Raw genomic sequence first — 72,089 nt, 5'->3', positions numbered from 1 at the left:
TCCCTTCCTCGTCCTCGGTAACCTAGAAATAAAATCCATAGAGATGAAATCCCACTTCCATTTAGCTATGGGCATGGGCTGCAATAACCCAGGAGGTCGGCGATGCTCTGCCTTGACCTGCTGGCACGTGAGACAATGAGAAACAAATTCAGCAATCTGGACCTTCATATTGTCCCACCAATAAGACCTCTTCATATCCTGATACATCTTCGTGCTACCTGGATGCATCGTAAGTTTAGAACTATGGGCCAACTCGAGAACCTCCCATCTCAAGTCAGGGATGTCAGGAACACATAACCGGCCACGAAAACGTAGGCCCCCATCAGAACTAACACTCCAGTCGGAGTTCTCATCTGTACCAACCCGCTGCCTCATCTTCACCAAAAGCTCATCATCTGCTTGAGCTGCAACGATCCTCTCGTCGATAAGGGGCTGTACACGAATGTGTGCGATAACCTCATACGGCTCAACCACCGTAAGCTTCTACTCAAAATCGGGCACGAACTCCAACATATCCCACTCTGCTATCATCAGCGGAGCCGCAAACTCAATAGCCTTCTTGCGACTCAACGCATCTGCCACAAGGTTCACCTTGCCCGGATGGTAAGAAACATCGAACTTAAAGTCCTTCAATGTTTTCATCCATCTGTGCTGTCTCATATTCAAATCACGCTGCGTGAAGATATACTTAAGGCTCTTGTGGTCGCAAAAGAGCTCGAACTCCTCACCATAGAGGTATTGTCTCCAAAGCTTTAATGCGTAGATAACAGCTGCTAATTCCAGGTCGTGCGTAGGGTAATTCTCTTCGTGTTTCCTCAACTGACACGAAGCATAAGCAATCACCCTGTCCTTCTGCATAAGGACACAACCCAGACCAACGCGAGAGGCGTCAGTATATGTAATATACTTAACCCCTTGCTCTGGCAATACTAGCACAGGGGCGGACATCAACTTGTCCTTCAGCTCCTGAAAAGCTAACTCCGCCTGCTCATTCCAAGCAAATTTCAAATCTTTCCGTGTCAGCTGCTACAACGGTCTGGCAATCTTCGAGAAGTCCTGAATAAAGCGTCGATAATAGCCTGCAAGACCCAGAAAACTCCTTACCTTAATAACTGAACCAGGCTGCTTCCAGTCCTGCACTGCAGCTACCTTGGCAAGGTCGACGGCTATTCCTTCCTTAGACACCACATGTCCCAGAACTTGACTTCCTCCTTCCGGAAGTCTCACTTCTTGTATTGTGCAAACAACTGATTCCTCCTAAGAGTATCCAAAACCGCTCTTAAGTGCTCCTCGTGCTCTGCCCGGCTCGCCGAATAAATCAAGATGTCATCGATAAAGACAATGACGAATCGGAACAGGAATGGCCGAAACACCCTGTTCATCAGATCCATAAACACGGCCGGTGCGTTCGTCAGACCGAACGACATCACAAGGAACTCATAATGATCGAAGCTAGTCCTGAAAGCGATCTTCTGCACGTCCCCATCCTTGACGCGTAACTGATGATACCCTGACTACAGATCAACCTTCGAAAAGTACTGTGCCCCCTTCAACTGATTAAACAGATCATTAATCCTGGGCAAAGGGTACTTATTCTTCACAGTTACCAGATTCAACCTGCGATAATCAATACACAATCGCAAGGAACCATCCTTCTTCTTCACAAAGAGAACAGGTGCTCCCCAAGGAGACACACTGGGCTGAATAAAACCCAATTCCAGCAAACCATCTATCTGCTTCCTCAACTCCTCCATTTCACTCAAAGGCATATGATAGGTGGGTAAAGAAATGGGCGCCGCACCAGGCATAAGATCGATAGTAAAATCAATCTCACGCTGAGGTGGTAATCCAGGAATCGACTCAAACATATCTTCAAACTCCTGGACTACCGGCGTACTAACCAACGCCAATTCGGCCGAACTCTCCAACAGAGAAGAATAAAAATCAATACAAATAGGGTAACTGACCTGAACCGGGAAAGTAACAGTCTCGCCCTCAGGTCCATGGATCGTCACTGATCTAGCTTCACAATCAATCTCAGCTCGCATCCTCATGAGCCAATCCATACCCATAATAACATCGTAGTGATAAAGCGGTGCGACTAACAAATCAACAAGGATCGATCCAATTCCCAGATCGACCAAACAATCCATACAACGCTTGCCCAAAGCAGAGGAAATCCCAGTAGCGGTAGTAAGTGTCACTCCTGGCATAGGAACAGATCTCAAACCCAAGCGCCTAACTGCCGCATAAGATATAAGAGAAGTAGTGGACCCTATATCCACTAGCACAGAAATGGGAATACCTTCAATGTGCGCTGTCACCTCGAAGGACCTCGCACTAAGTCAGACATAGGCGCTTCCGCTGAAAGCGCATGAACTCGAGCCTGCTGAAGACGATTTGATGGAGGAACCATGGGCCGCTGAGGTGGCCTGAAGCCAGGAACTTCAGGTCTGAAGGATGGATGAGCTGGCGCTGATCGAAGAGGAGGAGAAATAACCTGAGGCATCGGACGGCTAACCCTCTGCGGTGGAGTAAAACCACCGGCTCGCATACGGGAGAAGCAAAAATGGTCCAAGTGCCCCACCTTCCCACAATAGGAACATCGAAGATCAGCTCTCATTAGCTGAGCGGGCGGCGCTGAACGCCTAGGAGCAGAATCTGCTCGCGGCCTCTTGCCGAGGAAAGGTGCACCCTGAAAGTCCGGTCGCGGCCTAGGAACCATCGGTGCTCGCATGCGGGACGCTCTATCACCGTCCTGCTCTGCTCGGAAGTACATGCTCACCAGCTCCGCGTACGAAGAAATGCTAGCACAGCAAATCTTCGATCGGATCTCAGGTCTCAGTCCCTCAGAGAAACACCGCATCCTCATCGGCTGATCACCCAGGATCAAAGGAACATACCGCCCCAACTCAGTAAACCGGTTCTCATACTCTGTAACTTCAACCCTCCCTGGCGGAGGCGAAGGAACTCACTCTCCTTCTCGTGTCGGTATTTGACCGGAAAATACTTCTCGTGGAAGCGCGCCTCAAACGCCTGCCATAACCAAACAAAATCCTCATCGACGGTACGAAGCACACTGTCCCACCACAGACTGGCCTCCTTCTCAAACATGAAGGTGGCAAGCTCAACCTGCTCGACCTCAGAGCAGTGCAGCGGTCTCAGCATCTTAAAGATGCGGTCTGTCCAATACTCGGCCTCCTCAAGTCTATAAGAACCCACAAAAGTAGGAGGTCGCAAGCACTAGAATCGCTCAAAAGTGCCGCTGGCACTGGCGCTCCCAGATGGAGGCATAGGTGAAACAGGTGGAGTCGCCCCCACTGACTGAGCAAAGATGCCAGCCATGAAAGAGAGGAACTCCTGCTGCTGCTACTGCTGCTGTTGAATCTGCTACTGCTGCATCAACAGCATCATCTACTCAAAGCTATCAACAGGCGAAGCAGACGAAGGTGCACGACTCGGCTCAGGAACCGAGGGTGTGACTGGAGGAGCCATAGGTGTCGACCTAACACCGGCTCGAGATGGACCCGCCTGCAGATCTGACTGGCTATCGCTCAAGGGAGGAACCCTAGCAAGCGACTCAATCAAAGAGAGACGGGCCGAAGACTTCGAACCCTTAGGAGGCATCCCTACATTCAACAGAGGATGCAACTTGTCACATTCTACGTCACATAATCCATCCACACAACAACACAGCACAACTCCAAAGGCAACCAACATGCATTCCATTAATTAAAATCATCGCAATACAAGTAGTGCAGCAATACATGAATCACGACTAGGAAAGCATGAAAACAACAACATCTAACACTTCAAACAACCACAGCAACTACAACAACCACAAACAACTCCAACAACTACAACACTCCAACTACAAGCCAACAACGGCTACACACATAAAGAAAACACCAAACAAAGCAAAGGACGGCCACAACGATGCTACTCGTCGGAATTAGGAGATGGAGGCAGAGCACCCTTATCCTGCAAGCAACACAGGATAGACTTCAGAGTCCGAGTCACCTTCTTAAACTTATGTTTAACAAGGCCTTGAAGATCAACAATATCCTGGCGTAAAATAGCCTGCCCTTCTTCAAGCCGTGTAAGACGGGCATCTCTGGCAGTCTGCTCTGCGCTCCGCTCTGGCGCCACAGGAGGAGAGCTATCACTCGAATCATGTGCCTCAATCTCTTCCTCGTCCTGCTCTGCTTCATCCTTAGACTCCGCACCACCTTCAGCATAACTCTCTTCATCACCTCTCTCAGACTCAGCCTCACCCTCTGAGGCAAGCCGACCAGAACCAACCTCCATCAACTTAAGAGTCCTCAGGTTGATATGACAAACAGGAACCGGCTTCTCAGCCCCAAGCCTATAGCCAAACTCATGTGCAATCTTACAAATGAGGCGGCCAAATGGAAGCGACTCGGTCCTTCTACTCGAACGAGCGATAAGAATAATCTGGCGCAGGACGTACGTCGGCACACACAACTTCACTTCCTGCCCCACCTGATAAAGAAAATCCACCATCAGGCACGTACACTCGCTGCGATTGCTCCACCTTGGATATACATTGAACGTAAAGATGTGGTGAAGCAAACGGAAGTCGTCCATCATGTGGGAAGCCAGAAGACTCCTATTCGGCTGCCATTCAACCAGACGACCACACAAGGATTGGGTGCGACGATCCCTCTCGACTGTCCACATTCTTCTTGCTGGCATGCACTTCACCAAGTGGCACCTTCAGGAGTCGGGATATCAAAGCAACATTGACAATACCCACTCGACCGCTACCACAAGGAATCTTGAACTGCAGAAGCTCCAGCGAATGCTCCAAAATGTTGGCATAAAAGGCCCGAACAGTACTAGCATTCGTGCAATACTTGCCTTCGAACAAGGGACCCCAACCAGCCCCTTCTAGGCGCTCCAACAAGAAAAACTTACCAAAGAGCTGCGGCTCAACATGAGCCTCAAAAAGGACTCTACGGCCTTCATAGACTCCATGCGACAACTCTGCCAACAAAGTCCTACTAACGGGAGCTCGAGGATCGAGGTCCCGCTTCATCTGGAATTCACGAGTGGCGGATGTGCTAGCGGCGGCATCTCTCGGCCTCCGTGCACGGGTTGGGCGGCTCGGCCCGGCTTCATCCATGGGCGCTCTCTTCTTCCCCATCAAGGAAAGAAGGGAAGAAATGGAAAAGATGGCCGTCACAATCTCAAAGAGGGCCATGAGAAATGAGAGAAAGAGAGAAATAGGAAGATGGTGAAGCTTCCACACAACCAATAGCCAAAAAGGTAATGTAAGAGCTCAAATGAGAAGGAAAGAAAGAGAAATCAGCAATGGGAGGGAGGATTTGGAGATGGGGTGATGGGTTTGCACGAAAAATGGAAGAAGAAGAAGATTTGGGAGAGATTTGAGAGGAGTTGGAGAGGGTTTTCAAGAAAAGGGAAAGCTTGGGAGAGGGATTTGTGAAGGAAATAGGTAAAAGAAGAGGGTTTTAAGGGAAAACCGTGGAGAGGTGGGCCACATTAGGCCTAAGAGTGATCGACCCGCGTCGGCCCGGCCCACCTGGCCCGCTGACCAGCGATCCCTCGCCGAACCAGCGATGGCATCACCGGTCTCTGGACATCCCGGCGATGCCTCACCATTTTGGCGAGGCCCTCCTGGTCCCCCATGGTCCAAATGATGTGGTTCCCCCCCTGAGCCCCACAGAAAATGTCCCGATTGGCCCCTTGCATGATTTGACGCCTATCGGGCCATTCTGGCAGAAATCTGATTAAAATAGAGATTTCTTGAAGGTTTAAGGGTGAAAAAGGAAATATAGGCCATCTATTCTCATTAATAGATGGTCTGGGAAAGGTTTCGGGTCGCTGTGTGTTATTAGGTAAGAGTACAGACTCGATCTCGGCGAAGGTTTTCAGGAAACTTTCACCGATAGGAACTACGGAGCACAAACACCAAATCTATGATAGACGCGCACCCAAATACACTAAAGTGGCGACAACGTGCGGTGTGTGACCATAACCCAGGTCCAGTTTAATCCAGATCATGCTCTGATACCAACTAGTAACGTCCTGAAATTCGGGGGTCGAGCATAACTCAGCTCCCGAGTTCCAAAACATCACTTATGCAACATATTTAATGATGAATGTATGTTGGTTGTATTAGTGCATAAAACATGGAATAGATTAAGCCAAAACACAGATATGATTCAAGGATAAGTGAATAAAGCAAGCGGAAGACTTATAGAAAAATATGTGTACAAGTGTAAATTCCTGAAGTACATATACAAGCCAGGTCGTAAGAAAGTGTTATTTAACAAAATTATAAGTATCAAGTTACATCATTTAAATTCCTAAAAATAACCCTAGAGATCCCGCGCATCAGACCAAGGCTCACTAGAACCCGTCTGAAAACTGCATATAAGAGAACGCAGCCTCATCATCATCTATCTCCCGCTCTGCCTCAGAAGTTGCATCCACATCTGCAACATCAAAACCTAAGATAGAGTCTGGTGGGTGTTTAACACCGCCCCAGAAACGTGGGAGTGAGTGATCAACTCAGTGGAACAATAAGGCACTGGTTAACATGTTATCAGTTCAATCAAACAGTAATGATAAAGCAGAACAATTAAATAAATCCTAAGTACTCTTGTTAATGCAAGGATGTATACAAAATGATGCGTGCCCTCACGCGTACACCCTCAGCGTCTTCATCTTACGTTACGCATGACATCGCCTCAAAGTGCACCACATCTACAAAGCACATGTAAATGCGGTGCATGGATATGATTACCAAGTTGTTATTAGTCCATTTCACACAGCAGGATTGGGAAGCTAAGATACCTTCCTCATATCACCATCCAAACAGTGATCCATACTAGGGTCGTCAATCCTAAACATCTCATACGATCATATGTTTGAGGTCGTAGCAAAGGGCTCGTCACCAATCAATGCACGCCTTTCATGCCTTTACTACCACAGTTCGGCTCGTCACCTCCTTGCGGTATCCAGGTATGCTTGAGGTCACTACAAAGGGCTCGTCACTAATCAATGTAGGCCGACAGCACGAATATAGTGTCCCATACCACCATAATTGGGTCACGAGTTTAGTTGTTCACTGATCACTACGGGGAGGCTCGTCACTCTAGCGTAGGCCGACAGCTCAACCACGGTGTCCCATACCACCATGTCCGGCTCATGAGTCTTAGCGGATCAAGTACCATAGTTAATAGGATTTCACTGGTAAGTTCGGTACCCTAGATTCAAGCAGTAGCGTCCATACATGGTGAACACACATCGGACAATCGGGTTACTTGACGAACTCGACTAGCACGAGCGCACGTTGAATTGAACGACATAGAGCACGCAAACACTCTGCGTGGCCAAACCACTGCCGACAACTCTAATACGACTCGGGTTCGTCTAATACGTCCTTCGTGGCGAAAGCAATCTGAGCCACGATCATAGGGTCAATTATCGATTTCCTGGACTAAGGCATAGTCCCAAACACATTACACTACTACAGGTGTTCATATGGAATGTAAAACAGTAATAGAACAACAACTTAAATCATGGTACATACGCATATGAGGAATATCAACTTAACATAAATGTAAGCATAGGTAATGCTTGAATTTAAATAACATGGAATGTAACTTGCATAAAGGAAATCATGCGCATTAATAGGAGTATTGAGAATCACTTCTCAACGCCCGCAATTAGTGTAATAAGTTACACTTTAGATCATTCATGCATTTCTACAAACACTTAGCATACATGGAACAACATACATGGCGTATGTTGAAATACATGCACTTAGACAATTCCTTTTACCAAGGAGTTGTCATACATGCATCTAGCATACATACATGACAAATAATCATGGCAAACATAAGTGCATATTCTATACATATACGGTACTTTATAAATACACATAGAATACACAAATCTCAATATAGCACATGCATATCAGGAAAGCAACGTAAACACAACATTTGGCATGTGAAATCTCATCCATAACAAGAATAAATCACTAACTGGCGTTAAAAGCCTTGAAAACCATAACCTATACACTTAAAGTCCGTACCTTAAGCAAGGAAAGAACCACCGAACTGATTTAGACGAGTTGTCTTCGTCAACGGCGATAGGATACCTTAAAACAAGGATAGAAATGAGATACAACAACACCAAGACTAATCTAAGCTCTAACACAGGTTAGGGTTAGATTAACTTTCCCCAAAATGAACTCAGAACCGTCAGAAAAACGATTCAAAGTGAAGGTTCAAAGATGAAGAAGAACAAGGAAGAATCCAAGATGATTCACCAACATATCTCTCTCACTTTCTCTCTCTTTTCCACTCTCTTTCCAAGCTAGGGTTAGAGAAAATTCGTATGGAAAAGAGAGCTAGGGTTTAAGGACTATAAATAGGCCTATATTTGATGAAAATAACCCCAGGGTCAAGGTATACTTAGGTTATAACCAAAGCATGCCTTTCTCGATCCAACGAAGCACTTCTGTTGGGCCTATAACCACGAAAGGTTGGACTTAAGCTCCTTGACCATGGATCTAGGTCAAGCGGAGTTTTCATACCGACCGGCTCTTCAGATCAGCCGTGGCATACCACACTCAATTCAACGGTCACGGAATCTCGATCAGGTCCACAAGCACTAAGATATGCCTGGGCCACCTTCCCTGATCAGAGGGTGAAATTGGGTCAGAATCCAACGGTCAGATAGCTTAAAATCGTCACGCAAGCGACACGACTCGGATTTCATAAAAGCTTATTACATTCCAACCGTTCTCACACTCTTCACTCCAAGCTCAAACAAATCGACCCAGAACATCACATGGACTTGATTTTCAAGGTGATGGTCAAGCCCAACTCGGTGACCGCAACAGCGTAAGATCTTCGCCATCGGACTTCCGAAGCGCGGTCCAGGTCCGATCCAGATCTTCCAAAAATTCCCCAAAACAACTGGATTTAGCGATGGATCTCAGATTTCAGAGTAACGTAGCACTAATTAATCTACAAGTTTAGAGTCATGCAGATCGAATTTAAAGTGATTGATGCGAATTTCACAAGCAATCGAGTATAGTGCTAATTACCCCAAAAACAACTACTTAAGGAAAGATTAGCACAAAAATTCCAAGGTCGTTACACCACCATGTCAGAAAAAATACTCATCATGCATCGCTGAAAAGTGGTAGGGGCATTACATAGTCCAAATGACATCCTTCGGTAAGCAAAGGTGTCGTAGAGACATGTAAATGTGGTCTTTTCCTGATCTTTTGGGGCTATTTCTATTTGGTTGTAGCCTGAATACCCGTCAAGAAAACAGTAATAGGAATGACCTGCTAACCTTTCTAAAATTCAATCGATGAAGGGCAAAGGAAAGTGGTCCTTCCTCATGATGGTATTCAACTTCCTATAGTCAATGCACATTCTCCAACCAGTAGTAACTCTAGTTGGCACGAATTCATTATTGGCATTGGCTATGATGGTGATTCCGGACTTCTTAGGAACCACCTGAGTTGGACTCACCCATTGACTATCAGATATATGGTATATGATACCCACATCCAATAGTTTAAAAACCTCAACTTTAACCACTTCTTTCATGTTTGGATTTAGTCTACGTTGTGATTGTCGAGAGGTCTTCGCATTATCCTCAAGATAAATGCGGTGAGTACAAATCGAAGGGTCAATTCCCTTGAGGTCCGCAATCATCCATCCAAGGGCTCGCTTATGCTCAATGAGAGTAGATATGAGCATACTCTCCTTTTTTTGCTCAAGGTGGGATGAAATCACCATCGGGTATGAATCATCTTGACCTAAATAGACATATTTCAAATCAGAGAACAAAGGTTTTAGGTCAAGCTTCGGTGCCTTAAGGCTGGATGGTAGAGGCACTTCATCAGTTTGGGGCAACTCTTCAAATTGTGGCCTCCACCGGTTAACTTCAAGTATCGGCATAGTATCAAGCATGGCTCCCATCTCCCTAATCATGTCATCATCAAAATCATGGGAGTGGGCCAGGTACGTCTCTAGAGGGTCAGATGATAAAGTCAAAGGTGTTTTATCTTCTACGAAAGAGTCAATCATGTTAATGTCGTGGAAATCGTCATCATCCTCTAATCGTCTGCTTGTGTTGAAAAAGGTATTCAACTCCAATGTCATATTCCCAAAAGACATACTCATGACTCCATCCTGTAATTGATGATTGCACTTGAAGTGACAAAGAATGGGCAACCAAGAATGGTGAGAATTTGAGTGCTCATGTTACTGATGGGTTCAATATCCAGGACGATAGAATCTACAGGGTAGTAAAATCTTTCAACCTAGACCAAAACATCTTCAATTATCCCTCTTGGTACACAAACAGAGTGATCGGAAAGTTGTAATGTTGTTAAGGTGGGTTTTAATTCACCCAAACCTAACTGTTTATACACCGAGTAAGGGATCAGATTTACACTCCTCCTAAGTCAAGAAGTGTGTGCTCAATTTGGTAGTTCCTGATTATACAAGGTATGGTTGGGTTATTGGGATCTTTGAATTTCTGTGGCACATCTTACTTTAGGATGACACTCACTTTCTCAGTTAAGAAGATTTTCTTTTGAATATTTTTTTATCTTTTAGTCGTACACAAGTCTTTTAGAAATTTGGCATATGAAGGTATTTGTTTAATCGCATCCAGTAAAGGAATATTGACCTTCACTTGTTTCAACACCTCTAAAATTTCCTGAGAGTTAGAGAGATGTTTTGGTGCAACCAACCGTTAGGGAAATAGGGCAACCGGCTTGCCTTAAAGTTTAGGTTCTAACTCTTGTGGAGCAGTGCTAGGTCTATCATCATTATCCTCTTCCGGGTCCTTAGGCTTTTCAGCCCTTACTGAAATAGATTTGTCAATTATCTTCCCACTCCTAAGAGTGGTGATAGACTTAGCTTGCTCCAGTTGATTTGAAGAGCTTGGATCACTTATTTCGTATTGCGGTTTAGGATTGGGGAAAGGTTGGGTTGGAAGAATCCATTTTTCTCCAATTGAATTTTTTGTCTCACGCCCTTGTATGGTCTTTGAAATATCTTGAAGGGTTTATAATATGCCCTGAGTGATAAGCTCTTGGTTTTGAATATGTTTTAGAACTGGACCCTCTTGAGGTTTCACTTGATTTGGAATTTGATTAAAGAAACCTTGAGGAGTAGCAGTTTGTCCATTCCTCCAACTGAAGTTCGGATGATTTCTCCAACTAGGATTGTATGTATTGGAGGTAGATCCATTGAAAGGTCTTTGGTAATTGTTCATGGTATTAGATTGCTCATTCAACACTTCTTAAAAGGCAGGTATTGTTGGACAATTTTCAGTTGTGTGAACGTTGCAAGCACAAATACCACAAACAGTTTCCTTAACCTTATCCTTCTTTAATTCCATGGCCTAGAATTTTCTTATGAGATTAGACACTTTAACATTGATATCATCGTCTTCTTTTAGAAGATATAATCCACCCCTCTCCTTTAATTGAGTGGGTTTAGAAGTGATGCTTAATTTTGGGTAAGTGTCCCATGATTGTGCGTTTTCAACAAGTCTATCTAAGTAGTCCCACACATCATCGAAATTTTTATTCATGAATTCCCCATTGCACATTGTGTAATGTCCCGAATTTCGAGGGTCGAGCAAAGCTCTACTCCCGAGATCCGGCACATCACTTATGCAACATGGATAATGATGTTCAAATTTCGTCTATATTAATGAGTCAAACATGAGGGAGACTATACTAAAACGGCATATCTTACTCTAGATATAATTAAAATTAAGCAAGTGAAAGACTGAAATGTGTATATCAAAATATACGTGTATTTTACCAACTCTAGAGTATAACTATGTATCCAGGTTGAACATGTACAAGTATTGTTTCAAAATATACAAAATGGGAAAATGTAAAGTGTTCAACTAAGCCAATAATCCCAGCATCCCTGCGTATCAGCATGAAGTCTACATTGACCCGCCTGATAATTGAAAATAGGAGAATTCTTCCCCCTCATCCATGAAATCCTACTCCATAGCACAATTAACAACTGCACCTGCATCTAAACCGTAGTCTGGTTGGTGTTTTAAAACACTGTCCTAGGGTGGGAGTGAGTGATCAACTCAGTGGTACTATAAGGCAAAGGTTAACATATTATCAAGTCAATCAAGCAGTAATGATAAAGCAATACAACAATCATTTTCTAACTACTCTTATTAATGCAGGAATGGTGTGCAAGTAATGATGTATGCCTTCACACAAACTCCCTCACAAGTGACTCCGTCAACCTGATTCACGCATGATAACCTCCCTCAAGTGCCCTTCCTCACCAAACACACCTTCTAACTAATGCAATGCGATGTACGGTTGTGTTAGCAGAGTACTTGAAAAGGCTGAGCTTTGAGTCGTAGAGGGGGGGTGAATAGGATTATGCCAAATTAAAAAATAAAAGCGGAATATATACAAATATAAATACTGATAGCAATAAACAATCCCACAATGCAGAAATGTAAAATAACCTCAAGAGTACAAGTATTGAGAGGTTCTTACAGATGTTATTCTAAGGACAACCTTGCACCAAAAACTAAAGGTTTATGGTAGGACAACCTGATTCCTAGAACGGTCTGTGTATCAAAAACTCAAACTGATGTAGAGGAATAAAGAAATAAATAGCAAAGGAAATAACTAAGCTATTACAACATTCCCACACTTGCATAAAAGAAATTACAACATTCTTCACATTTACATAAAGGGAAATTTCAACATCCATAAAATAAAATAAACAATCAATCACCACAAGACCAAAAATTATAGTGATTCGCTTATGTGTACACCAACTGTTTAGTAAAATAGCCACACAACTACTCCACTCCTAATATCCTCACACAGTGGATATTAGTGTTCACTATGGAAATAGGTTTTTCAAGGTTTACCTAAAACCCTCACAATTGTGTCATTCAAGTGGGCTTACACAATTCAAAAACCCCACACTCTGAGTTTTCTGGATCACCGTAAATAAACCAAAATAAAGAGATTTTTCTGGCACAATCTCAATGACACCAAAATAAAGAATTTACAAAACTGTAAAATACTTATCTGATATTCTCCTTTTGATGCAGCCCAGAAGAACCAATTCGGAGTAGAAGTTCAATGTTCACACTCACTTGTGAAATGGTTCTAGGTTCTAAATTGATTTTAAATTACCTTAGGCTAGCTTGATTTGATTTTGATTCCAAGAAATGGGAATACTTCAATCCTTCTTTCAAATAAAATTGGAATGCAAAATACAAAATCAAATGCAAAGAAAGCTAATTAAAGAGAATATAAAATGAGCACTAAATAACTTAAGAATATCACTAACTTATCTCTCAGAGTGATGTATTGATTTTGCTTGAATTGGATACCAAACTCTGAAATTCATGCTCTATTTATAAGTGCAGAAATCGCACTCTCGACTGGTCCTGAGGTCGGCACGACTGGTCGAAAGATCAACAAACTTTTGAAAATTTGGGCGCGATAAGATAAGGCCGTTCCACGACTGGTCGAAGGACCTACTCGACAGGTCGAGTGGCCTCCACGACCGGTCGAGTCCTGTTTACGACTGGTTATGTGGAACCCAATTTAGTTGTTAGACTTTAAGTCGAGCCTGCAAGACTGGTCGAGCACAGGTCAAGCACTGTTCATACGACCGGTCGAGCAGTCTCTAGGACTGGATGAGGCTTTAACAAAAATTTTGAAAAATAAGTAACAAACTTAGGACTGGTTGAGGAATTCTTAGACTATCGAGCCAGTACTAGGACTAGTCGAACTTAGTCCAAGACTAGTCGAGAAGCAGTCTATGCACTTATAACGTGACCTAATTTAAATTATGTATTCAAAATGACCTACCCTATGGTCAATCTAAGGTCATTCATACCTTATACATGATGTATGAACATTGAATCCTCTTTTGCTTCAGTTGATAGTTGATCTTTGAAGTTCACGAAGCTTGATATCTTGTCATATGATGAAGCTTGAACTTAAGACTTCTGAAGCTTGAATTTGACTAACATTGAAGCTTGAGCTTGAGATTCAAAGTATAGGAACTTTGTCTTAACTTGGACGAAGCTTTGAAAACTTGAACTATTAAAGCTTGAAAGATCGGATTCACACTTGATGTTGTACTTGAACATGAACATGTAATCTTGCATTTGAAGTTCCTCAAGTAAAGACCTTTGTCCTTGTACATGAGATGCCATGTCTAGCATATGTAGATGCGCTACACAAGATATAGATTCCAAGAGGTTTTGGCACTACAAAATTTAACAATTATAGGAGCTAGATACCATAGCACTTACAATCTCCCCCTTTATCAAATTTGTGACAAAACACACTTCATAATAACATAAGCATTGTACGCACAAAGAATCATGCACCAGTTATAAACAGGTCAAAAATTCCCAATTATAAATAGGTCAAAAATTCGCGTCAAAAATAAAACTACAAAACTCCCCCTTACTCCCTCTTATAAAAAGAAGGCTACCTATCCACAATCCACATGCCATTTACCTATCCACAATCCACATGCCATATATCACAAGCAATCCTCATGTCATATATCATAAGCATGACAAAAATTCTCCCCCTTTTGTCACAATATGACAAAGGAAGAAATAAATGGAATAGGATGTAGATAAACAAGGAAGATAAGAAGAGTGATGAGGAATAAATGATCAAGATAGTCAAGATATTAATTCTAAAAGCAAGCATTGTTCAAGCATGATCAACCAAGTTCAACCCAGAAAATAAAAGAAATCCAAGTATCATTAAAGTTATTACAAACCACATGAGAAAATACTAATTAGAACCCGAAGAAGGAGCAGGTATGGTAGGATCAAGTTGATGAAGTCCCTTGTCAAGGCACCTAAGATATTTACGCATATATTTGAACTGCAAATCATGGGACACATTCATGGTTTTTACCTTCTCCTCAAGTGAGAGCAACCGCGCATCAAAGTCAGATGGCCGATAATCAGGATCATCTACTAAATTGGATTCGATCTCATCAAAACATCATCCATGTTAATGTCATCTGGAGCTAAATCACCTTCTTCTTCATTTACAGCATTAGCTCCACTAACACTCACATTGACTTGGGTAAGGCTTGTGTAAGAAAGGGATGGGTTGTGTACTTGACTTGATTGATATGAAAGGTGGTAGAGATTCTCTCAAAATTCACAATGCATGGCATTTTCCTTGAGATGAACGCAGGCCCACAACTCCTAGCCTGGGTATCACATCGACGCGTGAGACACGGAGTTGGAACCGCGGCGACGCGTGATACAAGTCTTGGGTTGAGCCAACTCAGATATTCAGGATGCGACTTAGGGTTACGCGTAAACACTGATTACAGGTCGCGGGTTGCTGGAATTCGACAGGGAGGATTACGGAAGTCTACGGAACGGTACGAACTAGGATACGGGCCTTACAACAACCCTCTTAATTTCTAACAATGCTCATAAGCTTGGCAAAACTCATGAGTATCTCTAAACATCGTGGGCCAGTAAAAGCTGCATTGCATAATTTTGGCTGTGGTCTTTTTAATAGAAAAGTGACTACCATAGGCCTGAGAATGACAAAAGGAGATGACACTAATGTTTAGTGTCTGGCATACATCTCCTTAGAATTTAGTCTGGGCAATATTTAAGCAAATAAGGATCATCACAGAAAAACTTACGTACCTTGACGAAGAATTTTTTTCTTATCTTGCATAGTCCAATATGTTGTCATGAAACCTGTAGCAAGATAATTCACAATGTTAGCAAACCAAGGTAATTGGGAGAGTTTAAACAATTGTTCATCAGGGAACATATCATTTGTCGGTGTTGGCTCAAGTCGAGAAAGGTGGTCGGCCACTACGTTTTCTACTCCTTTTTTGTCTTGTATTTCAATATCAAATTCTTGGAGTAAGACGATCCATCTTATCAGGCGAGGCTTGGCATTCGTCTTAGAAAGAAGATACTTTAGTGTCGTATGGTCCGTGTAGATGATGATGTTGGATCCGATCAGTTAGGACCAAAAATTGTCTAAAGTGACCACCTACGACTAAGAGTTCCTTCTCCCTGGTAGAATAGTTCACTTAGGCAAAATTTAAAGTTCTACTTGCATAGTGAATAACGTAAGGCTTCTTTTCTTTTCTCTGGCCTAACACTGCCCCAATATCATAGTCAGATGCATCGCACATAATCTCAAAAGGAATGTTTCAATCGGGTGCTGCATGATAGATGCGATAATTAACATACCTTTGACCTTAGTACAAGCTTCTTGGCATTGTTCAGTCCACCCATATGTACATCCTTTTGAAGTAGATTGCATAAAGGATGAGAGAGATGACTAAAGTCCTTTATGAATCATCTATAGAATCCAACATGTCCTAGAAAGGATCGCACATCATGTACGCTCTTGGGTGGAGGTAGGTTAGAGATAAGAACAATTTTAGCCTTGTCGACCTCAATTCCCTTCGACAAAATTGTGTGTTCAAGCACAATTCCCTTGGGAACCATGAAATGACATTTCTCCCAATTTAGAACCAAATTCTTTTCCTCGCATTGCTTCAACACATATTTAAGATTTTTCAAATACCCGCTGAAGGATGGACCAAAGATAGAGAAGTTGTCCATGGAGACCTCTAAATATTGCCCTACCATGTCAGAAAAAATACTCAACATGCATCACTGAAAAGTGGCGGGGGCATTACACAGTCCGAATGGCATCCTTCGGTAAGCAAAGGTGCCAAACGGACATGTGAATGTTGTCTTTTCTTGATCTTCAACGGCTATCTCAATCTGGTTGTAGTCCAAATAGCCATCAAGGAATCAATGGTAAAAGTGACCAGTTAGCCTTTTCAAAATTTGATCAATAAAGGAAAAGGAAGGTGGTCCTTCCTTGTGACAGTATTCAATTTTCTTTAGTCAATACATATGCTCCAACCAGTAGTAACTCTAGTTAGTACGAGTTCATTATCGACATTAGCTACGATGGTAATTCCGGACTTCTTAGGAACCACCTGAGTTGGACTTACCCATTGACTGTCGGATATAGGGTATACTATACCCACGTCCAATAAATTAAGTACCTCGGCCTTAACTACTTCTTTCATATTTGGACTGAGTCAACGTTGTGGTTGTTAGGAGGTTTTCGCATTATCCTCAAGATGAATGTGATGAGTACAAATCAAAGGATCAATTCCCTCGAGGTCCGCAATTGACCATCCACGGGCTCCTTTATGCTCGATGAGAGTAGAAATAAGCATACTCTCTTATTCTTTCTCTAGGTGGGAAGAAATTACCATCAAGTATGTCTCATCTTAACCTAAGTAGACATATTTAAGATCAGCAGACAACGGTTTTAGGTCAAGCTTCGGTGCTTTGAGGCTAGACAGTAGAGGCACTACATCGGTTTGGGGCAATTTCTCAAATTGTGGCCTTCACCAGTTAACTTTAAGTACTGGCGTAGCATCAAGCAAGGCATCCATCTCCCTAATCATGTCATCATCTAAATCAGGAGAGTGAGCGAAGCATATCTGTAAGTGTTATATTGTATAAAGCACACCATTGTTTGTCAAATTTCGTTTAGACAAAACAGCTTGTGTTGTAGTCCACATAATGTGGATCAAGATAGAAAGTTCAAGTCATGAAGTTAGTCACCTTATTGAAGTACGAGTCATGAAGTTGGAAAGTTCAAGCTAAAATGAGTTCAAGTTCTACTACACTTCAAGTAGAAGATCAAGCTCCACCTTCAATACACTTCAAGTAGAAGATCTACTATGCTCTATTGAAGATTCAAGAAGAAGAACAAACTTTAAACTTCAATGTCTGGTCTTCTTAGGTATAACAGACCCTAGAAAGACCTTAGACTTAGGTGCTTTCAAAAGACAAACTTATATAGGTTTTTATATTTTTGTTAGGCTTAAGTTCAACTAGTCCAAGTTGTGGCTCAACCAATCTAAGAAAATCTTCGACCAGTCCAAGTTTAAATTCCAAAAAATGGATATTTCTGTTACTTTCTCGACCAGTCGAGCAGACTGCTTGACTAGTCGAAGAGGGACCTTTGACCAGTCGAGGGTTGCTCGACTCGAAGTCCAGCAACTACAATCAGTCACCCTCGACCAGTCGAAGCTCATGCTTGACCAGTCGAACAAGGCCCTAGACTAGTCGAGCAGGGCCCTCGACCAGTCAAAAAATAGTTTTATCTGATCATGCCCAAAATTTAAAATTTGGTTAGATCTTAGATGAGTCGAAGCAACAACTTTTCAGCCTATAAATAGAGGCCTTCTTTCAATATGAAATTACTCATCCAAGCTAGTAAAAGGCTTCACCAAGAGAGAGAAAGAGAAGTCTCCACTATCTTCAAGATATTGTACGGTATTTTAATATTTTATTTATATAGATTTTTAATTCCATGATCTCTTTTCATGAATCTTATTTTTTTCGAGAGAGTAATCACTCTTCTTTGAGATTTGAGGAATTCAAACAAGTAGCCTTTGGTTTGAATTAATTTAAAATCAGTCTAGAACCTAGAACCTTGTTTGTGTTATTGGACATTGAACATTCTACTTTAAGCGAAGAGGTTCTATAAGCTACATCAAGAATGTCTTCAAGAAGAAGATAAGTACATTTCTATTCTTTGTATTTTGGTTTCTTTAAGATAGCCAAAAAATCTCATGTGTTGGTTTTAATTGAGATAGCCAGAAAATCTCAGTGTGAGGTTTCTGTTTGTGATAACCCTTTAAAATCACAACTGTATCAGGTTTTAAGGTGACCCTGTGAAAACCTTGTTTATAGTGAAAGCCAATATCACGTGGTTTATGATTATTGGGAGTGGAGTAGGTGTAGTTGTTTGAGAATAGTTGATGTACACACTGAACCACTATAATTCTAAGTGTTTGTGGTGAATGTTTACTTTTTACATATGTGGACATATGTAGAGAACGATTGCAATTTTATTTTTGCAAATGTGGTGAATGCTTGTAATAGAGAGCTCTATTGGATCGTGCTTTGGTTGAGATCTTGATCCTTACGACTGTTCGTGAAATAAGGTTGTCTTGCCTAAACTTTATTTTGGGTGTAGGTTGTCCTACGAACTAAGTTTGAATCAATTTTTCAATACTAGTGAGAGTTTATTTCTTAATTTATTTATTATTTCAGCAAGTTTATTTTTATTTGGCATAATCCTATTCACCCCCCATCTAGGACTGTTAAGCTTACCCTTTTCAAGTGGTATCAGAGCTTAGTTACTCATTTTTTGGATTAATTTTCTTGAGTTAAAAGATCTAAAGCTTTCATTATGTCAAATTTCAATAGTTTGTCTATCACTATGCCACCACCTTTTGATGGCTCTAACTATGGATACTGGAAAGCCAGAATGAGGATTTTTCTAAAATCCTTAGATGGAAGGGTGTGGCAAGCAACTGTAACCAAATGGAAACCACCTATGTTTGAAGTATTAGGCAGTGATGGAACTAAAACTATGAGAGAAACTGCATACTTTCTATGGACTGTAGCTCAGAAAAGCAAAAGCAGTGCTAATGCTAAGGCCTTAAATGTCATAACTTGTGCTCTATCACCTGATAAATTCAAAAGAATCATTTCATGTGATACAGCTAAACAAGCCTGGGATATTCTTGAAATGACACATGAAGGAACTTATATAGTTAAGAAATCTAAAGTTCAAATCCTCACTATAAAATTTGAGAAAATTTGTATGGAAGAAAATGAAACTTTCATGGACTTCTATACGAAACTAAATGATCTAGTAAATTCCATGTGGGGTCTAGGAGATGAAATCCCAAAAAGCAAGGTCTATGCAAAAATACTGCGATATCTTCCTGAGAGATTTAATTCTAAAGTAACTACCATTCAGGAATTAAGAGATACTAATTACATGAAGGTTAAGGAGTTAGTTGGTTCTCTTCAACCATATGAGTTAAATTTTAAAGCTCCTAGAGGTAAGTCCATAGTGCTTAAATCATCTAAATCTGTTTAAAAAGAAAATAGTGTTAATTTTGATATTGAAGATACTGAAGATGATATGGCTTTACTTGCCAAGAAATTTTACAGAATTTTTAAAAACAAGAAAAGATAAGAATTTCAAAAACCTTCTGATAAAAGAAAAGAAAAAATCTAAATCTTGGAAATTGGAAAAGGACATTCAATGTTTCAACTGCCATAAATACAAGCAATTGGCGAATAAATGTCCTAAAAAGGATAAGTAAAAAAGAAAGGGCATGTTGGCTACTTGGGATGAATCATCTGGCTCTGAAAGTTCGTTTGAGTCTGATGAATCAGAACAAGAAAATTCAAATGATGTAAAAGCCCTAATGACTATAGCCAGAGTCACCTCCTCAGATAGCTGTAACTTATCTGAATATGAAAATCTCAAGAGTGACCCTGAAAATGAAAATGAAGATGATCTTCAACACGCCTACAATGCCCTATATAGGGAAAGTTGTAAAATTGCTATCAAACTAAAAATTCAAAGAAAAAATATCTTAAATTAAAAGAAGAACTTGAAAACAGTATTTTGGAAAAATCTCATCTTTTAGATTGTTTTGAAAAAACAAAACTTGATTTAAATTTCAAACCTCTGAGTTAGAAAAACTCAGAATAGAAAACGAGAATCTAAAACTAGAAGTTTCTTCTCTATTGAGTTCTAAGGATACTTGAAGATATGCCCATGGAGACCCTAAGTTGAAAAAACTATTAACCGCATCCAGAAATGTAGCGACAAATTAGGTCTGGGCTATATCAAAGATAATTCTTTAAAAAATCAAAATGCATCGCCTATATTTGTAAAAGGAGAATCCTCAAACTCAAAAGGTAAGAATTTGAAAATCTATGGTAAAAAAAGATTTCAAAATTCCAAAATCTTCTCAAGTTTCTAAGATTAATTCTAATGCCATTAGCTATAGAAATCAAAGATATAACAAACCTCCTTTAGTTGAAAAAATAGTGGACTTACTCAAAGAGCTTCTAAAATCTAATTTAAATGGAATCGAAGTTAATAGAAAGGGAAAAATTTCAACTCCTTGAAACAAATAAAAAGTAATGGAACTCCTAAACCCAGAACCATAATGAAATGGGTTCCAAAGGTTACATGTCTTGTTGCCCACACAGCCTTCAAAGCCACTAGTCATTCAAAATGGTACCTGGATAGTGGATGTTCAAGACATATGACAGGTGACAAAGCGATATTCACTAACTTAAAGGAAGTAAATGACGGATCAATTACTTTTGGTGATGGAAGCAATTGCAGAATCATAGGCCAAGGTACTATTCAACTCTCTAATCTTCCTCCTTTTGAGAATGTTTTGAATGTTGAAGGTCTTAAACATAATCTCCTAAGTATTTCTCAAATCTGTGATAACAAACACGGCATAAAATTTACAAATCAGGGATGTAAGTTTCCAAATGAGAAGGGATGAGTGATATTAAATGGTCGTAGGACTTCTGAGAATTGTTACATTATCAATGAATCATGCTCTTCTAACTTTTCATGTTGCATGGTCCAAACAAACGAAATAGAACTATGGCATAAATGTCTTGGACATGTTAACTTTAGAAATCTTTATAGATTGAGCAAAAGAGATCATATTCATGGCTTACCCAAATTGAAAAAGATAGAAAAGATCTATGGCACATGTTAGATTGGGAAGTAAACTAGGAGTAGTCACAAGAAAGTGAACTCTTTATGTAAGGCCTATATCCTGGCCCGTACCGTTCCGTAGGCTTTCGCGGTCCTCCAGTTTGAATTCGGGAGACACGCGATGCGTAGATAGCAGTTGCGCATGATCCTGAGTTGTATCCCATATTTTAGAGTCAGCTTGACCCGAGACTTGTACCCTAACAACCGTACCGTCGCCGCGGTTCCAACGCCGTGTATTACACACTAAGGCGATACCTAGGCCAGGAGATGTGGGCCCGCGTTCAGTTTGAGGAAAAATGTCGTGCAGTTGTAAAACCCAAGAGAGAGCTTTCAAATCAATCCCATCAATCACATCTCATGTCAAGTACACATCACCTCACACCCCATCCCCAAGCAACCCCAAAGTCAACTTTCTCTTACAACCAAAGTACACTCATCACCTTTCACCCATCCCTCATCCATCACTCCATCCCATCTCCTCTCTCTTATTTCTCCCTTCTCTTTCAAGCAACCCAAGCTCCTACATATGAACTTCCCAAGCTCTCATGGAGAAGCTCTAGTGTGGCTCACTTCCTAACCCTCTCACCTCCCATCTCAACCCTTCATTCTTCATCACCTTCCATTAAGATCGAAGTCAAGGAGTTTGGCGTTCCATCGGGCTAAGAAGAAGAGATCTAAGGTGGGTGATCTACCGTCTTTTTTATTTTTGAGGGCCCACTCATTTTGGGACCCACTTAATGTATGCATTGAAAAAGGGAGGGCCCATTAGTGGTGGGGTCCCTCCCCTTCACGTTTCTCTCTCTCTCTCTCTCTCTCTCTCTCTCTCTCTCTCTCTCTCTCTCTCTCTCTTTCATTTTTCCTTGGTGATGATGATGAGTGGCCAACCTATGACATATGTATTATATCCATACCATCCATTTTGGGAAGTATGGACCCCACCTTAATGAATGGATTAGATCCACACCGTTTATAAGTGGGCCACATGAATGTGGGACCAACTCGATGTAGGTGGCTGATGAGTCACAAGTACATGGGACCCACCATGATGTACGTTTTTTTTCATCCATCCTAGCCAGACAACGTCTGATGGCCTGGACGTTATACCTTATAATATAATATATATATATGTATGTATGTATATTATATATATTATTTAATAATATTATATTATATTATGTGGGTCCCACGTGGGACCCACCATGATGTATGCCTCCATCCACACCGTCCACTGTGTGGGACGGTGTGACCCACTGAGATGTGTCTTATCTCCACCGTCTAATGATCTAGAAGGTGGACACCACCATGATGTGTGGGTCTATGCACCGTCCAGACAGTGGACAGTGGCAACCACCTTGATGTATCTATATCCACACCGTTCAGCATTTCTAGACGGTGGAGCTAGGCCATACATGTGGTATCCACACTGTCCAGGCCTTGGACAGTGGGACCCACCTTAGGCAATCGTTCTATATCCAGATCGTCCGTCTATTGGATGGCCAGGTCTGGCCATTTGAAACCATCACATGTATTAAAATAATATATATATATATATATATATGTATGTATATATAAATTTATATCATATATCTCTCTCTGGTGGGCCACACGTGGTACCCACCAGATGGGCGTGATTTATCCTTGCCGTCCAGATGTCCTGGATGGTGGGGCCTACTATGATATATGTGTTGTATATCCCAACCGTCCATCTGGATGGTAGGGACCACCCAACGACGTGGTTGTTGCTGTTACGTCGGCAAGTTCTATGGTTTGGACATGAGGTGTGTGTTATATCTAACTGTAAATCCTCACCATGCAAGTGGGACCACGTGATGATGTGTTGCATGATCCAGGCAATCCAGACTACGTGGGGTGTACCATGATGTATATGTAATCTACGTCGTCCATCTGTCGAGTGGACCACATTACAAAATCAGTGAAGGGTTAAACATCCACCATTGAAACTGTTTTGTGGTCACGGAAGTTCTGGATCAATATCTAATTTGTTTTTCCCTTAAATCAGGCCTTTGTGACCTTATGAACAGATTGGATGGAAAATAAACGTTATGATGGGCCCCGTGGGTTTTAATTTGTGGAAATCATTACCTCCACTTCTAGTTGTGGTATGATCCAGATGATCTTTTGATATGATTCATATTTTTGGGTAATGCTCTAAAATGAAATCTAAAAATGGATGAACGGTGTAGATGGTGTGGCCCAAGTAATGCGACCCACTTGTTATATTTAAGAAGCCCATTGTGATGTATTCGGAGCCCATGGGTTTAGGCCCATTGTGATGTATTCGGGGCCCATGGGTTGAGGCCCATTGAGATGTATTTGGGGCCCATGGGTCAAGGCCCATTGGGATGTATTTGAGGCCCATGGGATGTGGCCCTTTATGATGTATATTAGGCCCGTGACAGAGGCACAACTTGCTTTATTTGCGGAGGCCCAACATGATGTATTGCGACCAATTTGAGCGAGGCCCAATGTGATGCATATGTAGCCCATAAGTGAGACCCATCATGATATGTATTAGGCCCTTGAGAGAGGCCCATGGTGATGTATATTAGGCCATTGTGTGAGGTCATGGGCCCACTATACGTTTGGCTCTATGTGGGCCACTCCTTGGGAGCAATGTTGGTTAAATGTTCAAATTGATGGGCAATGGTGGTTAAATGTCCACATTGTGACCTTCCCTTAGGCTTTGTTAAGCCCATTCTCATCGAGATCAAGGCTGATTCTGATTGTTGAGGCCGATTATTGAGGCCAATTCTGATTATCGAGGCTGATTTTTATTATCGAAGCTGATTCTGATTGTTGAGGCCGATTCTGATTATTGAGGCCGATTATTGAGGTCGATTCTGATTGTCGAGGCCGATTATCAAGGTCGATTCTGATTGTCAAGGCTGATTCTGATTGTTGAGGCCGATTCTGATTTGTCAAGCCCGATTATCAAGGCTGATTTCGATTGTTGAGGCCAATTGTCGAGGCTAATTATCGATACCAATTACGAGTATATCATCCGATGACGGTTATGAGTAAGTGACAGCATAACATCATGATACATGCCCATACGTATCATTTTCATGTTCGATTATGAGATATGGTTAGCCATTACATATGGCAGGTTGTTCATGAGACTCTCTGATCGGCGTTGTTGCCCCCACATGAGCGCACGGTATGTGCAGGATTGATGCATGATTGGATTGTGTGACTCATGCATCTCGCATTTGTGTGACATGACCACAATACACCCTAGCGGCATCAGGGCCGTAGCCTTCATGGGTATATCATGGATGGCCAGATAGGACACTAGAAATCTGTTTTACATGGGGTGTTATAGATATCCCTGGGTGAAATTCCCTAAACCCTATTGGTTCCAGAGGTTGCTCCAACGTCTAAATTGAGTGGATGCATGAGTGCATGAGGGCCGTATACCGTTAGACCGCGTCTCCTACTATGTCGTGGTCGGTTGGAAGGGGGTGCAACCTTACCTGTCCCAAAGGAGGGGGCAAAGCTAGGCTGAGTTTGACCAGCATGAGGAATGGGTCTGCTATCGACGAGCCGGGCCCGATATTGGCAGGTGGATAGTGAGGTCTCTTCCACTCACCTTGTTGCGCGCGATGGGGTAGCAATCTAGTTTGGAGTGTACTAGACCCCGGTGATTTTTTAGAGAGGAACCGTACTGATATGTGGACTTATTGAGTAGGAGTTTCATACTCATGCATTCATTTCATTCACTATCCACTTAGGCTGGTGGTGCACAACTAATTGTTGTGTACCTTCGCATGACTAGGATTTTAATTGGGTGCGTGACTAACCTGAGATCAGGAGTCTACCACATTGAGTATGACTATCCAAATTTAGGTATGGGACTGGTTTGGATAAAAGTCCTTTGTGATAAACTCCATAGCTTGTGATACTACATACCATCATTCCAACTTCACACTCCAGCTTGGTCATTCCATTCACACCACATATTGCATTGCATCCTTGGCATTTGATATTGGCTTATTATGTTTTTGCATTGCATGGCCTTGATATGGCCGTTAGCATTCATGCCTTACATCATATAGCCTTGGTACGGCTGATAGCACTCATGGACTTACCAGTATATTTCTGCTTACTCTGATACCTTATGATTCATGATCTTGTCAGTATTTCCGCTTATTTCCAACATTATATGATTATGGCATTGTATTGAATACTTGACACTTATCTTGTGCATACACTTTCACCACCCTTTAAGCTTTCTATAAGCTTATGCATGATAGATGCATGCAGGTGATGTTAGGTTACAGCAGCATTGAGCTTAGAGCGTGTAGCAGACTTTTGGAGCTTTGATTTTTGACATGTGTATTTTCCTTTCAACACTGTATTCAAATGTTTATATTAGTGGATATGTGATGATGATGTTGCCTTTGTGATTTGGGTAACTTGTGGTTATGCTTGTTATGAAACAAATGTACTTTAAAAATCCTCCTTGTAGGATCCTAAGATCAAAATTCTGGCGTATGGACGTTGAAAGCTAAGAATGGGGTACTGCGGAAGCTGTCGGCACCAAATTCGGTGATCGGGAATTTTGTGAACCCGGTTTCTGAGTTTGGGCCATGACACTTTAGCCACAACCTAACCTCTTGAACTGCTCCATACAGATTTGGTTGGACCAACAAGAATGGAGAGTAGAGGTGGAAAGAAGTATTTTCTGGTTATCGTTGATGATTTTACCAAATATACATGGGTAGCCCTTTTAAGAGAGAAATCTGAGACTCTCGACGAAGTCAAAAGAATTATAAAATGAATTCAAACTGAAAAAGAAATACATGTAATCAAGATCAGGAGTGATCATGGTATTGAGTTTGAAAATAGAAATTTTGAGAAGTATTGTATAGACCATGGTATATCACATGAGTTCTCTGCTCCTAAAACACCTCAACAGAATGGGGTTGTTAAAAGCAAGAACAGAGTGCTACAAGAAATGGTCAATGTTATGCTAAATAGCATGAACTTACCAAAAAACTTATGGGCTGAAGTTGTTAATATTGCATGCTACATTATAAATTGTGTATGTTAAAAAATCAAAAGATAAAATAGCCTGTGAGTTATGGTTCAATGAGAAACTAACTGTCAAATACTTATAAATTTTTGGAAGTAAATGTTTCATATTACGTGACCGGGAAAATTTTGAAAAGTTTGAAGCCAAGAGTGATGAGGGAATATTCTTGGCTTATGCTCTGAATAGTCGAGCATATCATTTTCTTAACAAAAGAACAGGAGTGATCCAGGAATCTATTAACGTTATAATTAATTATCACTTGATCACACCCTCACTAAGTCAAGATGATGATGAAGTCAACTTTATCGAGAAACCTGAATCTTCATTTAATCCAGATAATGCTGAATTAAGATCAGTCAAAGACCATCCGACTAATCAGATATTAGGTAACCCTCGTATTGGTGTTCAGATAGGAAAATAGTTAGAGAATATCTGTAACTACATTTGCTTCACTTCTCAAATTGAACCGGCTAATGTAAAAGAAACACTTGCCGATGAAAATTGGATAATGGCCATGCAAGAAGATTAAATCAATTTGTTAGAAATGATATTCGGTATTTGGTTCCTAGACCATCTGATAAACATATAATTGGAACCAAATGGATTTTCAAGAACAAATCTGATGAAATAGGAAATATCATTAGAAACAAGGCACGTATGAGGCCCGTATCCTAGTCTGTATTGTTCTGTATATTCCCGCGGTCCTCATGGTCGAATGTCGATGACTCACGATCTGTTATCAATGTTTGCACGTGATCCTGAGTCGTGTCCTGTATAGCAGAGTCGGCTCGACACGAGACTTATATCCTTACGACCACGTCGTTGCCACGGTTCCAACGCCGCGTCTTGCATACCGAACAGATACCCAGGCCAAGAGATGTGGGCCTACGTTCAGTTCGAGGAAAACATCGCATGTTGCGAATTTTGAGAGAATCTCTATGACACGTCACATCAATTAATCAATGTACAAATCAAGTACATCCCATCACAAGCCATCACTCACCCATACCCCTCTCTTCACCAAGTCAATAACACCTATGCCTAACCATTCCCTTCTTACTAAAAGTCAAAAGAAACCATACCCTCCATCCCATCTCCCTTACAACAACTCATCCTCTCTCTCATTTTCTCACTCCATCCCAAGCACTAAGGGAGCATCCAACGTCCAAGCAAGAGAGCTCCATGAGAGAAGCTTTGTGTGGTCCACTCCCTACCACTCAATCTTCCATCTTAGCCATCCAATCCTCATCTTCCTCCATTAAAGTTGAAGACAAGGAGCTAAGGAGTCCATGGAGCCTAGAAGAAGCAAGAACGGTGGGTGATCGACCTTTGGATTTCATTTTGTTTAGGGACCACTTGTTGTGGGACCCATCATGGTGTATGCATTGTATAAGGAGGGCCCATAGTGGCGGGGTCCCTCCCTTTCTCACCGATCTCTCTCTCTCTCTCTTTCCTTCTCTCTCTCTCTCTTTTTGATTGTTTGATGTGGCCCACCTATTAGGTGCATGCAAGGCTGATTTAGACCGTCCAGCCATTGGGCCAGCCCCACTGCCCAATCTGGATGAAGGAAAATCATAAATATCAAGTTGATCCAAAGCTTTGGTGGGCCACCACATGGGACCCACCTAACATCCGTGTATCATCTAGGCTGTCCATCCACTGGCCTGGATGAAATGAAAACATAAATATCAGCTTGGTACAAGCTGGTGGGCCGCACGTGTGGATCCACCAGATGTATGCCGTCCTTGGACAGTGTTGTGGGAACCACAGTAATATGTGTTGTATCCACCGTCCAGCAACTAGATAGTGGAACACACCCTGATGTAAGGGTTTCATCAATGTCGTCCATTCATAGGGCGTGGGGACCCACCTCACACGTGTGGCACGTGTGAGGTGGAGCCCACTAGATATATGGATTTAATCCACACCGTCAGCAAATGTTGTGAACCCCATCATACAGTACCCCATCATGCGATTTGAGTTATATCAAACTGTCCATCTATTTTTTTGGCAGCCGTGGGACCCACTTCACACGTGCTACACGTGTGGAGGTGGGGCCCACATTGATGCATGTGTTCCGTATTCAAGACGTCTGTTGGAGGGACGGTGGATCCCAACAGTAAGGTTGCTGCATTGACTTCAGCTAGTTCCATGGGACCCACTTGTTGGAAATGGGTTGGCTAGTGTACCGCACTCAGCTGTATAACTGATGTTTTTACATCAACGAGTGTGGAGGTGGGGCCCACCTTCAAGTGTGTTTTGTATATCCACTGCCCATCCATTTTGACGTGGCTACACCATGATTTATAATTTAATCCACACCATCCAAATATTGCTGGACAGTGCTGGAACATGTTTGGACAGTGCTGGACAATGTTTGGATGGTGTTAATTGACATAGACAATGTTTAGATGGCGCTGATTTGCATAGACAATGTTTGGACGGCGCTGATTTACATAGACAATGTTTGGATGGCGCCGATTTACATGGATAATGTTTAGACGGTACTGATTTACTTGGAGAATGTTTGGATAGTGCTGATCATCATACGTGGGCCATGTATGAAGTGATACACATGTTACACCTACAACTATTGAAATGATTTTTGGTGCGGCCCATATGATGAGGCCCACCTTGATATATTTGTGGCCATCCATGAGGCCCGCCTTGATGTATTTATGGCCGTCCATGAGGCCCACCTTGATATATTTGTGGCCGTCCATGAGGCCTGCCTTGATATATTTATGACCCATCCATGAGGCCTACCTCGATGAATTTGTAGCCCGTCCATGAGGCTCGACGTGTTGTATATGAGGCCCATGTAATGCGGCCCACTTGATACTTATATGGCCCATGTGGTGTGTTTGAGGGCCCATGAGCAGGGCCCACCTGTTATGTATCTGTGGCCTTTGTCGGGGCCCAATATGATGTTTTTATGGCCCACCTTGATATATTTGTGGCCCATCCCTGAAGCCCACCTTGATATATTAGTGTGGCCCATTAATGTAGCTCACTTGATGTGTATGAGGCCCATTAGTGCGGCCCATTGTGATGTATGTGGCCCACCGTGATTCGGCCCATTGTGACGTGTATGAGGCTCGATGTGTTGTATATAAGACCCATATGATGAGGCCCGATGTACTATATAAGGCCCATGTGATGTGGCCCTTTGTGATGTATATTAGGCCCGTGTCAGAGGCCCGTTGCAATGTATATTGGGCCCATGAGTGAGGCCCGATGTGAAGTATATGAAGCCTGTGTGGTCGGCCCCTTGTGATATATGTTAGGCACTTGCATGTGTGGCTATAGGCCCACTTTATGTTTGGCTCTATGTGGGCCACTCCTTGGGAGCAATGTTGGTTAGATGTCCACATTGATGGGCAATGGTGGTTGGATGTCCACATTGTGACCTTCCCTTAGGCCTTGTTAGGCCCATTCTCATCATTCTCTTAGTGGGTTAACCCTAATCAGTGGGCCCCATCCACCATAGACGGATGGCTCCGTGCTATCGGATTTGATATAACCACGGCAGAGGGCCGATCTTTACATTATGGTTAATCGGCTGTTCATCGATGGACCCCGCCTTATTTATATGCCGAATTGTTGAGGCCGATTCCGATTGTCGAGGCCAAGTATCAAGGCCGATTCTAATTTGTTGAGGCCGATTGTATAAGCCGATTCCGATTGTCGAGGCCAATTTCAACTTGTCGAGGCCTATTATATAGGCTGATTCCGATTGTCGAGGCGGATTCCGACTTGTCGAGGCCGATTGTATAGGTCGATTCTGATTGTCGAGGCCAAGTATCAAGGCCAATTTCGATTTGTCGAGGTCAATTGTATAGGCCGATTCCGATTGTTGAGGCCGATTCTGATTGCCGAGGCTGATTGTATAGGGCGATTTCAATTGTCGAGGCCAATTCCGATTATCGAGGCCGAGTATCGAGGTCAATTCTACTTGTCGAGGCCGATTCCGATTGTCGAGGTCAAGTATCGAGGCCGATTCCGATTGTATAGGCCGATTCTGATTGTCGAGTCCAAGTATCAAGGCCGATTCCGATTGTCGAGGCCGATTGTATAGGCTGATTTCGATTGTTAAGGCCGATTCTAATTTGTCGAGGCCGATTGTATAGGCCAATTTCGATTTTCAAGGTCGAGTATTGGGGCCGATTCCGTTTGTCAAGGCCGAGTATCAGGGCCAATTCCGATTGTCGAGGCCAGTTGTATAGGCCAGTTCTGAAATTCGAGGCAGAGTATCGAGGCCGATTCCGATTGTCGAGGCCAAGTATCGAGGCCGATTTCGATTATCGATTCTGATTGTTGAGGTCAATTTCGATTATCGAGGCCGATTTTGAATGCCAACGTTGATTATCGAGACTTATGTGATGTATATGCAGCCCGTGTTTAAGGCCTAATATGATGTATATGAGGCCTATGTGATGAGGCCCATTGTGATGCATTTGAGGGCCAGGCGATGGAGCCCGTTGTGATGTATGTTAGGCCCATGTGAAAGGCCCATCGTGATGTGTATTAAGCTCTTGAGTGAGGCCTATGGTGTTGTGTATTTGGCCTTTGTGTGAGGCTATGGGTCCACTATATGTTAGGCTCTACGTGGGCCTTTCCTTGGGGGCAATGTTGGTTAAATGTCTACATTGTCAAGGTCGATTGTTGATGCCGGTTATGGATACCGATTATGAGTATGTGACAACATAGCATCATGATACTGCCTATACGCATCATCTGCATGTTCATTTAATTTTGAGATATGATTAACCCTTGCATATGTCATAGTACAGATGGTTTATGAGACTCTCTGATAGGTGGAGTTATCCCACATGAGCGTACGGTATGCACAGGATTGATGCATGATTAGACTACATGACTCATGCATCTTGCATTGTGTGAGTGTGATTACTATACACTCTAGCGACATCAGGGCTGTGACCTCCACAGGCATGTCGTGGATGGCCAGATGGGACACCGAAATGTTTGGTTCGAGCGTCTGGGTACTTTAGATGTCTGTGGATGAAAGTCCCTAAACCTCCGAGCCTAGGAGACGCCACAACGTCGAGACCGAGTGGATACATGAGCGCCCGAGTACTGAATACCAGGATGCCGCATCTCCCATTGTGTCGTGGTCGGTTGGGAGGGGGTGTGGCCTTACCTACCCGAGCGTAGGGGACATAGCTAGGCTGAGTTTGAGCAAATCGTGAATGGGTCTGCTATCAACATGCCAGGTAGATATTGGCTAACTATTGTCCAGGCGAATAGTGAGGTCTCTTCCACTGGCATGATCGCGCGTCAATGGGCGGAGATTTGCATGTAGAGTGTACTAGACCCCGGTGATGATCCTAGAAAGGAATCGTACTAATATGTGGACTTATCGAGTAGGAGTTGCATACTCATTCATTCATTCATTCACTATCCACTCGAGCTGGTGGTGTGTAACTAATTGTTGTGTACCTTTGCATGGCCAGGATTTCGGTTTGGCGCGCGACTAACCTAAGATCAGGAGTCTACTACATTGAGTCTGGCTATCCAAATTTAGGCATGTGACTGGTTTGGATAGAAGTCCCTTATGATGGACCCCAAAGCCTGCGATACTACGTACTATCATCACGACTTCACTCCATCCTGGTCATTTCATTCGCACCGTATATTGCATTGCATCATCAGCATCTAATATTTGGCTTACTGTCCCCGCATTACATAGCTGATCTATATTGCTTCATCAGTATATGATATTATTTTTATTATATTTTTTCATCGCATAGCCTGGATAAGGCTGATGGTATTTATAGTCCTATCAACATGCTTTCGCATTACTCTGATATCGTATGATTTATAATCTTGCCAGTAATTCTGATATTGTATGATTTATGGGCTTATCAGTATTTTCACTTACTCTGATTAGTCTGATATTGCTTACTTGACACTTACCTTATGCGCACACTTTCACCACCCACTAAGCATTCTATAAGCTTATGCATGATAGATGCGTGCAGGTGGCGTTACGTTGCAACAGCGTTGAGCTTGGAGCATGCAGCGGACCTCTGGAGCTTTGATTTTCGATACATGTATTTCTCTTTCAGCATTGTATTCAAATGATTATATTAGTGGATATGTGATGATGATGTTGCTTTTGCGATTTTGGTAAACTTGTGGTTATGCTTCTTATGAGAAAAATGTACGTTGAAAAATTCTCCTTGTAAGACCCCAGGATCGAAACCTAGTATATGCGCACTGGGAGCTGAGAATAGGGTACTACGGAGGCTGTCGGCACCGGATTTGGCGATTAAGAATTTTGTGAGCCCAGTTTTCGAGTTTGGGGCGTGATAGAATGGTTGTACAAGGCTACACCCAGATAGAAGGAATTGACTATGATGAAACCTTCACACCAGTTACACATCTTGAATCCATTAGATTATTTATTTCTATTGTTTGTTATAAAAAATTCAAAATATATCAAATGGATGTTAAAAGTGCATTTTTAAATGGTGATTTACATGAAGAAGTATATGTTGAACAACCTACGGGTTTTGAAGACCCTAAATTTTTAGATCATGTATATCGTCTTAAAAAAGCACTTTATGGTTTAAAACAAGCTCCTAGGGCATGGTATGAAAAGTTGACTAAATTCTTACTTAATCACAACTTTATCATGGGAAGCATTAATAAAATATTATTTGTCAAAAAATATAATGAACATATATTGATTGTACAAATCTACATTGATGATATTATTTATGGATCTACAAGCACTAACTTGTCCATTGAGTTTGCAAATGTGATGAAATCTAAGTTTGAAATGAGTTTGGTTGGAGAATTGAATTACTTTCTTGGTTTACAAGTAAAACAATAGGAAGATGGTTGTTGAGGGTCAAATATTACATATTATCCCCCATTTATTACTTGGTTTTATGAACATGATAATGTTTAATATTCTATTTTAATCATGTTTATGTTGCAAGGTGAATTTAAGAGCTTGGATTGAAAAGGATGCTAAAAGCATCGATTTAACACTCAAGAATCACCAAAGCCTACGATGGATCTTATGAGACTAAGAATGAAGAATTCACATGCCAAAGATTTAAGAAAACCAAGTGAAGAATGAAGAGCATTGAAGACTTGAAGTGAAGAAAAGGAACCCTAAAAATATGCATCCTTCGACTAGTCTAAGCCCATCCTCGACCAGTCGAAGGCTCCTGCTCGACTAGTCGAAGATTCCTCAACTCGAACTCTAGTGACAAAATTCTCTATATTCCAGTCATCCTCGACCACTTGAAGGAAACCCTCAACCAATCGAAGGTGCCCTCGACCAGTCAAAGGATTTCCTCAACTCGTCTAAGGTTATGCGGACAGCACACGGACTGCGTAAATTTGAGGCGGTTTTCGTATTTTTCCAACTCGGTGCGAAAGTTTGAGTTGCAAAACTATAAATAGGGGTCTCTAGGATGCTCCTAGGCATCTTCTACGATTTGAGGAGTAGAGCAAAAGTATGGAGAAGCCGTTGCTAAGATTTTTTCTTCCTTTTCCTTATTTGTTTTTATGCTTTTCTTAAGAGATTTTAGTTCAATCATATCCATGGTTGGCTAAACCTCTTAGTTAGGGCTAAGAAGTGAAGCTTATAATATGATGGGATGTTTCTATTACTTTGATTCATATTTATGTTGAACCTTCTTTGATTCTAGTTTGATTTTAAAGGAATACTTTCAGTTCTTAATGGTTTATTATGACTCAAATTATAGTAGATCTGTAATAACTTTGAGTATCTTCTTTTCCTGATTTTGAGATTGTGGGATTGGTAAATCCTGTTGTTAGCCATCATCTCATGGGCATGGTTTGGTAATGGAATCTCTTCCAATTATCACAATTCTCCTCCATTGAGAATTAGATCAATGAAAGTTCAGATTGATCTTAATTATATATCTTCTAATTAGATAGGATAGGACTCCAATTCCAATCGTGTGACTTGAATTAGGTAAGAGGGCTCCCTGATCTCTATAAGTGGATCCTTGGAAACCCTAGTTCCCACCTTTGAATTTCTTAAGTTTTTCATTAAATCTCTCATAATTACTCTTTATACTTCCAGATTTATGTTTTCATATTTTTCTAGTTCTTCTTCTAGTTGCTTTTAGAATACTCACGAGATTAGTCCCTGTGGATTCGACCTCTGTCTCACCGAGATTATTACTGCATCGCGACCCTACACTTAGGGTTGTGAACAAGTTTTTAGCGCTATTGTCAGGGATTAACATTGCGTTTTTCTGAGATTAACTAGTTTTAGAATTAGTTTAAGATTAGGTTTTTTCTATTTTCTATTTTTAGGGTTAGGGTTTTCTAAATTATTTTAGCAACTAACTTAACATTCTATTTCTAGATTTAGAAACTTTCCTAATTTTTTTTTAAAAACTAATTTTTATCGAAACTTTCCTTTTCTGTTTTTCTTAGATCTTCTTTCTAGTTTTAGTTTAGAAACTTTCTAATTCTAGGATTTTTTTTTTTTTTTAAGAAACTAACTCATCTTTCTATTTCTGTTTTTAGAAACTTTCTAATTTTAGAATTTCTGTTTTTAGAAACTGATTTTTTTTGTTTTGTTCTGCAGGATCTTAATTTAGGAACTTCTAATTTAGTAATTTCCTTTAATTCCCTCTCTCTTTCTATTTCTAGATTTCTATTTTCCTTCTTTCTTTTATGTTTAGGTTGGAATCTGAAATTGAGGGCTGAGAGTGTTTCATGCCCAAGTGGGTCCGTGACAACACTCGACGTCTTTTGAGTGAAGGAGGATTGGTTGAGGGGTTATCTATCCATCACAGGATTAGACACCACTCGAGATCCTCAGAGTCAATTGAAGTGATGGCTGCCAATCAACCGGTCAATCAACCAAGAAGACAACCTCAACCTCGGGTTGAGGAAGTCTAGGATGAGAATGAGGTGCATCAAGCACCCCTGCCTCGTACTTTGTGAGACTATTTACAACCGGTGGGGGCGAGCACGCCCTCATGCATGGTTTTTTCAGAAAATATGGGACATATGGATATTAAGCCAAGGGTGATCCAACTCCTTCCAAAATTCTATGGACTTGAATCTGAAAGTCCATATCTACACTTGAAAGAGTTTGACGAGATTATAGCCACTTTATATTTTCCTAACGTCTCTGAGGACATGGTCAGACTGAAACCATTTCCCTTTTCTTTGAAAGAGAAAGCTAAGACGTGGTTGCATTCACTATGTCTCCGATCTATTGGTGTCACGCCCCGAACTTGAAAACCGGGCTCATAAAATTTCCAATCGCCGAATCCGGCGTCGACAGCCTCCGTAGAACCCCATTCTCGAACCCCGGCACCCATTCACCAGGTTCCGATCCTGGGAGACTACAAGGAGGGTTTCAAATCATCAGTCTGAATCATAATGAGTATAACAAAAAGCATAACCCACAAACAATAACCACAAGAACACCACCACAAAATCCACTATGATCAAAAACTTTTTGTACAATACAACAGAAAGGGAAAATACAATGTAGTGCAAAAGATAGAAACTCCAAAGCTCGGTTGCACGCTCTAACTGCGGCGTGACTATGGCTGCGTCCTGGCGTCACCTACATGCATCAATCATGCATAGCTTATAGAAAGCTTAGAGGGTGGTGTAAGTATGTGCGCAATATAAGCGTACTCAGAATGCAGGGTCAGAGAAATGCAGAATCATGGTGATGAGCACATGAATGCAATCAGCCGTACTAAGGCTATGCGATAAATGCTATCGACCATAACACAGCCATACGATGTAAGATGCAACTCAAGCATGCCAAACCTCATCATATATCAGTACAGTTCTCATTCTGGATAATCACCGGGGTTCAATACACTCCAAATGGCACTGTCGCTCTCCTAGCCGCACAGTCCAAGTGAGCATAAGAAACCTCACTATCTGCCTGGCCAATAGTCTACCAATACCTATCTGGCACGTCGATAGCGGACCCATTCGCGAGCTGGTCAAACTCAGCCTAGTATTGCCCCCTACCCTCGGGTGAGTAAGGCCACACTCCTTTCCAACCGACCACGACACAGTAGGAGACGTGGCCTCCTGGTATTCGGCCCTCGTGCGCTCATATATCCACTCGGTCTCGACGTTGGAGTCATCCTCTAGTACCATCGGGTTTAGGGATTTTCACCTAAGGACGTCTATGGCGCCCGTATGCTAGAACCAAATATTTTCAGTTTCCAATCCTGCCATCCACGATGTGTCTGTGGAGGCCATGGCCCTGATGTGGCTAGGGCATACAGTAACTACAATCACACAAATGTAAGTGCATGAATCACACTATCAGTCATGCAACAGCCCTGTATATACCATGCACTTATATGAGGCGACTCCGCCTATCAGGGAGCCCATAAACAGTCTATCCAAAGGTATATGCTAGGATCGGTCACTCCTCACATCAGGCATACATATGGTGCGAATGATCATGAATCATGGATCTATACTAAACATGTATAAAGAGATGGGCTCTAGGTATAATGGAGATGGCCCTAGACGGCCTACTTACCATAATTATGGGCCTATCAGTGGGCCTTAGGGAGAGTTATAATGCGGACATTTAACCAACATTATCCATTCAATGTGGACATCAAACCAACATTGCTCCCAAGGAATGGTCTCCAGAAAATATGGGACATATGGATATTAAGCCAAGGGTGATCCAACTCCTTCCAAAATTCTATGGACTTGAATCTGAAAGTCCATATCTACACTTGAAAGAGTTTGACGAGATTATAGCCACTTTATATTTTCCTAACATGTCTGAGGACATGGTCAGACTGAAACCATTTCCCTTTTCTTTGAAAGAGAAAGCTAAGACGTGGTTGCATTCACTATGTCCCCGATCTATTGGCACATGGAATGACATGATAAGGGAGTTGATAAAGAAATTTTTTCCACATCATAAAACGAACACCCTCAAAAAGTCAATCATGAACTTTACCCAAAAGGAGGATGAAACATTCTTCCAATGTTGGGAGCGGTTCAAGGATCTTGTCAGTTCATGCCCACAACACCGTTTTAAAACGTGGCGCATTACACACTTTTTCTATTATGGTCTGACATCTTCCATGCACCAATTGGTCGAGACAATGTGCAATGGGGAATTCATGAATAAAAATGTTGATGATGTGTGGGATTACTTAGACAGGCTTGCTGAAAACGCACAATCATGGGACACCTCCCCAAAATCAAGCACCACTTCTAGGCTCACTCAATCAAAGGAGGGGTGGATTATACCTACTGAAAGAGGATGATGATATCAATGCTAAAGTGTCTAATCTCATAAGGAAATTTAAGGCCATGGAACTAAAGAAAGATAAGGTTAAGGAAACTGTTTGCGATATTTGTGCTTGCAACGTTCACACAACTAAAAATTGTCCAACAATACTTGCCTTTTAAGAGGTGTTGAATGACCAATCCAATGCCATAAATAATTACCAAAGACCTTTCAATACTTGCCTATAACGTCTTGGAAAAATTTGTATAAAGACCTGAGTACCACCTCAGGCAGAAATCCGTAAGGACCATATTCTGTAGAATTTTAAGCAAAAATTAATTAAGTACTCACTGAATTAACCGGTGGATTTATGTAACACCCCGTACCTCTGGTACACGGGTGTTACTCCTGAGGACCCCGGTTATAGGGATTAAAGATGATTAAACAAAATAACTTAAACTTTGAACGTGTAGGTTGGGACTCCCATTCAATGATAAAGCCGACCACCAAAAACTAAAGGAGCTAAGTCGAACCCAACACCAGCCGGAAGGTAAAACTCAGAAAATCCTTAGATTAAAACAAGGTTATGAACAAAAAATTCCAAGTCACAATGACACCGTGCATCCGCTAGCCACCTTAGCATAATAAATTATGGCCAACCAGGCACTCAGAACCCCTCGAATGTCTATTCCACCATTGAAACAAAACCTCGTACCCATCTGACCATCAGATCGCATTATATGGGTCAAATATAGCCCCAAGAGGTGTGTAACGGTCCACCTGGGCCTCATCATTGGCCCAAAGTGGACCAAGACGACCAGGAGGGACACATGAAGCAATTGAACGGTATAGATGGGCCACCACCATCACCTACAGGGCCATGCACAGTGCGTGTACACCTCACCAATAATATGCATGACGTGCACTGGATAAGGTGAGTCGGTCAAACAAGCTTTGACCGAACCCATCTTGCAAAGCAACCAGATTCCCACCATTTTCAAACATTTGAAACCAAGTATTTTCAAACCTTAAAGTGGGCCACCTTGGCCACTTTTCGGACGATCGAAACCGTCCATTTCACTCACGTGGGTCCCCTGATCGAAACTGTATAGGGGTTTGGGCCTGTGCATAGGAACGAGTGAGATGGGTTTGGACCGTCCATTCCCTTCATGAACGTGTAATGACCCGAAAAATTTTGTGTCAAGACCCGAGTACTACCTCCTTTCTCTTTAGTAGTTAATTGGGGTAATTAGCGCTAAACTTGATTGCTTGTGAAATTTGCATCAAGCACTTTAAATTGGATCTGCATGACTCAAAATCTGTAGAATAGTTGGCGCTAGGTTACTCTAAAATCTGGGATTCATCGCTAAATCCAGTTGCTCTTAGGAATTTTTAGAAGTTCTGGATCGGACCTGGACCGCGCGTCGAAAGTCCGATAGCGATGATCTTAGGCTGTTTTGGTCACCATGTTGGACTTGGCCATCACCTCAAAAATCAAGTCCAGATGATGTTCTGGGTCGATTTGATTGAGTCCGGAATGAAGAGTGTGAGAACGGTGAGATATTAAATAAGATTTTATGAAATCTGAGTCGTATCGCTTGCGCGATGATTTTAAGCAATCTGACCGTTGGATTCTGACCCAATTTCACCCTCTGATCAGGGAAGGTGGCCCAGGCATGTCCTTGTGCTTATGGACCTGATCGAGATTCAGTGACCGTTGAATTGAGTGTGGTCCGCCACGGCTGATCTGAAGATCCGGTCGGTACGAAAACTCAGCTTGACCTAGATCCATGGTCAGTGAGCTTAAGTCCGACCTTTCGTGGTAAAAGGCCCACCGGAAGTGCTCCATAGGATCGAGAGAAGCCTGTTTTGGTTATACCCTAAGTATACCTTGGCCCTAGGGTTATTTTCATCAATGTTAGGCCTATATATAGACCTTAAAACCCTAGCTCTCTTTTCCATACGAATTTCCTAACCCTACCTAAGAAAGAGAGAGGAAAAGAGAGAGAAAGTGAGAGAGAAGTTGGTGAATCATCTTAGATTCTTTCCTGTTCTTCTTCATCCTTAAACCATCACTTTAGAATCGTTATTTCGGCGATTCTGAGTTCATCCTTGGGTAAGTTAACCTAACCCTAATCTGTGTTAGAGCTTAGAATAGTCTTTGTGTTGTTGTAGCTCATTTCTATTCTTGCCTTAGGTTATCTTGTCGCCGTTGACGAACACATCTCGTCTGAATCAGTTCGGTGTTCTATTTCTGGTTAAAGTGTGGACTTTAATCGTATAGGTTATGGTTTTCAAGGCTTTCAATGCCAGTGAATGGTTTATTCTTGCTATGGATGAGATTTCACATACCAAATGTTATGTTTATTTTGCGTTCCTGATATGCATGTGTTATATTGAGATTTGTGTATTCTATATGTATGTAGGAAGTACCGTATATGTATAAAATATAAACATGTGATTGCCATGATTAACTGTCATGTATTTATGCTAGATGTATGTGTGAAAACTCCTTGGTAAAAGGAATTGTCCAATGCGTGTATTTCAACATACGTCATGTATGTTGTATTACGTAATCTAAGTGCTTGTAGAAATGTCTGAATGATCTAAAGTGTGATATATTAACCTAGTACGGGCGTTGAGAAGCGATTCTCAACTCTCCTATTGATGTGTATGATTTCCTTCATGCAAGTTACATTCCTTGTTATTTAATTTCAAGTATTACTTATGTGAAAATCCATATTAAGTTGATATTCTTTAAATGCTCATGTACCACATGATTTGAGTTGTTGTTCCATTACTATCCTAAATTGTTGATATGAATATCTGTTGAAGTGGAATGTATTTGGGACTATGAATAGTCCAGGAAATCGGTAATCGGCCTTGAGATCGTGGCTGAGGGTGCTTTCACCACGAAGGACGTGATTAGACGAACCCGAGTCGTATTAGAGTTGTCGGCAGTAGTTTGGCCACGCGGAGTGTTTGCGCAGTCTATGTCGTTCAACCCAACGTGCGCTCGTGCTAGTCGAGTTCGTCAAGTAACCCGATTGTCCGATGTATGTTCACCATGTATGGACGCTACTGTTTGAATCTAGGGTACCGAACTTACCAATGAAATCCTATTAACCATTGTTCTTTGATCCGCTAAGACTCATGAGCCGGACATGGTGGTATGGGACACCGTGGTCGAGCTGTCGGCCTACGTTGGGGTGACGAGCCTCCCCGTAGTGACCAGTGAGCAACTAAACTCGTGAGCTGATTATGGCGATATGGGACACTATATTCGTGCTGTCGGCCTACATTGATTGGTGACGAGCCCTTTGTAGTGACCTCGAGAATATCTGGATATCGCATTGAGGTGACGAGCCTTATTGTAGTAACGAAGGTATGGTAGGCGTGCATTGATTGGTGACGAGCCCTAGAGGGGCTCGCCCGTCCAGCGTCCAGTGAAGCTGGACGGTGTGGATAAACACATGCCTTGTGGTGGGTCCCACATGGACGTGGCCCACCAAATATATATATATATACACATATAATATATATATCATATTATATATATAATACATATTATGTTATATATATTATATATATTATATAAAATATAACATATATATATATATAAGTATATATATACAAAAAAAAAGTGCATTGGGCCCATCTAAACAGTGGATGGTGTGGGTCATCACCTGTAATAGAGTGGGCCACACCGTCTGATGTAGATGGACGGGGTAGATGTAACACATTGGTGGGATCCACACCATTACAAAGAAAGAAAAGGAGAGAGATAGAGAGAGAGATATATGGTGAGGTAGAGGAACCCCGCCACTATGGGCCCTCTAGATTAAATCACATACATCCAAATGGGTCCCACCAACAAGTGGGCCCTAAAATTTAAAATAATGGAAAATCACCCACCTTGTCTTCCTTCTTCTTGGTCCCTTAGACTCCAATGCTCCTTAGCTTCAACTTTGATGGAGGTTGATGGACTTTTGATGGTAGGGATAAGAGATGAGAGGGTGTAGATGGAGGATGGAAGGTGGGCCACACTTGAGAGGGGAGGAAGCTTGGACGTTTGAGGCTTGGGGTTGCTTGGAGATTTTGAGAAATGAGGGAGAGAAAGAGGATATGGATGGGTGAGGTAAGGTGATGGAGTGATGAGTGATGGGTTGGGTTAAAATTTTTGAAAAGGGGTATGGTTGTTGTTGAAAATGAGAAAAAGAGGAGTGGTGAGGTGGAAAGAGGGTGGACTTTTGAAAAAAGAGGGAATGGGTTGATATACTTGAGGTATGGTTGCATTTATGGTTGATTGATGGGACTAATTGTGTAGAGATTCCCTCGAAATCGGCAACGCGTGGTGTTTCTTTGGAATAAACGCTGATCGGCATCTTCTTGTCTGGGTATCGGTTCGGTGCGCAAGTCACGGCGTTGGAACCGCGGCGACGACGCGATCGCCAAGACATAAGTTTCGGATCGAGCCGATGTCGGTGTGCGGGACCTGGCTTAGGATCGTGCGCAAACGCCGGATACGGTGTGAAGGTTGCCGAAATTTGACCGGAAGGACCGCGGAAGCCAACGGAATAGTATAGATTAGGACACAGGTCTTACAATTGGCACATGGAATGACATGATAAGGGAGTTAATAAAGAAATTTTTTTCACATCATAAAACGAACACCCTCAAAAAGTCAATCATGAACTTTACCCAAAAGGAGGATGAAACATTCTTCCAATGTTGGGAGCGGTTCAAGGATCTTGTCAGTTCATGCCCACAACACGGTTTTAAAACGTGGTGCATTACACACTTTTTCTATGATGGTCTGACATCTTCCATGCACCAATTAGTCGAGACAATGTGCAATGGGGAATTCATGAATAAAAATGTTGATGATGTGTGGGATTACTTAGACGGGCTTGCTGAAAACGCACAATCATGGGTCACCTCCCCAAAATCAAGCACCACTTTTAGGCTCACTCAATCAAAGGAGGGGTGGATTATACCTACTGAAAGAGGATGATGATATCAATGCTAAAGTGTCTAATCTCATAAGGAAATTTGAGGCCATGGAACTAAAGAAGGATAAGGTTAAGGAAACTGTTTGCGGTATTTGTGCTTGCAACGTTCACACAACTGAAAATTGTCCAACAATACTTTCCTTTTAAGAGGTGTTGAATGACTAATCCAATGCCATAAATAATTACCAAAGACCTTTCAATAGACCTACCTCCAATACATACAATCCCAGTTGGAGAAATCATCCAAGCTTCAGTTAGAGGAATGGACAAATTGCTACCCCTCAAGGTTTCTTCAATCAAATTCCAAATCAAGGGAAACCTCAAGAGGATCCGATTCTAAAACATCTTCAACACCAAGAGCTTTTCAATTAGGGGATGCTACAAGCCTTCCAAGACCTTACAAAGGCCATACAAGGGCTTGACACAAAGAATGCGATTGGGAATAGGGGGAGCCTTGCAGCTCAACCTCTTCCCAATCCAAAACCACAATATGAAGTTAGCAACGTCTAATGTCTCGGAAAAATTTGTACAACGACCTGAGTAACACCTCAGGCAGAAATCCCTAAGGACTGTATTCTATAGAAGTTTAGGCAAAAATTAATTAAGTACTCACTGAATTAACCGGTGGATTTATGTAACACCCTGTACCTCTGGTACACAGGTGTTACCCCTGAGGACCCCGATTATAGGGATTAAAGATGATTAAACAAAATAACTTAAACTTTGAACGTGTAGGTTGGGACTCCCATTCAATGATAAAGCCAACCACCAAGAACTGAAGGAGCTAAGTCGAACCCAACACCAGCCGGAAGGCAAAACTCAAAAAATCCTTAGATTAAAGCAAGGTTATGAACAAAAATTTCCAAGTTACAATGACACCGTGCATCCGCTAGCCACCTTAGCATAATAAATTATGGCCAACCAGGCACTCAGAACCCCTCGAATGTCTGTTCCACCATTGAAACAAAACCTCGTACCCATCTGACCGTCAAATCGCATTATATGGGTCAAATATAGCCCCGAGAGGTGTGTAACGGTCCACCTGGGCCTCATCATTGGCCCAAAGTGGACCAAGACGACCAGGAGGGACACATGAAGCAATTGAACGGTATAGATGGGCCACCACCATCACCTGCAGGGCTATGCACAGTGCGTGTACACCTCACCAATAATATGCATGATGTGCACTGGATAAGGTGAGTCGGTCAAACAAGCCTTGACCGAACCCATCTTGCAAAGCAACCAGATTCCCACCATTTTCAAACATTTGAAACCAAGTATTTTCAAACCCTAAAGTGGGCCACCTTGGCCACTTTTCGGACGATCGAAATCATCCATTTCACTCACGTGGGTCCCCTGATCGAAACTGTATAGGGGTTTGGGCCCGTGCATAGGAACGAGTGAGATGGGTTTGGACCGTCCATTCCCTTCATGAACGGCTGAGATCCGAAGGAGATGAAAATCGGATGGCTTCTCTTGCAAGCCAAACCTTCCATTAACCAGTGGACCCAGACCTTCCATGAGCCAGCTAGGGGAGGGTCTCGTCATTGCCAAAAATGTCTAGACAGAGCCTTAACGTAGGAACTGAGGCTTTCCCATTTATGGTTTGAAGGGAGTTGGCACAGCCGTCGGTGGCTGCTTTTCCTTGCCTATAAATGGAGCATTGTTGCCCTTCAGCTTCCTTACTGAAAGAAAGGAAAGGAGGAAAGAAGAGAGGAGAAAAACAAAGGGAGAGAAAAGAGGGAGAAAGCAGAGGGAAGGAGTGCGTCTTTAGTGAGCTCGGAGCACACTGCCCCAACTCAGTCCGTGAAAATCGGACCAAGTCAAGTCAGTGTGGGACCATAGCAGCACCACTTAAGTGAGGAAAAGAGAGAAAGAAGAAGGGAAGAATAGGTGTGCGGACGTCGGGTCGGCCGGGTAATCAGCCCATAAACTTCAGTCCCTTTTCTTCTTTCCTCCGTATCTGTTAACTCCTTCAGTCCATATAGATATAGGACCTGCTACATGATGCATTTGGGGCCAAAAAACCCGGCTGTTTTGAAGCTAAACGAGGACTGTGTTCAGCCCCTGTTTTAGAGCTGAACGTGGCCCGAGTTCAGGCACTACTTGGGGGTTAAATGCAGACTAAGATCAGGCCCTGCTTGGGGCCAAACTATGGTATATGAGTGGCCCCAACTAGTGGCTGAAAGTCAGTCCAGGAATAGCTCACAACACGAGCTCTGTTGAGCTGCAACATGGGCTGATATCAGTCTAAAAATGAAGGTGAAAACAACCCTGTTTTGGGACGTTCTTTGACGGTGAATGTAACAGCCACTGTGCCTCTAGTTGAGCACTGATGTGGGTTGAAAAATGGCCAAGGACGGGCCGTGTTTGAACTGAAAAACAGGGCCGGGAATGGCCTCCAAAATAGCCTGCAATAAAGGCTATTTTCACGTCAGTTGCAGGGGGCTGCACTTGAAAAGGCCGAGCTATATGTCCTGGAAGGGGGGTGAATAGGACAATGCCAAATTAAAATCAACCTTAAAATTCTAGTATTGAGAGGTTGATACAAATGTTGTTCTAAGGACAACCTTACACCATAAAACCAAGGGTTTATGGTAGGACAACCTTACTAGAATGATTTGTGTATCAAAAACTCAAACTGAAGAGGAATAAAAAGGAAATAGCAAGAAAGGAAATCTAAGCTATTACAACATTCCCCACGATGCTGAAATATAAAGATTACAACATTCACATCCACAAATACATCCCAAATCTTGAACCAAAAAGAATAAAGAAAGGAAACCATAAAACCACAAAACACAAAGAATTATAATGGTTCGCCTGTGTGTACACTAACTGTTAAACAACAGCCACACAGCTACTCCATTCCTAATATCATCACACAGTAGATATTAGCATTCACTATGAAAATAGGTTTTTCCAGGTTCACCTAAAACCTTCACAATTGTGTCTTTCAAGTGGACTTACACAATTCAAAAAACCCCACACTCTGAGTTTTCTGGATCGCCTCAGATAATCAAAACTGAGAGATTTTTCTAGCTTAATCTCAAAGAAACCAAAACAAAGAAAATTACAAAACTGTAAAATACCTAGATATTCTCCTTTCGTTGCAGCCCGGAAGAACCAAGTCGAAGTAGAAGTTCGAATATAGAAGTTCAATGTCTATACTCACTTATGAAATGGTTCTAGGTTCTAAATTGATTTTATATTAAATCAAGTTGGGCTAGCTCTATTTGATTTTGATTCCAATAAGTGGGAATACTTCAATGCCTCTTTTAGATTAGATTGGAATACATAATACAAAATCAAATATAACAAAGCTAATAAAAGAAAATATTAAATATGCACAATATAACTTAAGAAGTTTACAAACTTATCTCTCGGATTGTCGTATTGATTTAGCTTGAATTGAATACCATACTCTGAAAATCGTATTCTATTTATAGGTGAAGAAATCACATTTACGACTGGTCCTGTGGACACCACGAATGGTCGTAGGACCAATGGATTTTTAAAATTTTGAGCGTGATAAGATAAAGTCGTTCCACGACTGGTTGTAGGCCCTCCACAACTGGTCGTGACCTATCCACGACTGGTCGTGTGGAACCTGGAATAGTTGCTGGACTTTAAGTCGTAGTTGCAGGACTGGTCGTGAACGAGTTAAGCACTATTCACATGACCGGTTGAGCCGTCTCCAAGACTGGTCGTGGCTTAACAAAAAATTCTAAAAATCTGCAACAAACTTAGGAGTGGTCGTGGAATTTCTTGGACTGGTCGAGCCAGTGCTAGGACTAGTCATACAGAGTCCAGGACTAGTCGAGAAACAGTCTATTCACTTATAAAATAATATAATTGAATTATGTATTCAAAATGACCTACCCTAAGGTCAATCTAAGGTCATTCATACCTTAACTATGATGTATGAACATTGACATCTCTTTTTCTTCAGTTAATAGTCATTCTTTGATGTTCACGAAGCTTGAGATTTTGTTAAAGGATGAAGCTTGAACTTGAAATATCTTGAATCTTGAGCTTGAGGTTCAAAGTACAAAGACTTTGTCTTAACTTGGAGCTTGAATTATAAATCTTGAACATCGAACACTCACTTGATGGTGTACTCGAACAAGACCATGTAATCTTGCCTTTCTTGAAGTAAAGACCTTTGTTCTTGAGTAATGCAAAGTCTTCATGATGTAAAAGAGCTACACAAGACATAGATTCCAAGAGAGGTTTTAACAGTACCAAATTTGACAATTATAGGAGCTAGAAACCATAACACTTACAGCACTGTGTTGGGCCTCACCAAATTGCAGGTGGGCCTCACCAAAAAGAAAAGAAATCCAAGAGGGCCACACCCGAGGTAAATTCCAGATGGGCCGATGGAAACTGGTGGGCCACACAAAGATCAGGCCATCCATTTGTGGACGCTACCCCTGGACCGTCCATTTATGGACGGTGTGTCCGGGCCGTCCATCAATGAACGACCGGCCCTGGAAATTTCAAAAAAAAAAAAAACAAAACAAAACAAAACATGTATGTATAAAACAGTTTTATAATGGTAAATAATATTATATTACAATATACAATTGTATATATGCATGAAACCGGTGGGTCCCACACGTGTGAACCCACCTCTAATATCTGGATTCATCCCTGCCATCCACCGTCCACACGTGGACGGTGGGACCCACCTCACGCATGTGTAGAATCATGACCGTCCAAGGTCTGGACGTGGCACACCTCGCTGCATTTATTTTATATCCACTCCGTCCGCCTGTTTTGCCAGCGGGTGGGACCCATCCTACACGTTGTACACGTATGAGGTGTGAGGCCTACCATGATGGAAGTACTGTGTCCTCACCATCCAGGGATTGGACGGTGGGAAGCATTTGGCTGGAGTACCTCACACCAACTGCACATTCATCAGCAAGTTATGTGGGTACCCACCTTAACGGGCCTGTTCTAATCCAGGCCATCCTTCTGCCTGCAATCCAGACCGTCTGCCTGTGCAGTGGATCCCACCATGGTATAAGTGCTTTATCTACACCGTTTGTGCAATGGATCCCAACATAATGTGAGTGTTTTATTTACACCACCCTGTGATATGTTGCATATCCGCACCATCCATGGGATTCTACGGTGATGTACGTGCTTTATGGACACCATTCATCCTAGAACGGTGGTGCGAGCACGCATTTCATCCACGTCGTCCAGTCTAGTTGGACGTGGGCCCCATCAACACGGACCATCATGATTTATGTATTTTATCCCCACCATCCTGGATCTACCATTATGTATGTGCTTTGTACTCATCCACACCGTCCAGATTGTGTTGGATGGTGCAGGACAATGTTTGGGACAGTGATTAACTATACCTGGATAGCACTGAATTACATGAACTACACTGGACGGTGCCGATTTACACGATCTATATTGGTCGGCGCTGATTTACATGCCCAATGTTGGGTGGTGCTAATCATCTTTAGTGAGCCAAGTACCCCATAAAATGATGGTGTACGGTGATACACATGTTACACTTACTACTATTAAAATGATTCTCGATGTAACCCAAGCCCTCACTTGGGCCCATTCACGGAGCCACCTTGATTAGATAAAAATATGGTGGGCCCGTTCCCTCTAATGAAAACCAATAAGGGCCTTGTTATTATCCCTTCGGACCCTCATGTTAGTTGGACAAAATCATAGAAATACCTGACAAATATAAATTGTGATTTTAAGAGACTCTTTGGGTGACCTTGGGCCACAAGGAGACTTGGAACGAGTTCGCAAACACAACCCTACAAGTGAGGACTCTACCCCTTGAGCTTTCCTCTTCTGTGTTAACTCATGTGTTAGTCCAACTCTAATTTTACTTAATAATTAATGACTCTACTTTTATGGCTATTTGCGGTAGTATTAAAATTTATTACATGCTTAACATCTATTTTGTGGAAACCTATATATGTAGTATGCCAAATTTTGCTTGAAGGATAATTATGCTTATAAACCTTGGAATATGATACCTATTAGAAAGTCTTTCTAAATTGGCTACTTGCAAACTCAGATAATAATGATGAGAATTAATCATGCATACATGACACTCCTATTTTTGAATGGACTAACTGTTGGAAAGGTCCATTTCTCTTATTCGGATGAGCCGACTGTTTGAAAGGCCCATCCTCCTAGCATGAAGGAGCCGACTGTTTAAAAGGCCCATTCATTGTTTAAGTAAGCCAATTGTTTGAAAGGCCCACTATCTTACTTGAGCGGGTTGACTATTTGAAAGATTCTTTCCTTCGCAAGTTAAATAAGTCGACTGTTTGAAAGACTCATTCTCTTGCCTGAATGGACTGACTGTTTGAAAGTCCATTCCCTTATTGGGATGAGCTGACTGTTTGAAAGGCTCATCCCCATGGATTAATGCGCCAACTGTTTGAAAGGTCATTCTCTTGATTATCGGACCGACTATTTGAAAGGTCCACTCATTGACCAACTGGATATGCACCCCCAGTTAACGTACACTCACGCATCCATGCACTTAAACAAGATCATCATGAAATGTTTTATATGTTTTACTATCTGGAACAATGCTCGGTTAATGCGGTGGTGTGTAATCTTGAGGGGAGTTTCCACTGAGCTGGCCACTCATCCTTTGAATATTTAACCATACAGATAATGCAGGTATAAATGAGGGTGCGAATGGGACAGATGTAGAGAATGACGGTGCTGGCCATAATGGCGCGACCGTGGAGCCCGAGGAAGAGTACTATGATGACGAACCGCTACAAGGAGCAGCGGCATATTTTGGGGTTAATCAGTAGTTCAATATTTTAATTTCAGTAGTTTAGTATTTTAGAATTTATAGAATTTTGTAACTAAGACCCCCAGCTGGGTGGGTCAAATATTGGGGTTCACATGATTATCTATGCTTCATTTTGCTATCGCACTCTGAGTTTGCATTTCCGCTGGTTATCTGATTTATAAACTCTCGGATTTCTGAAGCGAGTCTCGTACTCGGGTTTTAGAAATCGGGGCATTACAATTTAACTCCAACCACTATTTATACAAATGGAAAGACCTAAAACTATCAAAATCACTAACTCATAACTAATTAAAAACCTAGGAAAAATCCCAAAAGGCTGTTGCTCTCGAGGCACATTGAAACTCTGTATCAGACCTGGACCGCATGTCGAAAGTCTGATGACCGCGAAACTATAGGGTTATATCCGTCCTATTGGGCTTGACAGCCATTGTGAGAATCGAGCCCAGATAGTATCCAGAAATGCACAACTTGAGCCCTAAGCGAAGTGTATGAGAAACGCGAATATCTTTAGAAAACTTAACAAAACTTAAGTAAATTGGGTCTTTCGCTTGCGAGCGAAATTGAAGATTTCGGACAGTCAGTTTCTGACCGAACTTCACCCATGGATTAAGGAAATTTTCCTGCACATATCTGTATACTTGTGGCTCTGATCGAGTGACAACGACCGTTGATCTGATATAGGTCCTTCACGGTCGATCGACCTATCCAATCGTGCCAAAATCACATCGTGGCATAGATTCCTACACCGCAAGTGAGTAATGGACATCTAGATAAACCCTGTTTGCCCGAAACAGACACCCTTTGGTTATAATTTAAGTATACCGGGCCTTAGGGCCATTTACACCAGTTCTGGGCCTATATAAAGCCCTTAAACCACCTCATTTCCATTCCATACGAAATTCTCTAACCCTAGGAAATAGAAGATAGAAAAGAAGAGAAAAGAGTGAGGAGAGAAGAGAGAAATAGGGAGATCATTACTTGGATTCTTTCCCACGACTCCACGTGTTGTTTCACCTCCCCACCATCGCTACACGAACCATTCCAACTATGATTTGGGTAAGAAATCCTAACCCTAATCTTGATTTAGGTTCCAAATAGAGTAATCAATGAAATAGCTAATCTATTTCATTGCTTAGGTGCCCGTTGTTCAGTGTTCGGGAACGTAGGATTCGAACTGCGTCCGAATCAAGTATTTTGATGAAAGGTGTGGACAATAAATGTTTAGGTTATGGTTTTCAAGGCTTTCAATGTCAGTAAAGATTTATGTCTGAATTGATTGCTGCCATATGATCTTAGTTACGACGTTTTTGATAAATTATACACGTGTGAACTATGTTGAATATAAGATGCATTCCAAGTGTTCGTTGAAATGTTTGAATAAATATAAAATTGTGATTTGTGCTTGTCATGACTACAAATCTAGGATTCATGCTTGTCGTATGTATCACAATCTCTTTGTGTAATGAATTGGTATAGTTTCTGTCGTAACTAATCTAGTCTATGTATTTAGTAATGTGTAGTCTAAGTGTTTGATAAAATGTCTGAATGAGAAATTGTTGATGAAATGTATTTAATAAGGGTATTGAGATAAGATTTTCAATTACGTTATCTATATGTATAGTTTCCTTCATGAAATCTTAATTTCGACTACGCGATTTATGGATGAAATGCAATGTTTGGTAACATGTTCAATATGTTTGATGAAATGCTCAAATGAGATATTGATTTGAATTGCTTATCAAATGCTGATATGATTTTCACATGTATTTACATGCTACATCTGAGTAAGATTGAGACTGCAACATAGTCCAAGCAATCGGTAATGATTCCCGTTGAGTGACCGAATTAGTCTCGCCACATTTGATATGTTCGGTGAATCCGAGTCGTACGACGATTGTCGACAGTGGTTAAGCCACGGGGAGTGCTTACGCCCTTCATCTCGATTAACTCGGCGTGCGCTCATACCAATCGAACTTGTCTAATAAACCGATTGGCCTATTGTGTGTTTACCATGTATGGACATCACTGTTTAAATCTAAGGTACCACTTACCAATGTAAAGGCCCGTTTCAACCGTGGTACCACGATCCGCTAAGACTCATGAGCCGGGCATGGTGGTATGGGACACCGTGGTCAAGCTGTCAGCCCACGCTGGGGTGACGAGCCTCCCCGTAGTGACCAGTGAGCAACCCAAACTCGTGAGCTGAATATGGTGGAATGGGACACCGTATTTGAGCTGTCGACCTACGCTGAGGTGACGAGCCTCCCCATAGTGACTTCAAGTATAAACTCTTGAATTTGCCTATCTACTGCTTTTCATTAGGGGTGATACCCTACAACTTGCATATCGTATGTGGTTAACTAGGATTAACGACCCTAGATGGATCCTTCGGTTTGGGTAAATGATATAAAGGGAGGTACCTTAGCTTCCCAAATATGTTGTATGAAAAGCCTAATTAAGTACTTGGCTAACACGACCATACACCGCATTGCATGTGCTTTGGCGAGGAAGTTGCACGTTTAGGGAGTTTGTCATACGTGAATGGTTGACGGAGTCACTTTTGAGAGAGCTTCATGCGAGGGCATGCATCATTACTACCTATCACCCCTGCATTAATAAGAGTATTTAGAAAATGCTTGTTGTATTGCTTTATCATTACTGTTTGATTGAATTGATAACATGTTAACCTTTGCCTTATAGTACCACTAAGTTGATCACTCACTCCAACTTTGGGTCAGTGTTTTAAAACACTAACCAGACTTTGTTATAGATGCAGATGATGAGGTTGTATATGTAGCAGAGTTAGACTTCGTACATGTAGACCTCGTGCTGCTTCGATGGGATTATAGGAATACATGGATTAGCTGGATACTCCACATTTTGATATTTTGCTTAGTTTGAACCAATACATGTATAAATTTCATCCCAGTTATATGATCATACTCCTGTGTCTTGTGTTTGTACGTTCATATATATATATATATATATATATATATATATATATATATATATATATATAAATATATATATATATATATATATATATATATATATATTTCAGTCTTCCACTTGCTTGAGTAAATTATATCTTGAGTATGATATGATGTTTAGTATAATCTCACTCATGTTTAATGCATTGATATGGACGACATCTAAACATCATTATCCATGTTGCATAAGTGATGCGTTGGATCTTGGGAGTGGAACTTTGCTCCACCCTCGAAATCCGGGGTGTTACACAACCCGAGTTCTTTATATCAAATGGAGTAACCTAAATCTATCACCACTCTTAGGAGTGGGAGGACCATTGACAAAACCATTCCGGTTAGGGCTGAAATGCCTAAGGATGCGGAAGAGGACAACAATGATAGACCTAGCATTGCCCTACAAGAATTATAACCGAAATTTCAAGGCAAGCCGATTGCCCCATTTCCCCAATGGTTGGTTGCACCAAAACCTCTCTCTAACTCTTAGGACATTCTAGAGGTGCTAAAACAAGTGAGGGTCAACATCCCTCTTCTAGATGTGGTTAAACAAATACCTTCATATGCCAAATTTTAAAAATACTTGTGTACGACCAAAAGATGGCAAAATATTTAAAAAAAAATCTTTTTAACTGAAAAAGTGAGTGCCACAGAAATACAAAGATCCCGGTAGCCCAACCGTCACTTGTGTAATTGAAAATTACCGCATTGAGCATGCACTTCTTGATCTAGGAGTGAGCATAAATCTGATCCTATACTCGTTCTACGAACAACAATGTCTAGGTCAATTAAAACTCACCCGAACCACATTACAACTTGCTGATCACTCAGTTCGAGTACCGAGAGGGATAATTGAGGATGTGTTAGTCTAGGTTTATAAATTCTACTACCTGGTAGATTTTATCGTCCTGGATACTCAACCCATCGTAGACATGAGCACTCAAATTCCATCAATCTTGGATGCCCATTCCTTGCCACTTCAAACATAATTATTACTTGTGGGAATGGAGTCATGAGTATGTCTTTCAAGAATATGACATTGGAGTTTAATATCTTTTTTCAACACCGGAAAACAATTAGAGGATGAAGACGATTCTAACGATATTAACCTGATTGACTCTTTCGTGGAAGATAGAACACTTTTGACCTTATCCTCTGACCCTCTAGAGACGTGTCTAACCCACTCCCATGATTTTGATGATGATATGATTAGGGAGATGGGGACCATGCTGGATATTGTGCCGGTACTTGAAGTTAATCGGTGAAGGCCATAATTCGAAGAATTGCCCCAAACTGATGTAGTGCCTCTATCGTCTAACCTCAAGGCACCGAAGCTTGACCTAAAACCTTTACCCTTTGATTTGAAATATGTCTATTTAAGTCCAGATGAGACATACCCAGTGGTGATTTCTTCCCACCTTGAGCAAGAATAAGAGAGTATGCTCATCTCTACTCTCATTGAGCACAAAGGAGCCCTTAGATGGTCGATTGTAAACCTCAAGGGAATTGGCCCTTTGATTTGTACTCACCTCATTCATCTTGAGGATAAGAAGACCTCATGACAACCACAACGTAGACTAAATCCAAATATGAAGGAAGTGGTTAAGGCCGAGGTTCTTAAGCTTTTAGATGTAGGTATCATATACCCAATATCAGATAGCCAATGGGTGAGTCCAACTTAGGTGGTTACCAAGAAGTCTAGAATCACCATTGTAGCCAATGCCAATAATGAACTCGTGCCAACTAGGATCACTACTAGTTGGAGAATGTGCATTGACTATAGGAATTTGAATACCGTCACGAGGAAGGACCACTTTCCTTTGCCCTTTATCAATCAAATTTTGGAAAGGTGTTGAGGGTCAAATATTGCATATCAGACCCTATTATTGCCGGGATTTTCAAACATGATACTGTTTAACGGCCCGATTTAAATCGTGTTTGTGTTGCAGGGCGTGTTCACGAGCCTGGACTAGGAAAAGGTACTAAAAGCATGGATTTAACGGTCATTTAATGGTCTGAAATCACCAAGGCAAGCGACGGACCCCAAGAGACCAAGATCGACGGATGTGCATGCCAGGGATTCAAGGAAATCGAGAAACTGAAGCTCAAGTGGCCCGAAAGACATCCAGAATGCAAGATCACAGGGTTCCCACCATCCGTTCAGCTCGAAAATTCTTACATCGCCCGAGGACCATAAATTAACTGTACATGTCAAATTTCATCCGTTCAATCCCTGTGCAAGTGTCCCAACGGACAGATTAGCCACTAAAATCATGATTTGGGACCCACTAGATCTTTGGATATGTCTCAATTTTAGTCTCAACCACGTAAATGAGGTTCTAACGAGGATGGACGGAGCAGATTTGTCACAAACATCTCCGTGAGACCTACATGTACAGTGTGTGCACATGAACTGAAGTGCACCGGACGGTCAGCCCGGTCAAAGACGGGCTGACCCGGCTTCTTCTCCCACAGCAACAGCGGACGGACAGCGTCCGTCCATTTTTCATCAGTGGGCCCCACTCGCTCTCTAGATGACAAATCTGGACCATTCGTCAGACTCCCACGGTCCATGTTACCATGGCCTAGGTGGAGAAAGTTCAAGACACATCGGAGATTGATTTTTGATAGTTCAAGCGGAAGACGGACGGCCGGTTTAAAAATGCAATGGGCCACACTCAACCCAATCCAAAACCGACCATATCACAACGGTTTTCTGAGGAGAAACTAATGGACGTGATGGATTTCGTAGATACCAAGTACGTGGACCCCACCAACTCTCGACAGAGCCTTCCGTTTCGGTCTCTGCTGCAGAAGTTTGAACAGGGACTTGCGACGGATCTCTTTAGGCCAACATCATCCATCAACGGTTAGATCCGAACCGTTTATGAGACTCAAATCGCTCCTCTCACTCAGACCTAGGTGGAATTTTTCTAGGAAGCAACGTGTAGTAGATTTCGACCGCTAAAACGCAACTCGGACAGCGGTCTAAAAGGCTCAGGTGGGCCACACCAAAATAGACGAAAAACGGTCATGTACGACCAGTTTTTCGTATACAGTCCAATGAACGGACCCGATCTCGCGAGGAGATCCAAGAAATGGGCCCACCATCATCCCAGCGCAGGCCGTGCTTCCACGCAGAGCTCGCGGAGCATACAAACCAACTCCAGCCAGGCCTCTCCGACTGCTAGCAAACTATATAAGCAAGGAAAGAAGGAGAAGAAAAGATATTCTTTGGGCAGGGGACCAAGCTAGACGATTTTATATAAACCGTTCATATATATATATATATATATTTTTTTATATATATATATATATATATATATATATATATATATATATATATATATATATTTCAGTCTTCCACTTGCTTGAGTAAATTATATCTTGAGTATGATATGATGTTTAGTATAATCTCACTCATGTTTAATGCATTGATATGGACGACATCTAAACATCATTATCCATGTTGCATAAGTGATGCGTTGGATCTTGGGAGTGGAACTTTACTCCACCCTCGAAATCCGGGGTGTTACACAACCCGAGTTCTTTATATCAGACGGAGTAACCTAAATCTATCACCACTCTTAGGAGTGGGAGGACCATTGACAAAACCATTCCGGTTAGGGCTGAAATGCCTAAGGATGCGGAAGAGGACAACAATGATAGACCTAGCATTGCCCTACAAGAATTAGAACCGAAATTTCATGGCAAGCCGATTGCCCCATTTTCCCAATGGTTGGTTGCACCAAAACCTCTCTCTAACTCTTAGGACATTCTAGAGGTGCTAAAACAAGTGAGGGTCAACATCCCTCTACTGGATGTGGTTAAACAAATACCTTCATATGCCAAATTTCAGAAATACTTGTGTATGACCAAAAGACGGCAAAATATTTAAAAGAAAATCTTTTTAACTGAAAAAGTGAGTGCCACAGAAATACAAAGATCCCGGTAGCCCAACCATCGCTTGTGTAATTGGAAATTACCACATTGAGCATGCACTTCTTGATTTAGGAGTGAGCATAAATCTGATCCTATACTCGGTCTACGAACAACAATGTCTAGGTCAATTAAAACTCACCCGGACCACATTACAACTTGCTGATCACTCAGTTCGAGTACCGAGAGGGATAATTGAGGATGTGTTAGTCTAGGTTTATAAATTCTACTACCTGGTAGATTTTATCGTCCTGGATACTCAACCCATCGTAGACATGAGCACTCAAATTCCAGTCATTTTTGGTCGCCCATTCCTTACTACTTTAAACGCAATCATTAATTGCAGGAATGGAGTCATGAGTAAGTCTTTCAAGAATATGACATTGGAGTTTAATATCTTTTTCAACACAGGAAAACAATTAGAGGATGAAGACGATTCTAACGATATTAACCTGATTGACTCTTTCATGGAAGATAGAACACTTTTGACATTATCCTCTGACCCTCTAGAGACGTGTCTAACCCACTCCCATGATTTTGATGATGATATGATTAGGGAGATGGGGACCATGCTGGATATCGTGCCAGTACTTGAAATTAATCGGTGGAGGCCATAATTCGAAGAATTGCCCCAAACTGATGTAGTACCTCTATCGTCTAATCTCAAGGCACCGAAGCTTGACCTAAAATCTTTGCCCTTTGATTTGAAATATGTCTATTTAAGTCCAGATGAGACATACCCGGTGATGATTTCTTCCCACCTTGAGCAAGAACAAGAGAGTATGCTCATCTCTACTCTCATTGAGCACAAAGGAGCCCTTAGATGGTCGATTGTAAACCTCAAGGGAATTAACCCTTTGATTTGTACTCACCTCATTCATCTTGAGGATAAGAAGACCTCACGACAACCACAACGTAGACTAAATCCAAACATGAAGGAAGTGGTTAAGGCCGAGGTTCTTAAGCTTTTGGATGTAGGTATCATATACCCAATATCAGATAGCCAATGGGTGAGTCCAACTCAGGTGGTTACCAAGAAGTCTAGAATCACCATTGTAGCCAATGCCAATAATGAACTCGTGCCAACTAGGATCACTACTAGTTGGAGAATGTGCATTGACTATAAGAAGTTGAATACCGTCATGAGGAATGACCACTTTCCTTTCCCCTTTATCGATCAAATTTTGGAAAGGCTAGCTGGTCACTCATACTATTGCTTCCTCGATGGTTTTTCGAGCTACAATCAAATTGAGATAGCCCTTAAAGATCAAGAAAAGACCATATTTACATGTCCTTATGGCACATTTACTTACCAAATGATGCCATTCGGGCTATGTAATGCCCCCACTACTTTTCAGCGATGCATGTTGAGTATTTTTTTGACATGGTGTGGCAATATTTAGAGGTCTTCATGGACGATTTCTCGGTCTTTGGTCCATCCTTCAACGAATGTTTGAAAATTTTAAAAAATGTGCTAGAGCGATGCGAAGAAAAGAACTTGGTACTAAATTGGAAAAAGTGTCACTTCACTTCATGGTTCATAAGGGAATTGTCCTTGGACACATCATCTCGTCTAAGGGAAATGAGGTAGACAACGCTAAAATTGATCTTATCTCTAACCTACCTCCACCCAAGAACATAAGAGATGTGCGATCCTTCCTAGGACATGCTGGGTTTTACAGAAGATTTATAAAAGACTTTAGTCACCTCTCTCGTCCTCTATGTAATCTACTTCAAAATGATGCACCATACGAGTGGACTGAGCAATGCCATGAAGCTTTTATTAAGATCAAGGGCATGTCAACCACTGCACCTATCATGCAGCCACCCTATGGAGCCTTCCTTTTGGACTTATGTGTGACGCGTCTGACTATGCTCTTGGGGCGGTTTTAGGGCAGAGAAAAGAAAGAAAGCCCTACGTTATTCATTACACATGTAGAGCTCTAAATCCTCCCCAAGTGAACTACTCGACTACAGAAAAAGAACTCTTAGCCATAGTGTTCGCTTTGGATAAATTTAAGTCCTACTTGTTCAGATCCAAGATCGTCATTTACACAAATCATGTGGCGCTCAAGTATCTTCTTTTTAAGAATGATGCTAAGCCCCACTTGATTAGATGAATCCTCTTACTCCAAGAATTTGATTTGGAAATAAAAGATAAAAAGGGAGTAGAGAACGTAGTGGCTGACCATCTTTCCCGCCTTGATATCTTTGATTCTCTTGAGATGACACATATAAATGACATGTTCCCTGATGAACAATTGTTCAAAGTCTCCCATTCACCTTGGTTTGCTGATATTATTAATTATCTTTCCACAGGTTTCACGCTGACACATTGGACTGCGCATGATAAGAAAAAATTCTTCGCTAAGGCTCGTAAGTTCTTCTGGGATGATCCATATTTGTTTAAATATTGCCCAAATGAAATCTTAAGGAGATGTGTGCCAGCCAATGAACACCAAAGTATCATCTCCTTCTATTACTCTTAGGCCTGTGGTGGCACTTTTCTACCAAAAAGACCACGACTAAGATTATACAGTATGGCTTTTACTGGCCCACTATGCTCAGGGACACTCATGAGTTTTGCAAAGCTTGTAAGCATTGTCAGAAGTTGGGAGCATTCTCCCGTCGAAATATGATGCCTCTGAACCCCATTCTGATCATTGAAGCATTTGATTGTTGGGGCATCGATTTCATGGGACCATTCCCCCAATCCTTTGAGAATTTATACATTCTGCTAGCAGTAGACTATGTCACTAAATGGGTCGAAGCAATTACATGCTGGAACAATGACCATCAAATGGTCATTAAGTTTTTAAAAGAAAACATCCTTTCCCGGTTCAGAACGCCTCGAGCCATCATTAGTGATGGGGGCTCAAATTTTTATAATAGGTCATTCATGAATTTAATAAAGAAATATGGCATCTCTTACAAGGTGAGCACTCCATATCACCCACAAACAAGTAGGCAAGCTGAGATTTTCAATAGGAAAATCAAACACATTTTGGAGAAAACGGTTAACCCGGATCAAAAGGATTGGTCATTCTGATTGACCGATGCTTTATGGGCTTATCGTACTACATTTAGAACCCCTATTGGAATGTCTCCCTTTAGACTTGTCTATGGGAAGGCTTGCCACTTACCTATGAAGTTGGAACATAAGGCCTACCGGGCTATTAAAAATCTAAATTTTAATTTGGACAATGCTGGCTCGCTACGCAAACTTCAGTTAACTAAACTTAAAGAAATCCAGAACAATGCATATGAGAACTCAAAAATTTACAAGGACAGGAAGAAGGTATTTCATGACCAACACATTCTTCAGAAATCATTCACACCAGGTCAGAAGGTCTTTTCGTATAATTCTCGGTTACATCTCTTTTCGAAAAAACTCTAATCTCATTGGACCGGCCCTTTCATTATTACTAATGTATATCCTCATGGGGCTGTCGAGATTCGTAATCCAAATAATGCAACTGAATTCAAAGTGAATGGATATCGATTAAAGCCATTTGTTGAGAAATTTGATTCAGAGGACATGTTTATACCTCTGAATGATCCTATTTACCAGGATTGATCTCCTAGTCTGACAGAGGTGTAGTTAGGTTTACTACTTTCCGCTGTTTAGGATAGTTTACTTTCTGCCATTTTAGGATAGTTTGCTTTTTAGTTGTTTAATTCTTGTACTAACCCACTTTCACGCTGCGATCTTATGGAAAAAGTCTCAAAATTCCTTCTTCAGGTAATATCTTTCCATCACTTCTCCTTCCATTACGTTGTCTCTTTTTCAAATCATGCTTATTTCTTTTACATTGAGGACAATGTAGATTTTAGGTTGAGGATAGGAGATTAGGTAAACTAATCAGTGTTTTCTAAGATAGAGATTGAATTTTGAATTGTTAGACTTTGATCATCTAAGTAATATATCAATTACAGTTCTTACACTCAATTGATTAAGAGGAAGTTTGACTAGCATGTTAATCTAAATCACAAGACATGTTCAATTCGCTTTCTATGAATAGTACTAGATTTTCTAATTGTTAGTATGATGATCATTGAAAGATATTGAGAATTGTCTCCTGGGCATGGTTTGGTGATAGAATCCATTCTAATTCATATACCTTTCATCTCTTGAAAACTATATCAAAGGAAGTCTAGTTGATTTCCATGATTTTTGAAGCAGGCATAAGATCTCCCTGATCTCTACAAGTGGATCCTCTGAATCCCTAGTTTCCTTCCTCTGAATTCCTTAAGTTATTAGATAATTATTCCACAAATTATTCCTCAAATCAGAATTGGTTTAGATTTCATCTTAGCCTAGTTCTAGATTTGGTTAATTTCAGATAACGTAGAGGTTTCAGTCCCTGTGGATTCGACCTCGGTCTTACCGAGTTTATTACTACATCACAACCCTGCACTTGGAGTGTGAACAAAAGGCTAGCTGGTCACTCATACTATTGCTTCCTCGATGGCTTTTCGAACTACAATCAAATCGAGATAGCCCTTAAAGATCAGGAAAAGACCATATTTACATGTCCTTATAGCACATTTACTTACCAAATGATGTCATTCGGGCTATGTAATGCCCCCACTACTTTTCAGCGATGCATGTTGAGTATTTTTTTTGACATGGTGGGGCAATATTTAGAGGTCTTCATGGACGATTTCTCGGTCTTTGGTCCATCCTTCAACGAATGTTTGAAAATTTTGAAAAATGTGCTAGAGCGATGCGAAGAAAAGAACTTGGTACTAAATTGGAAAAAGTGTCACTTCACTTCATGGTTTATAAGGGAATTGTCCTTAGACACATCATCTCGTCTAAGGGAAATGAGGTAGACAACCCTAAAATTGATCTTATCTCTAACCTACCTCCACCCAAGAATATAAGAGATGTGCGATCCTTCCTAGGACATGCTGGGTTTTACAGAAGATTTATAAAGGACTTTAGTCACCTCTCTCGTCCTCTATGTAATCTACTTCAAAATGATGCACCATACGAGTGGACTGAGCAATGCCATGAAGCTTTTATTAAGATCAAGGGCATGTTAACCACTGTACCTATCTTGCAGCCACCCTATGGAGCCTTCCTTTTGGACTTATGTGTGACGCGTCTGACTATGCTCTTGGGGCGATTTTAAGGCAGAGAAAAGAAAAGAAGCCCTACGTTATTCATTATGCATGTAGAGCTCTAAATCCTGCCCAAGTGAACTACTCGACTACAGAAAAAGAACTCTTAGCCATAGTGTTCGCTTTGGATAAATTTAAGTCCTACTTGTTCAGATCCAATATCGTCATTTACACAAATCATGTGGCGCTCAAGTATCTTCTTTTTAAGAATGATGCTAAGCCCCACCTGATTAGATGAATCCTCTTACTCCAAGAATTTGATTTGGAAATAAAAGATAAAAAGGGAGTAGAGAACGTAGTGGCTGACCATCTTTCCTGCCTTGATATCTTTGATTCTCTTGAGATGACACATATAAATGACATGTTCCTTGACGAACAATTGTTCAAAGTCTCCCATTCACCTTAGTTTGTTGATATTATTAATTATCTTTCCATAGGTTTCACGTTGACACATTGGACTGCGCATGATAAGAAAAAATTCTTCGCCAAGGCTCGTAAGTTCTTCTGGGATAATCCATATTTGTTTAAATATTGCCCAGATGAAATCTTAAGGAGATGTGTGCCAGCCAATGAACACCAAAGTATCATCTCCTTCTATTACTCTTAGGCCTGTGGTGGCACTTTTCTACCAAAAAGACCATGACTAAGATTATACAGTATGGCTTTTACTGGCCCACTATGCTCAAGGACACTCATGAGTTTTGCAAAGCTTGTAAGCATTGTCAGAAGTTGGGAGCATTCTCCCGTCGAAATATGATGCCTCTAAACCCCATTATGATCATTGAAGTATTTGATTGTTGGGGCATCGATTTCATGGGACCATTCCCCCAATCCTTTGAGAATTTATACATTCTGCTAGCAGTAGACTATGTCACTAAATGGGTCGAAGCAATTACATGTTGGAACAATGACCATCAAACGGTCATTAAGTTTTTAAAAGAAAACATCCTTTCCCGGTTCGGAACACCTCGAGCCATCATTAGTGATGGGGGCTCAAATTTTTACAATAGGTCATTCATGAATTTAATAAAGAAATATGGCATCTCTTACAAGGTGAGCACTCCATATCATCCACAAACAAGTGGGCAAGCTGAGATTTTCAATAGGGAAATCAAACACATTTTGGAGAAAACGGTTAACCCGGATCAAAAGGATTGGTCATTCTGATTGACCGATGCTTTATGGGCTTACCGTACTACATTTAAAACCCCTATTGGAATGTCTCCCTTTAGACTTGTCTATGGGAAGGCTTGCCACTTACCTATGAAGTTGGAACATAAGGCCTACCGGACTATTAAAAATTTAAATTTTAATTTGGACAATGCTGGCTCGCTACACAAACTCCAATTAAATAAACTTAAAGAAATCCAGAACAATGCATATGAGAACTCAAAAATTTACAAGGACAGGAAGAAGGTATTTCATGACCAACGCATTCTTCAGAAATCATTCACACCAGGTCAGAAGGTCTTTTTGTATAATTCTCAGTTACATCTCTTTTCGAAAAAACTCTAATCTCGTTGGACCAGCCCTTTCCTTATTACTAATGTATATCCTCATGGGGCTGTCGAGATTCGTAATCCAAATAATGCAAGTGAATTCAAAGTGAATGGATATCGATTAAAGCCATTTGTTGAGAAATTTGATTCAGAGGACATGTTTATACCTCTGAATGATCCTATTTACCAGGATTGATCTCCTAGTCTGACAGAGGTGTAGTTAGGTTTACTACTTTCCGCTGTTTAGGATAGTTTACTTTCTGCCGTTTTAGGATAGTTTGCTTTTTGGTTGTTTAATTCTTGTACTAACCCACTTTCACGCTGCGATCTTATGGAAAAAGTCTCAAAATTCCTTCTTCAGGTAATATCTTTCCATCACTTCTCCTTTCATTACGTTGTCTCTTTTTCAAATCATGCTTATTTCTTTTACATTGAGGACAATGTAGATTTTAGGTTGAGGATAGGAGATTAGGTAAACTAATCAGTGTTTTCTAAGATAGAGATTGAATTTTGAATTGTTAGACTTTGATCATCTAAGTAATATATCAATTACAGTTCTTACACTCAATTGATTAAGAGGAAGTTTGACTAGCATGTTAATCTAAATCATAAGACATGTTCAATTCGCTTTCTATGAATAGTACTAGATTTTCTAATTGTTAGTATGATGATCATTGAAAGATATTGAGAATTGAGTCTGGAGAATTTTATCCACCTTAAAAGTTGAAAGTTGAACCGAAGTCTGAAAGTTCAACCGAAGCTTAAAACTTCAAAATATGTTGAGACTAAATCACCTACTGAGAATTTTTCTAAATTTTATCTACTTGTAGTCTCTGATTCACCATGTTGTGCTAACTCTGAAACTTTCTCTGTCTTAGGTGAATCATATGTACTTTGAACACGTCAGGAGATTAAAAGGAAACTATATACCGAGGTCTACAAACTTCTCTGGAAAATCATGCTCCAGGGCATCCAAGCCTATTACAAAAAGGGTTTTTAGATGATCTTGTTATGAAACCTACTAAGAAATTTACCAAGGTACTGGCCGGAGGAGGAACCTTGCAGTATGACTAAGTAGCTTTTCCCTATTTTCCTAGTTATGTTTATTGCTTTCAAAGAATTTAGAAATAGGATAGTTTTCTTTTCACCATTTAGGATAGTTTGCTTTTCATTGTTTAGAATAGTTTGCTTTTTGCTATTTAGGAAAGTTTTCTTTCTGATGGTTTAATTCTTGTGCTAACTCACCTTCACATTGAGATATTTTGGAAAAAAAAAACCCTTATAATTCCTCTTTCAGGTACTACCTTTCCACCACCTCCCTTTTCTTTTCATTGCCTCTTTTGCATTGAGGAAAATGTAGATTTTAGGTTGGGGGGTGTAGATTAGGTAGGCTAATCAGTTGTTTTCTTAGTCTTTGGGCAAAATTATGAAAAATTGAGAAAAAATTTTGAAATTTCTGTAAATTTAAGTGATCTCGAAGTTAATCCATGAATTAGAATTACAAGATACATAATGTTGATGCCTTTTGTCTCTTGGATTTTAGTCACTTAGGAAATCTCAAAATTAAGTTAAGTCATGATTGAGTCATGATTTCACATGTCACATCCAGCTTACACATTAAAGTTTCAGTTTGATATTGAATTGTTAACTTGATGATTATTAAGCATTGAAGGAACCAACCTGGGGAATTTGTCCATCATGTTCAATTGGAAGAATTGAAAAGAAAGAAAAGGAAAATATCCAGCTAAAAAACAATTGTCGTCGAAAAGAGCTACCTGTTGAAGATCATTGAAAAGATTGAACATAGCGTGAAAGCTATTGATGAAAAAATCAAAAGCTAAAAAGAAAAGGAACTAAAAGATGAACTGTAAGGCAAGTTTCGGTTTAGGTTTTGGTTGTCCTGAATGCTCTTTTAATTATCAACATTATCATGAAAGTGGCGAATTGAACATTTGATTGTGATAAGTCTAGACTTCATTATACACCCATGGAACTCAATGTTTGAAATTGTTCTAATTGGAGGATTAATGCTTTGAACTTGATTATGAAACTTACCGAGTGCTAGAGTTTAGGAGAAGGTAATGCCCAACATTGATGTATTTTATAATTTTACTATCTGGATTACTTTTAAAAAAAATAATTGAGCTTATAGAAATTATCCTGTGGTTCTTGAAATATTTTTCGCATACTTTGCTCGGGACTAGCAAAATGCTGGTTGGGGATTGTGTTGAGCATTAAATATTACATATTATCCCCCATTTACATCTTGGTTTTATGAACATGATAATGCTTAATGTTCTATTTTACTCATGTTTGTGTTACAAGGTGAATTTAAGAGCTTGAATTAAAAAGGGTGCTAAAAGCATAGATTTAATGCTCAAGAATCACCAAGGCAAGGGATGGATCTTAGGAGACCAAGATTGAAGAATTCACATGTTAAAGATCCAAAAAAACCAAGTGAGGAATGAAGAGAATCAAAGATTTGAAGTGAAGAAAAGGAATTCTAAAATCATCCTAAAAAATCATATTCTGAAACTCTAGGTCATTCTGTGAAATTGCACAGAGTGAAGTATATTTTGGAAAACTGCGCAGAGTGAAGTCTATTTTAGCTAACTGTGTAAATTTGAGGCAGTTTCTAGAGTTTTCCAACTAGGTGCGAAAGGTGGAGTTCCACAACTATAAATAGGACTCCTTAGGATGTTCCTAGGATCTTCTAGGGTTTAAGGAGTGGAGCAAAAGGGTGGAGAAGCTGTCACTAAGAGTTTTTATTCTTCTTCCTTAGTTGTTTTCATATTTTCTTCTAGGGTTTTAGATCCAATCATATCTATGCTTAGCTAAACCTCTTAGATAGGGGTAAGAGGTGAAGCTTATAGCGTGATGGGTTGTTTCTATTGCTTTAATTCATGTTTATATTGAACTTACCTTGATTCTAGTTTAATATTTAAGGAATACTTTCAGTTTTTAATGGTTATTGTGACTCAAATTACAGTATATCTGCAATAGCTTTGAGTATCTTCTTTTCCTGATTTGAGATTATGAAATTAGTAAGTCCTATTGTTCACCATCGTCCCTTGGGCATGGTAGGGTGATGGAATCCTTCCTAATCTTCACAATTCTCCTGCTTTGAGATTATGCGATTGGTAAATCTTATTGTTTGTCATTGTCTCCTGGGCATGGTTTGGTGATGAAATCCTTGTCAATTACCATATTTTTTCTTCTTTGAGAATTAAGTCAATGAAAGTTCAGATTTGGTTTTATTGATATATTTTCCAATTGGATAGGATAAGACTCCAATTCTAATTGTGTTACTTAAATCAAGCAAGCAGGCTCCCTGATCACTACAAGTGGATCCTTGGCACCCTAGTTCCCACCTTTATACTCTTAGTTTTAATTACTCTATTCACAATTACTCTCTCAAATACTTCAAAATTAGTTTTACATCTTCTTCTAGTTCTACTTCTAGTTAGTTTCAGAAACATACAAGTTTCAGTCCCTGTGGATTAGACCTCGATCTTAGCGAGATTATTACTACCTCGCGACGCTACACTTGGGGTTGTGAACACCGCGGAGTTACCATATGTCCTTTAGGCATACTGAATTACTGCCCGGACATCAATAGGAGAGACCCTCTTTTCTTTGGCCTTCTGCGTGGTGGGCATAGTACCGGTTGAAATAGGGCTCCCGACTGCTCGCATCAACTCCTTCAACAAAAATCAAAACGCTGAGCAAATGGCTCAGGGACTAGATCTACTCAAAGAAGAAAGTAGACGAGTGTAGATGAAGATCATCGCCCATCAGTAACGTGTTGCTCAGTATTACAATTCCTGGGTCAAGGTGCGAAGATTTCTAGTATGAGACCCTGTCCTTCGAGAAACTTTTCAGAACACCAAGGAGCTTGGCTTGGGAACTTTGGGACCGAGTTGGGAGGGACTTTACAAGATAACGGGCACGATACGTCTAGGAGTACATCGACTTGAGGACATGGATGGACAACCCTTGCCTTGCCTGTGGAACGCTAAGCACTTGAAGATCTACTACTCTTAAGGACTTAGGAAGCCCTCCGACTAGAAATACATTAATTGACAGATTTATTTGACTAGAGCGACCTCTCTTTCAAGGGGAAAAAGGTGCTCAAAAAACTACTATTTTATATCTACCATTTTTCTACAATAAAAGAACTTTCCTAGGTCAAGGAAAGAAAATTTCTTTTTATATTTCGACTATCCGAACTACGTGATCAACTATGGGAATTTCTCTTGATTTGAGGCAAGGACTTCCTCTAACAAACCGCACGACCTAGGTCAAGGGAAGAGAATTTCTTTCGAATTTTGACAACCGGAGCTGTATGATCGACCACAAGGATTTCCTCAAGTTAAGGGAAGAAAGTTCTTCTTAGTGTTCGTCTACTACTACAAGGCCGACCTATTAATTCTATCATGCGCGACCTATCACTACTTAATCCACTTATGAATCCTACATTGCTCGGTCCACGTGTTCCACCTACTAAAACTACTTGAGAACATCACATAGAACGATCATGGCAAAAAGTCCTTTCATTAATAAAAAGACCATTATAGGAAAAAAAACTAAAATTTCTACAAGTGTATAAGGGGGTGGCAAGGCTCAGTTAGCTTAGGAGGGAGCCTAATCAGCTTTGACACTAGTCGGGGCTGGATCTGCAGGAGCTTCTTCGCCTAAGCCATCCAGGTCGAGCACGAGATATCGTCCTCTAACATCCTTAAGGCAGCATTCATAGCCAGCGTTCATAACCAATGTTATAGTATACCGCCTCCTCCTTGGCCCACTCCACCAAAGCCTTATATTCCTCCACCGCAGCTGCCTGAACTAACGGGATGGAGGCCTCAACTTTAGCCAGCTTGACAGTAACCTCTGCTAACCTGGTCGACAGCTTGGCTAGCTTAGCCTTTAACTCTGCAGCCTTGGCTTTCACATTGGCTCGCTCTCCTTCAGACTAAGTGTCATGCACCAAACTCGGAAACCAGTCTCACAACATTCCCGATCGCCAAATCCGGTGCCGACAGCCTCCAAATTACCCCATTCTCGACTCCCAGCGCCCATACGCCAGATTCTGATCCTGAGATCCTACAAGGAGGATTTTCAACATGAATTTGTCTTGTAAGAAGAATAACCACAAGTATACCAAAATAACAAGAACAACATCATAACCACATATCCACTAATATAATCATTTGAGTATAATGCTGAAAGGGAAATACAATATATAAATATTAAAGAAAACTCCATAAGCTCAACCGCACGCTCCTGCCTCAGCTCAGTTGCATCCTGACGTCACCTGCACACATCTATCATGCATAAGCTTATAAAAACTTAGAGGGTGGTGTAAGTGTGTGAGCAGTATATGCGTGCTCAGAATGTAATATCAGAGTAAATGGAAATACTGATAAGTCCACGAACCATACAATACCAAAGTAAGTAGAAATACTGACAAGTCCATAAAATATCATCAACCTCATCCAGGATATGCAATGAAAAGATATAGTAAGCCAATGTCATATACTGAGAAAGTAATGTAAGTCGACTATAAAATGCAGAAACATAATGAACCAAATATCAGATACCGAGGATGCAATATAATATGCAATTTGGAAGATCTAAGAATACCATCAGCCTCATATAAATGCAAAAACATAGCAACCCAAAATATCATATGCTGCGGATGTAATGCAATATGCGGTATGTGGTGCGAATAAAATGACCAAGCCACAGTGTGAAGTCGGGATGATAGTACGTGGTATCGCAGGCTATGGGGTCTATCAGAAAGGACTTCTATCTAAACTAGTCCCATAGCTAAATTTGGATAGATAGACTCAATGTGGTAAACTCCTGATCTCAGGTTAGTCAAACGCTCCAACCAAAATTCGAGCCATTGCAAAGGTATACAACAATTAGTTACGCACCACCAGCACGAGTGGATAGTGAATGAATGAATAAGTATAATGTTGAGTGTACAACTCCTGTTCAATTAGTCCACAAATTAGTATTGTACATATCTGAGATCATCAATGGGGTCTAGTACACTCTACATGCAATCGTCGCCCACTGACGCGTGACCATGCAAGTGGAAGAGACCTCACTATTCTCCTGGCCAGTAATCAGTCAATATCTTCCCGGCACGTTGATAGCGGACCCATTCACGAGCTAGTCAAACTCAGCCTAGTTATGCCTACTACTCTTGGGCGGATAAGGCCACACCCCCTCTTAACCGACCACGACATAGTGGGAGACACGGGCTCCTGGTATTCAGCACTCGGGCACTCATGTATCCACTCGGTCTAGACGTTGGGGCGTCTCCTGGCCTCGAAGGTTTAGGGGCTTTCACCCACGGACATCTAAAGTGGCAAGATGCTCAAACCCAAACATTTTCAGTGTCCCATCTGGTCATCGACGACATGCCTGTGGAGGTCACAGCCCTGATGTCGCTAGGGCGTATAGTAATCACAATCACACAATGCACGATGCATAAGTCATATAGTCCAATCATGCATCAATCCTGCGTATACCGTGCACTCATGTGGGATAACTCCACCTATCGGGGAGTTCCATAAACCATCTGTACTATGGCATATGCAATGGTCAATCACATCTCACAATAAACATGCAAATGATGCGTATGGCATGCATCATGATGCTATGCTGTCACATACTCATAATCGGTATCAATAGCCGGCATCAACAATCGACCTCGGCAATGTGGATATTTAACTAACATTGCTCCCAAGGAATGGCTCACATAGAGCCTAACATATAATGGACCCATGGCCTCACACAAGGGCCTAATACAACACCATGGGCCTCACTCAAGAGCTTAATACACATCACGATGGGCTTCTCACATGGGCTTAATATACCTCACAATGGGCTCCATCACTTGTCCCTCAAATATACCATAATGGGCCTCATCACATAGGCCTCATATACATCACATTGGGCCTTAAACACAGGCTAAATACACATCACAATGAGCCTCAAATACGGGCCGCGTATACATCACATTAGGCCTTGACAATCGGCCTCGATAATCAGAATCGGCCTCGCCAATCGAAATTGGGCTCAATAAACGGCCTATACAATCAGCCTCGACAATCAGCCTTGACAATCAGAATCAGCCTCGACAATCGAAATCGGCCTTGATAATCGGCCTCAATAATCAGAATCGGCTTTAACAATCGGAATCAGCCTTGACAATCGGAATCAGCCTCGACAATCGGAATCGGCCTCAATAGTTAGAATCGGCCTCGACAATAGAATTGGCCTCGATAATTGGAATCGGCCTCAAAAATCAGAATCGGCCTCGACAATCAGAATCGGCCTCGATAATTAGAATTGGCCTCGATAATCGGCCTTGACAATCGAAATCGGCCTCGATAATCAGAATATGTCTCGATAATCAGCCTATACAATCGAAATTGGCCTCGATAATCAGAATCAACCTTAACAATCGGAATCGGCCTCGACAATCGGAATCAGCCTGGATAATCGGAATCAGCCTCGACGCAAGGCAAGGCCCATAGGTGGACGGCGGATGATGGATCAAGCAATATCAATGGGACCTAATCGTTTGAGTTAACCCAGTAGAGAATGATGAGACCCTAAGGAAAGGTCACAATGTGGACGTTCAACATCATTGCCCATCATGTTGACCTTTAACCAACATTGCTCCTAAGGAGTGGCGCTCATAGGGCCAATCGTATAGGGGACCCACGGCCTAGCACAATGGCCTAAATAGATCATCATGGGCCTCAATTACATCAAATGAGCCGAATCAAATGGGTCGATACAAATGGGCCAAATCAAATGGGCCAATCAAATACATCAAGTGGGCCACACTAATGGGCCTCATATACATCAAATGGGTCGCATCATGTGGGCCTCAAATACATCAAATGGGCTGTATCATGTGGGCCTAACATACATCACATCAAGGTGGGGCCCACACATTAATTAGAGGTCATTTTAGAGCATTTCAAAAATAAATCCCATCAAAAGATCATCTGGACCATGCCACAAATAAAAGTGGAGATAATGATTTTTTTACTATTAACAATTCATCAAGCCCACCATGACGTTTATTTCCCATCCAATCAGTTCATAAGGTCACATGGACCTGAATTAGGAGGAAAAACAAATTTCATGTTGATCCAAAGCTTCTGTGATCTCAAAATGGGTTTCAATAGTAGCCTATCAATCCCCACTAATTATTATATTGTGGTCCACCTGATAGACAGTGTGGATATACAACACATTCATTAAGGTGGGCCCCTCCGTCCAGCCATATGGATGGTGTAGAATCAAAACATATACGTCATGGTTGGAACCACAGAACTTACTGATGCCAATACATCAGCTACCTGATGGTGGGACCCACAAAGATGTTGATGTAAACACGTCAGCTATAAAGCTGGTGTAGGTCTCACATGATGGACGGCTGAGATGAAAAATAGTTGGACAGCATGGAATGAAATTCATACATCATGGTGGTGTCCTCATCCAAAATAGACGGACGACATGGATGTTCAAATACATCATGGTGGCCCACTGCACAGACGGTGCAGATGCAACTCTGCATCGTGGTGGGCCACAGGCTTGTGACGTCAACACCAACTACCTAGCTGGTGTGAGGTACCTAGCCAATCCACTTCAACGTGGA

The 72,089-nt window shown here is 41.3% G+C and overlaps 2 non-coding genes across 2 annotated transcripts; both read right to left on the bottom strand.

Moving 5' to 3' along the window:
• Positions 1-37,708: 37,708 nt before the first annotated feature.
• On the bottom strand, positions 37,709-37,815 carry LOC131226499 (small nucleolar RNA R71). The gene has a single exon (XR_009161877.1). It is a non-coding gene; the product is annotated as a small nucleolar RNA R71 (small nucleolar RNA).
• A 4,870-nt stretch (positions 37,816-42,685) lies between these two features.
• On the bottom strand, positions 42,686-42,792 carry LOC131226369 (small nucleolar RNA R71). Its single transcript, XR_009161758.1, has one exon. It is a non-coding gene; the product is annotated as a small nucleolar RNA R71 (small nucleolar RNA).
• Between the last annotated feature and the right edge of the window lie 29,297 nt (positions 42,793-72,089).

This window comes from Magnolia sinica, chromosome 14, assembly GCF_029962835.1.
Source record: "Magnolia sinica isolate HGM2019 chromosome 14, MsV1, whole genome shotgun sequence".
NCBI lineage: Eukaryota > Viridiplantae > Streptophyta > Magnoliopsida > Magnoliales > Magnoliaceae > Magnolia > Magnolia sinica.
This window is presented reverse-complemented; position numbering and strand designations above follow the sequence as displayed.